The sequence below is a fragment of the Bidens hawaiensis genome, unplaced genomic scaffold (assembly GCF_021521415.1).
Source record: "Bidens hawaiensis isolate Kalapana, Puna unplaced genomic scaffold, B.hawaiensis_p1.1 tig00018778_1, whole genome shotgun sequence".
Taxonomy (NCBI): Eukaryota; Viridiplantae; Streptophyta; class Magnoliopsida; order Asterales; family Asteraceae; genus Bidens; species Bidens hawaiensis.
Window position 1 is genome coordinate 233 of NW_027492852.1, and position 72,089 is coordinate 72,321.

The following is a 72,089-nucleotide window of genomic DNA, read 5'->3' on the forward strand; positions in this document are numbered from 1 at the left end:
GTTAATTATTGATTTGGTTTTAGGAGTATTAATTTTTTAAGGCATTTTTGTATTTTAATATATAATTTTAAGCTTAACGGGATTTGTAATATTTAATAATAAAACTAAATCTAATATGGTATATTACAAGGCTCGGATTTTAAATGGTGTACTTATCTTGAAAACAATTATGATAACGAAATAAAAGCTAACGAATTATAAACTTATTTTAACGGTTTTAGTTATTTTAATACTATTTAATTATTAATAAAAGACTTTAATATTTTTGGAATACGAATTTCATCGTTCAAATCTATCTCGGAAACATATACGTTAGTGTATTATAAAGATTAACGAATGCAATAATAATGTAACACTATAATAACGGGTTTAAGTTAACGAACAGTTTAACGGATTTAGTTAACGAATTAATAAATTATAGTGACGGAAACATAAATTAGTTTTTAACGAGCGCGAAAGTTGGGTTTTAGTTGAAGATGATATATTAAAAATTAAGAAAAAGTTTTTTTTAAGTTAAAGATAAATACGTTTGATTTATTATGATTTTTAATAATTTTTACAAATTTAATTTGGTTTATACAATCAAAGAATGATGGGTTTTTAAAAAAATAATACTTAATAGCGGCCTGTCCCGTGTTCGAACATGGGTCATTCTGTTCATACTATCATCCATAGGAATTGGCTTGCAATTTAGTTTAATTGTGAAAACATTTTGTTATATATTATTGTTACTTACCATCATCTTCTTCATATAAACCTTAAATTCCAAGCCATTAATCCGTTCTATGTACGTCAAATTCATGTTGGGGATTTTGTTCTTCATTGAAAAACGTTCCAAAACATATAAATTTTACCTTTAAAGATGACGAATAGATGTTGAACAGGAGTCGCCGGAAAACGCCACTTTGAGATCCGAATACGTGATTCAGAGGGTGTTTTAGGCTTAAAGTAATGTTATGAACGAGTTTAAATTGATGATAGGTGTCTATATATACTATCAATTGGAGCATTTAACGTTTAATAACCTTAATTGTGAATTGGCCGTTTCCGGCGATTTTAACGGAAATTGATTGGTGATTATAGGTTGTTATAAATCAATTAATATGTTGATTTACATTGGCTATTAAGGTCTAAGTTCGTTACAACCATTTAATTGATTAAATTAGCGAGATTTGGGGCGTAATAGGCTCGCCGAAATGGTGTTGCCGTCGCCGGCCGGCGGCCGGTCTTTTGTGGACGGAAAAACGTGAGGATTCGGGGGGGGGGGGGGGGTTGGGATATATTAATTAAAATATTATAATTAAACAATATTTACACTTCTGGCCCTTATAGTTTCAATATCTTTTAAGTTCTGGATTTAAAATATATTTACGTTTTAAACCTTTAACTTTGTAAAAGATAAAGCTTGGATAAAAGTTATAAACCTTTGATATTTTCGTAATATGCCCGAATAGTTTGTAATCGATTAGATAAAGACTTATCATCTCGGAAGCTCATTAATTGAACAAAAAGAACAGAAAAGCGAACGAACAATAACCGTAACTAATCGTGAATATTTTATTAACGATGAACAAAGAACATAAATGATAAAGTGGGTTGGTTTAAATACAGTTACAAACAGTAACGTTTACGAACGTCAAATAAAATACACGAAACAAAACTTGATATATATATATATACATATATAAATAAAACCGAAAAATTTTAAATGGGTCGGGTTTCCGGGTTTGAAAAGTAACAAATGTTACAATTATTGAAAGGTGTCACTCGACCGTATATGTAACTTTGGTTATATTACATATTGGCTAACACTTGTCCAATAAGTAACATGTAATAGCCTCATTAGGCAAGCCTTGTTTACAAAACCCCACAATACCAGTAGTAACCATCTCGTAAGTCTACAAAGACTTAATCACTGTATTGTAATAATTAAAATCTTTTGAATATATTTTTTGAAAACATTTGGACTATCTGTCAATAGTTTAATAAGTTTAAAAATCATCATGACAGTATTGGAAAACCTGTTGTCTCACATAAATGTGAGATATGCAAAAACTCGAATGTCTTACCTTGCAAGTTTACTACTTATGAGCTTCCTGGTATTAAGCACCTATTGTAGTGTGTGTGTGTGTGTATGCATTAGTATAAACCGATAAGCTTTAACGATAATCACGAGATTGAAAAATTTACACGATGGCACAAAGTCTCACCGTGTTCAAGCCGAGATTTTCATGTACTAAAGTATCGATCAATCGGACCGGGTATTGTTGCGACTACTCTAGGTATTAAACCAATACTCTAATATATCAGAAAATGAGAGGAAGCGCAGAAAACTAAACAATTGAAACAGGCCAAGAGCTTCCCCTTTTATAGATGATTTTAAAGCCGGTCACGTATCGTGATGGACTCAGGAGAAGGGCATCGTGTAGCGCAATGACCCTATAGCTTTGTCGAGTTAGCCTAGTTATGCCACGTGGCAGGCAACGTGTCACGGTTGCGTAATGCGATGAACTCTAAAATTTTTCAGATAACTATAACTGTTAGCGTATCGCGACGAAGCCTAACTTCACCCGTCACGTAGCGCGATGGGAAGATAATTAAAAAATATATATTTTCCACAAAAATACTAAGTGCAAAGGGCGCCAACAAAGCGCCACATTTCGCCTATCGCACTTCGCTCGTGCGCATGCGTGCGCGCTTGGGGTGCTTCGCACCCTCCGCCAGGACCACTGAGTATGTCTTATCATACAAGAATATTATCATATGAGCTCTCTTTCTTGTAAAGAGCTCACAATTTTTGTAATCTATCGATGTGGGATAAGAACTTACTTTCTTATTTATATCAAGGTGGAATGATTCCATTTTCTTCCTTCACCAATGTGGTATGAACCACCTTCTTATTTATTCAAAGTGGGATATTCTCATTTTCTTATTTCATATTTTCAATCATATATTTTGAAAACTTTTTTGGGATGTTACAGTTTTTATAAATGCTTTAAAGTCAGCATGTTCACCAGCATATTTTGCTGATGTATTTTATAAAACTTTGTTTAACAGATAATCAGGATAGGTGTTTGGAGATGATGGATAGCCATTAAACGATCTAATGGCTCAAATGAAGTTTTTGTTATTAAAATAATATAAATTACGGTTTTGCTGACTAAAACACATTTGTAACAATTATCGGGTGTTTAAGTCCCGACTTTTGGAAATATAATAATTTTTTAATCAAGACTTCCGCTTTACAACATTAAACTCTTATAGATAATTGGGATGTGACAGATGTTGTCGTTGTTGTATATATAATTGCTTGTCGCTCCATAGCCACTAGTGTCTCCACTACCTATGTTGCCACCTCCACCATTGTTGCCATCACCACCTGTTCCACCATCCAACATCAAAAGAAAATACAGAGTGTGATCCATTTTATACTCTTTTGTTATGATGCAATTAAAATGAGTTCACATAGACCCACACCAAGTTGACATTTTTTAAACAGTCGGTTTTGAGCTAACCCAGTCTTGTCGTAACTAATCTGGACTCAAAATCGATTTGACTTGTTATACAACCCGGCTCGCTGTTAGGCTCAAGCACTTAACAAAAATTATGAAGTTTTACCTCTTTTAACAGGTAATGTTACATTGTTACGTTTGACAAACGAGGATGGAGACAAAGATGATCACATGCGACCATTATATATTTAGGAATTAGGTTAGGTACTCGCGTAAAACACGGGTTATAATAAATAAGTCTATTTAAATAATAACACAATATGAAATATAAAAAATATGGATGATATATGTACAGATATAATATATGTTAGAATAATTAAATTACACAATACACAATATGGAAATAAAAAGTTGAAAATTCGTAAATCTTTAAATATTTCTTTGTATATAATATTTGTAATTCTATTTGTAACTTTATCCTCCATATTAAAATTAGTAGTTTCACTTTGTTTTTAGTTTCAACTTCAAATAATGGAACACATAACTGATCATGTGTTGAAACAGGTTGCCTCAAAAGCAAACAAACCGTTTAAAGCAATTGGTCTTACCTTTTATTAATCTTCATTGCAAAATAAACATAAAGTTAAATTAATTATTTTATCTAAATCAATGTGAAAATTCGTTACCTTTAAAAGCTTAATATTAATAACTAATACAATATATTTATATAAAACAAAATAATATATTTATGTTGGTATTAAACTTTTTAAACCAGGAAATAATAACTAAAAAGAGAAAATAATAGATTAAAAAGAAAAAAAATAAAATATAAAACTATTAATAAGAAAAAATATATATATTTTTAATATGAGAGAGAGGTGAAAAAATTTTGTAAGGATCACTCATGTGTGATGACATATGACATATAGAAACTCGTGTAGAGCACGTGCTATAATAATTAAATTGGAGAATTGCATAAATCCTCTTATTAAGTAACCTAATTACGTATATACCCAATTCAAAATTTAAAATTACATATATCCTCTCCATTTATAAAATTCTACATTAAGACAAAAAAATACCCTTTTAAACTAGCAAGAAAATATTGGTTATCTTCGTCCTCATCCGCAACCCCTCTTCATCTTCACCACATCTATGAAAATGCCATAAAATAGGTATAATTTACTAAAGAATTGGGGAGTGGAAATCTCTTGAATCAGTGTTTCAGATCTTGCTAATTGCATCTTCTATTTCCGATGGTCGTTTCAGATCTGGAAACCTCCGGTGATATTTCCGTTTTTCCGAGTAAAGGAGGTGTAGGCGTTTTTTCCGGCGAGTGGTGAACATAATTTTCCAGCAAGACGAATTATGGCTTTTGTCTGGCCCAGTGAAACCAAAAAAAAATGGCTAGAACAAAAAAATATAATAAAAGGGTAAAATAGTTATTTTATAATTTATTTAAAATAAAATAAATCAATGGGTATATTTGATAATTTTAGTTTTAATAAAGGAGATATATGTAATTAAGTTTTAGATAGGGATGGGCAAATTCAGTATTGGTACCGGTACCAGTACCGAAATCTGTACCCGTTTGGTACCGTCGGTACGAAATCGGTGCCAAAGTTTTGAGTTTCGGTATCGGGACCGGGACAGATACCGGTATTTCCCGAATTTTTTACCTTTGGTACCGGTACCGAACCGAAGATTTTGGTACCGGTACCAAAAATTTACGATTTTCGGGACCGAGATTTTCTGGACCAGGACCGGTCGGTACCGGTAAGGTACCGATCTCATCCCTAGTTTTAGGGTTGGGTATATGTAATACTTGATCTTAATAGGGGGATATATGTAATTGGCGCTATATAAATTTATTTAAATAATAACACAATATGAAATACAAAAAATAGGTTCAAAAGATGGATAAAATATATAGTAGAATAAATTACACCATTACACAATATGGAAATAAAAAATTTGTTGAAAATTCATAAATCTCTAAATATTTTTTTGTATACAATATTTGTAATTTTATTTGTAGCATTATCCTCCATATTAAAATTAATAGTTTCACTTTATTTTTAGTTTCAACTCTATATAATAGAACATAACTTACAATGTGTTAAAACAGGTTGTCTCAAAGACACACAAACCATATAAAACGATTGGCTTTAGCTTTTATTAATTTTATTACAAAACAAACATAAAGTGAAATTTTCGTTCATTGAAATTTGAAATTAATTATTTTATTTAAATCAACGTGAAAAATCGTTACTTATAAAAGTTTAATATTAATAACTAATACAAGATATTTATATAAAACTAGATAATATATTTATGTTGGCATTACTTTTTTTAAATCAAAAAATAATTATTAAAAGAGAAAATAAAAGATTAAAAAGAAAAAAGTTAATATAAAATTATTAATAAGAATAAGAAATGCATTTAATAAAAAAAAGAGAGGTAGAAAAATTTTGCAAGAATCTATCTTATATGATGTAATATGGCATTAAGAAACCTTTATTTATTATATAGTATAAATATGTTTTTTTTAAATAATGATGCTTTGATGTTGTCATAGACTCATATGACTCGTTTAATTTATCAACATACAAACATGAACAACACCACTTTGGTGGGATGGTAAAGGCTTTGGCCTTTTGGTGAGAGGTCCAGGGTTCGATTCCTGGCATTGGCGGTATAATGTAAATAGTAGGAGGAAAGCTTGTATGTTCAAAAAAATAACAGAACAATGACCTTGTTTAATTCACTACATTTTAAATATTCAAAGTCATTATCATAAGCAATTATAATAAACAAATTATTGTTATCTTTACTATTTTATAAATATAATAAATGATTGCATAATTATAGGTAATCAAGTTAAAAGATTCTGTCATTTGTTTCTTGAAGTGAAATCTTAGTAGGTGGGATTTAGACATTCATGGTCCTAAACTCTTTACCTTAGGCTGAGGGGTGTGGGGCTTCAACGGGGGCGCTAGAGCCCCTCCGCTCGCGCCCCCAGGCGCGACCACCACACCACCAGGCGCTATCCAGGGCGGGAACGGGGCGCGAGCACGAAAATCCAAGCAGGCGTGATGGGGTTAGCGGCAGAGGAGGGCATAAAGTGGCATAGGGGAGTGTGCAAAGACCCGTTGGTGGTGTTTAAAAGAGCCGTTGGCTCTTATTTAATTTAAAAAAAAACCTTTTTTTCATCTATAAAATACCCCATTTCACCCATATCAATCACCACAACTTCAAAATAAAACCCAAAATCAACCCATCTTCCCAACTTTTTTTTAAAAAAATGGCTGGAAATTGGTACCCAAACCTAGATTCAGATTATATTGACGACGATTTATGGTCGTCACCGCACCAACCGATGTTTTATTCAGGGCCGCAAGAATCATCCGGCTTTCAACCATCCAACATACAACCGTCTCCTAACTTTGTTGTTCCGGAGACACAAGAATCACACGGTGAAGCTACGGGACCAAGAAGACGCGTCCACCGGAAAAAACAAGTTGCAACGGACGGGTCGGGACCGGCTTCGACTCCGAGGACGAAACGGAAAACAACTCCGTGGTCATCGGATGAGAAGGAAGCCTTGTGTCGGGCTTGGATAGTCATTTCTGAGGATCGGCGTTGCGGTAATTGTTTTAACGTTTTTAAAAATGATTTTTAATAAAAAAGTTAAATAAAAAAGTTAAATGGAAATCTAATTTATTTATTCATTTTGCAGCCGACTACCAAAAGAGCAAGATTTTTTGGACAAAGGTTAGGGAGACGTTCTATACGCTCGTTGGGAGTACAGAGCGGAACGCCGATATGATTTCGGGTCGGTGGTCCGAAATCAGAAAATTTGTCGGCTTGTTTACTAATCTTTTCAACAGGAACAGCGGTCGTATGAGACCAAGTGGCAGTGATGATTTGGCGGTTTACAATTTCACGGTCGAAGAGTAGAAGCAGGAGTGTTTGCGGAAGTATGGGACGGTGAAGACGTGGGACGATTTAAAGTTGTGGGAGAGGTTGAAAAGGTGTTCCAAGTGGGTTGAGCTGGTGGCGCCGGACGTTGATGCGGAAGTACGGCCGAAACGGACTAAAACTAGTTCGTCAGGAGCGTATAGCACTTCAATCGGGTCGGATTGCCGCGTTGGATTCGACCTAAACATTGCGGAGGAGGAAACGTCTTCACCGCCGAGGAGGCGGCCATTGGGAAGGGACGCCAAGGGGAAAAAACCGGCTGAGGGGGAAGCCGTAAACATCGCCAATCTTGTTGAATCCCTCAATAAATTCAACAAAACCATGGAGGTGGTCTCTAATGACAAAAAGGAAAAAAGTCGAATGAGAGATTTGGACTTCCTTACTAGAGACTTCAGTAACCTAAATCCGGTCGATCAAATGCTAATGGAAAAGCAAAAGGAACGTATCCGAAAGAGGTTGATCGAAGAAGACCAAGCCGAAGAATAAGAATAATGTTTTTTTTAGTACTTTTATTTTTATTTTATTTTTAGATATTAATGTGTGTTTTTTTAATAATTTATGAGTTTTTTTAATAATACGTTGTTTGAATATATTTATAAAAAAATAAAAAAAAAATTCGCTGGAGCCCCTCCACACCAGGGCCAGGGGCTCCAACGGGGGCTCCAACACACCCCTTATCCAGTTTCTCTCTCTGCCACACGTCATAATATTATTGGCTGGAGCCCCCACTAAAGCCCCCATTAGAGCCCCCCACACCCCTTAGCCTTATATTGTTTTTTGGACATTATATACAACTTGGCTTAAAATAAATGCAACATTTGAAGACATTTTTTTTCCTTTCAGGTTGAGTGTGTTTTGTTTTCTAAGATAATTTCTTCATGTTTTCAATTTGGTTTGATTTGTGTTGGATTTTTATACATTGTATGAATTTATGGTTTATTTTATAATTTGGTATTTTATATTCTAAGGCAATATGTCAATATCTAAGTCTTTAGTATACCTGATGTTTGGAAAGTAAATGTTTTTTGAATTTGTTACACGTAATTGTTTTAGTTCTCTTACTTTTCAAAACATACTTTTATAACATTTGCATTTTGTTGTCTTCTTTGTGTGTTAAAAATTAGATCATTTACCCATGGCATATGATTTTCCAAATCATTAATAATATTAAACATTTTATTGAAGTTAATATAGTGATCACCTCAATAATTTGTACTCAACGTGTTATCTACTATTTATTAATCAACAAAAAAATTTTATACTCACAACAACCGTGAGTAACGAAAATGGAGTATTTATCAACTATAAGGTGTGATGTTCATAACAAATTTTTAATTCATGCTAGTTAAATATGTAGTCTATTGGGCCTTAGTCAATTTTTCTTATTAACCGTCTCTTTGATTTCCTGGTTAAATATGAATATAAACTCATGGTAGACACATACCATTGCTTTACGCTAATTACACACTTATTAGTTTATGAATTTTAAATTTTTAACTTTTAATTGTGTTTCTAAACATTGTACTTTGTATCTTATTTTGGTTTATCTTTATGTTTGACAATTATTTCTTTTCGTACCAGTATTATTTACAACTAAATATCATGTTGTCGTCCCAAAAAATATATTACAAATTACAATATAATATAAAATCATATATGTTTGTTAGACGATTTCTATACGTCCACTCGTGTCGTGCACGGGTCAATAACCTAGTTTATCAACATGTAACATACGCAAATGAAATCGACCAAATTCGTGTTGACTCACCACCGCAACGCTCAGGTTTTACCAATGTCCCGCTGCAATGCCAGGGACCGATAATACTCTGGCTTTACCAACGTCCGAGATTCAACGTCCAGGTTTTACCGACAAATAAAGTTCGTCTTAAATATTTTATAATACACTATATGAGTGCCACTACTTTTTTTGGGTTTGATTTTTAATATGTTAGTTTGGACGAATTTATTTTTACGTTTATTTCCGGTACCATGACGAATGTAGTCAGTACTGACCGAATTCGTATTGACTCACCACTGCAATGACCGTGTTTACTGACCAAATTCACCACGCAACGCACGCGGGAAAGTATGTATCGTTACTGTTTCCTACTTTTTAATATGTTATTATTTATCTATACGAATGCTGCTACTATTGTTTGCGTTAACATAATGATTATTTTTTTTAATATAGTGTCGATATCTTAACGAATTTAATGCATACCAACCGAATCCACATTAGTACACCACTGCAACGCAACAAGTATAGAAAGAGATCGCAACTGTCTGACGCAACACGCCGGATAAAAAAAACTAGTTTAACATAACTCACAAGAGTCATGCTTGAGGTTAATTTTCTTCAAAGATTTAAACATTTTCGAGTATTTGACTATGGTTTTAAGAACATCTTGTTGTCCAAATCAAATGTTATTCTGGATATTTATATGCCAAACTAAATAATATAAAGGAAAGTAGTACATATAAACAGTGTTGTAAAAATTGCTAGTCGGTAGTCAGGTGATAGGATGGAGACTAGCGATTAATCGGATCGAACTTTAATGCATATTTTTCAGTTGTTGAATTCACTACATTTTAAACATTCAAAGTCATTATCATAAGCAATTATAATAAACAAATTATTGTTATTTTTACTATTTTATAAATATAATAAATGATTGCATAGTTATAGGTAAATCAAGTTAAAAGATTCTGTCATTCTGTTTCTTGAAGTGAAATCTCAGTAGGTGGGATTTAGACATTCATGGTCCTAAACTCTTTACCTTATATTGTTTTTGGACATTATATACAACTTGGTTGCATCCACTCTCCAATATCTTAAGATTCAATTAATACCCAATTTGGAGATTCATAAGAAACTATATTATAGGATTGATCTCATGTCCTAAACTAAATATCTAATAATGTAGCTTAGAACTTTTGAGCATGCTTAGTAAGATGAAAAGTATATTATCGGTTGGACGATTTGTATACACGCAAAACTCTGAAATTTGGTTCACTTGACGATTTGAGTTGATGGAGCGGGTACATTTCTATTGTATTGCCCTCGCATTTATAATTTGTATCTTTGATCTTGACGAAGCAACCTAATTTTCAATTTTGATTATTGAAATGCGTATTAAAATGCGTATTTACATATATAGTAGTAACACATCAACATATATTTATGATTTTATCGGTAAGACGTGTGTGAGATTTTTAAATCGGCTAAATGGTTAATGCCCAAAAAGGTGGAAATAAACAATCATCCAATTAACTCCATATATTCCCTAGTAATATAAACTAGTATGATGACCCGCCGTGTTGTGGCGGGGTTGTGAAACCATAACAGAAGAAACTAACGATGTCCACACGTTACCACAAAATTGGTTCTTGATCCATTGCTGAAAAGGGAGCTTTAATGATGGGGTGTTCCATATTTTTTCAACAGCATTTGGATCACTGATTGGTCAATGACCAATCCAATTATCTCCATTCCACCCTTGAGAGTAAACCCCATATTTATTTTATTTGTCACATGTGGTACTTAAACCCAGATCTCTCATTTTTTAACTTGTAGTTAATGACGGAATGCAATGGCAATATGGAATATATAATTTCTATTTTAAAGGTAAATATATTTACACAAATGATCTTATGAAGTGGAAATGAAAATTGGATATTTGCTGAGAACATGGAGCTCACGGGTAGAATAAATAAATGGTCAGTTGATTGTATAGAGAGAGAAAAGCAGTGACGAACACATATTATGCATAAGGTGCAAGTGGTGATGCAAAAATAAGGTCATCGACCCCTGAAATCATAAGTATATAATATCCTCGAAAAAAGAAATAAATATTGTCTGCTAAGATTCAAGAATTCCAGAGTTCATATATCAGCTATAACATATAAGAAGTCGTTAGAGTATACCTCAAGAACAAGGCTAGCTCTAATAAACGCTTGTCAACCAAAGACAAACGAATTTTCAAGTCGTTAGAATACACCTAGATTCATAACCTTTTACTCAAAATGCTAAACCTAATTCATATGTCAAGTCATCTTACTATATAATAAAAATAATAATTTTAATACATTCAATCTAAAAGATGATGATATATGAGGAATTTTAGAAACACCCACACCTTTGCTAAAAAAACCCATTAACACGCTCTGTATTAGGTCCCATATACCCCCGTATAGTTTTATATGGGGCATACAGGGCGTGCATATATAGGAGAGTGTCCGGGTCTCAGGACCCTAATATATCTATATGAAAGCATAAACATTGAACGACCTTAAATGGGGAAAACAGACAGGATAAGTTATAGCCTATGGACAATGGTGACATTGCATGTGCTTTTGATTTGACTTCTTGGATAATAAAAATTCAGACTCAATAAGTTATAGCAAAGCAACCTGACCAACATAAAAGCTAGTCAATAATATTAAATCCAAATTTAATATCAATCTACTACTTGCTATCATTGTTGCTATCAATATTTTTAAAACAAATATACTGGCGCTAGTAGCTTTTAAACAATTATATTCACGGTTGAGATTAGGTTCAAATAAGGATGCAAATGAGCCGAGCTGCTCATGAGCTATTTGAGATCGGCTCGTTAAAAAAGCTTGATCGAGCCGAGTTTAATTGAGCCCGAGCTCGAGTCTAAAAGTAAGCTCATTTAATAAACGAGCCCGAGCCCGAGCTTCACTTATCGAGCTGGCTCATGAGCCTAAACAAGCTTGCTATTTATATAATTTTTTAAAATATATATTTAATAATTATTAATTAATATATATAATGTTATGAAAAAATAAATAACATAACTAAATAATATATATATCATTTTATACATAAATTATAATAGAACAAAATATAAAAAAAATAATTATAATTGTATAAAAAATAATTGATAAATAGTAAACAAGCTGAGCTCGAGCTTGGAAATCTACTCACGAGCCGAGCTCGAGCTTTCAAAATAGAGCTCAAAACGAGCCAATCTCGAGCTCTGGGTAAATTAAACGAGCCGAGCTCGAGCCTAGTCGAGCTCGGGCTCAGATCGGCTCGTTTGCACCCCTAGGTTCAAAGCCCATAAAGACAAATAAATACTCAAAACCACTCCAAAAATGCTCGGGTTTACATAAATACAGTGACGGACCAAAAAAAATATTTCTCACCAGGGTTTAACTTGGGTATGCCCCTGATAAGAGAAATATATAAAAATGAATTCTGATAAATATATAGCATTAAATTCAAAGTCCTGATATTTATGAGAGGTAAAATGGCTTCTTTGAATTTTTCAACCCTAGAAATGGAGCACTTTCGCCATTATTAGCAAGGAAATTAAGGGGACAAGAGAACCCCCCATGCATGACAACGAGACAATGAGATCTACACATGAATTTGATCTATGTTTTGTCTTTTGGTCTATGAATTTGATAAAATGAAAACAAAAACACACTAGCAAGAGTTTTTCATATACTCACGGGTATTTGGGTCAACAAGAGTTTAAACTAGCTTTTGCCAAACCGGTTTCCAAGCAGAAAAGGATCACTTTCGTTCCAAACTAGTTCCGATTCCAAACTGGTTTAAACACAGAGGTTCCCAACCTGATTACAAAGTGGCAGTTCGGTTTCAGACCGGTAATTGCCAAACCGATTTCAATCTAGGTTTTAGTTCTAATTATGGTTCAGTGTTATAAAGCGGTTTCGTCCCCGAACTGGTTTCTTTGTACACCTCTAGCAGATCTGAATATGGGCAAATGTGGTTGAAGGGAGATAAAGGCGTGAATTCAGTTGAACCAGATTGGGGGATTCATTCCGTCACAAGCATCCAAGGCAGCAACGATAGCATCGATCGGTTGGAACAATGGTACCATTCATCGGTCGCAAGGGGCTGACGAGATTCAAGTTGTAACTAACGCCAGAGAGTTAATGACCGGCTGACGAGAATTTAATATAGCGGGGTCTTAAAATTTGTGTGAAAAGACAAAACAACCACTCCAATGTCCAATATGTTTAAAAAATATAAAAAGAATAAAATAAAATAAAAAATAACAGTAACTATAAAATACAAAATTTATATAATCATCACCAATAACAAAACCTAAACACACATTTTTGCATAGCTTATCAAACATATGCATATTTGGATTAATTATTTAAATTAAATCCAACTATAAAATAATACACATAACAACAGAAATTATAAGTTTGTAGATGCAAATGTATATCATAATAATAAAAAATAAATCAACTAAATCATAAGAAGCAACTAAAGTCACAATTTGATGCTACAAAACCCCACATTCAATACCTTTTTTTTAAGAGTGGTGTGTTTTTGATTCAAAACTTAGTCTGTTTCCTTCAAGCTTTCACTTGTGAGCCATAGTTTCTTTTGGACTATCAACACAACATCATCTCCATCGGATTCCGATGATGAATCTGCCATCGCCACGGTTTCCCAGTGTATTGCGGGTAGGTATTTCTTCACGAAGTCGATGACGGGCTTTTTGTCCCGAACGATTAGGAAGCCCGTGGGCCTGAGGATACGGTCAATCTCGATCAATAAATCTTCACCGCTGCAACCTTTCTTTTCGATTATGTCTGTGAACATGTTGCTGGCATGGAGAAGATCGTATGTACGTGGGTAGGTCGAGTATGCTTCGCACCTGAAATTATGAGTGACGGGTCAAAGCGGATTCTAGGTGAAATGAGTCATTTTTAGTGTGGGTCCCAGTGTTGATTAGGAGTGTGAACGAGGTAAGCGCTTGTGAGCTACTCGAGATCGGCTCGCTAAAAACTCAATTTGGCGGGAAGTTCATTTATGTTTGTTTTATTTAATAAACGAACAAACACGAACGCATGTCTCGTTCATTCGCTTATTATCGTGAACGTTCGTTTAAGTTCATTCATTAAAATTCGTTTATGTTTGTTTGTTGACGTTCATTTATGTTCGTTAGTTTACGTTTGTTCATCAATATATTCATTTACAATTTTTAGTTGGTTTTAGCTTAGTTATGTTTATTCATCTATGTTCAACTATGTTCGTTCGTTTACGTTTTGTGAAGCGATCGCTTACACAGTTAACCCACATTTAACGAACGAACATAAACAAACACGAACGCATTTATTTTCTTAAGAACAAACACAAACAAGAAAACCACGCTCGTTTAATTGTTCGTGCTCGATCATTTGTTGGGTTAAAGTTAAACCAACAAACACAAACACGCCCCGTCCGTGTTCATTTACAGGCCTAGATGTAAACGTATGAAATGCAGGAAATGCATACCAGTTATGAATTGAACCAATCAAGCCTCTATCGTATATAAGCTTCAATGTGTTAGGTCCGTCTTCAGGGACAACATTCATCACCCAAACATCTTTATTCCCCAAAGCAGCTCCAAATGAACCCAAATTCGCCTTCATGTCCATCACATTCCTAATTGTATTAGTCGATATATTTGGGCTCAGCAGATCCCAATAATTCTCAACCCTCCTACGCCACAACTCCTGTATAAAGTTCAAAAAATAAGCAAAATATATGAGTTTACCAACATATGAATTGAAATAATGTGAGACACTGTATTTGTTTTAATTGGTTTTACCGTGTCCTTTTCAAACATATCCCTTGAATAGCCAAAGTCAGCAAGACGTGGTGGCGGAGAAGTTAGCCTAGCTGGCCATGGAGCCAATCCACTTCCTTTAGTTGTGTGATCATCTGATGAACAGAATAAAACGAAAAACATAAATGTTTTGAAACAAGTTTAAACCGATAACAGTTTTCACAATTAATCAAGTTATGGCATATGAATGTAAATAATATGAATACAGAAAAACTTACGTTCAGAGTAAGGCGTGATGCAGGCTTCCATGTTAACACCATACACAGCGTCTGGATCGTCATTTGGCCGACAAAGAGGAGGCTGAGTACCAGGAGCTCTCTCCATGTAACAATCATTAGTCAAAGGTTTGACCCAAATAACAGTTTGGTTCCATTTTGCAGCTATTTTCCAGCACATGCGTTCAACAAGCGCACTCATTTCTTTCCATATTCTAAGATCCTCTTCATCTTGTGCATATGCTTCGGGAGACGAGTAAGCGAAGTAGCCACCTGGTCTAAGCAATCTGTCCAACTCAAGTAGAAGAATACCGTCCCTTTGAAGCCAATCAATTCTACAGCGGGAACAATGAGCAAGTTCAAAAGATCTACTCGGGTAAGGAAGTCTTTTTGTTCCAAGAACACCAAGATATGCAGGAATGCCTCTTTCTAAAGCAAATTGAATTTGATTTTGATGCACGTCATTAGGTGCTAATGACATTGCAATGATTTCAGATGAAAGAAGATAACCGCCAAAACTTGCAACACCGCAACCAACATCAAGAACCGTTCGTAAGTTTCCTTCGTTGTTCATGATATCTTTTGAGAAGTTGAGCATCTGTTAATTATGTTGTCCATTAGATATACAAAATAGAATAAAGTATGGCTATTAGTTATGATAAAAGATTAAAGACGCGTGTGATAATGCTTACATTTGCAAGTGATTTGATGTACTTATCAGCTCCGTAGTGGAAATGAGTTCCTCCACCTGGGAATATGATCTTTTCACCTTTCACAACCATCCAGTTTTGGTCTGACTTCTCGTGTGCAAGGTGGGTATGTGGTATGTTTGCTTTCCATACTTCATCTCTGCTCTTTGGCCACTTGATAGGAACCTGCATTAACAAATAAAACCAAGAGGGAAAAATGTAAGATCATTTAACTAACCTATGAGAATTAAAAACAAATATCATAAATACAAAATTTCCAATGTTGTTCGATTATAACAGGGTAACTTCCATCAGATTTACTCATGAATGGGTCGATTCAGGTTGCGTACTTATCTCTAATGGGTCAAAGACGCAAATAAAACAAAAAATTAGCTCAAAATAATACAGCCTAAACGAGTTGAATGGGTTGAAATGTTTCATGTCAACCCAACTCGTTTTTGACGTGGTACCAAACGGTCCAAAATTTAACCGTTTCAACCAGGTACCATACAGTCCAAAAGTTACCCGTTTGACCCTTGCCCAATCAGCCCCACCCATCCATATTGCCACCTCATGTCGATTAGATACACACCTTGTACCCTGATGGGGGAGGTATCAAGCAGTTAAAACGCCTTTCAGGCGGAGGACAATGCCTTTCATAGTGCTCCATCAAAGACAAATCCAACTTCAATCTCATCTGGTAGATAAGGTTGCGGTCTAGGCAAGGTATCAATTCAGAGTATCGATCATCACAAACCTTCAAGAATATACAGCAAGTTAAACAGGTAAATTCATAATATCTGTTAACAAATTATAACCCTGCTTCATGTAAATAACTTACAGGAAAGCTTTTCGGTACAATACCATCATCATCCTCCAGACCAAATTTAAAATCATCTTGCTTGTTGCCAAGATCAGATTCTTCATCACCGCCTAAGTAGGATGACCCAAGCTTCCTTAGAGACCGGCTACCATACTCTAGTGCTGACTGACCTTGACTCTCAGAGCCAAAATACAAATACAGGAAAAGAAGGGCAGCTGCCACAAGAATAAAAGTTGTGAGCAACCGCTTCTTCTGAGATCCATCTTGTCTTCCTCTCATAATTAATGCTATGTTTGATACTCCACAATGTTATTCGGTTTTCACTTCAGATGCACTTTATAGATCACAAGAATGACATCATAGTTTCTTGACTTCTTAAATCATTATAGATCCCGGTATAATAAACTGGTGTTTTTTTTTCTTTCTAAACTATGCTCAGTTGGTGGGTTACCCAATTCCCTCAGAATCAAAGATGATATATCAGAGTTATTGTCCGGCCAACCTGTTATGCAAAAGGAAAACCTATCAGCATCATTAGCATATTACTCTAGGGCATATTAGAATTAAATACTGAATCTATGAAGGTTTATATGAAGTAATGAAACACAGAAAATAAAACTGAAAAGGTAAAATTATGAAACATTGTTCACTAAATCTTACAGCTTCACCTTAGCTACAGTGTTTCGTTCAAAAGTCTTCAAACCAAAAAAAAAAAAAAATCTTATGCATATATAAGAATATTGTTGTACCTTTCTTGTAAAGGAAAAAAATAAATTTTAAAAAGGTTTATAACCGGCTTATTCAAGTTCTTCATGACAGTTGCCATATTTATTCAATCAGACTTTCAGTGCTTCCTTAATTACCAAACAGTCAATTGAGATCCAGTAAAAATTAACTTGGGTTGTTAAACATAATGAATATTAATGATCATATTGTCATGAATCAGAATAATAACTTCCAGATCTAACAAAAACAAAACTAAATCACATTAACTCATTTGTAGTTCACAAATATCCAAATTTCTCACAATCACAAACACATACAGGTAATCACAGCATAATTTGTACTTTCTACACATTAAATGATATTAAACACACATTACATTCCACGAAACATTCACATGTATAGCATACTCCATGCTTAAGTTAAGCAACACCAGCACCTCGTTCCAGAACAGTTTCTTATTCGCACATTTCTAAACTAAAATCCTAAAAACTATAGAAACATTGACGACACTATACAAACAAGCCAGACCGCTCATGTGCTACTTGATATCTGCTTGTTAACAGCTCGAATCGAGCCTAAAAATAAACTTATTTAATAAACGAGCCCGAGCTTGAGCTGGATCACGAGCCTAAACGAGCAAGTCATTTATATAATCTTTACATCATATATTAAATACATAACTTTTTTATAATAATCAGTATATATAAATTTATAAAACGATAAGTAGATAATATATATTATGTTATATATAACATGTATAACTAAAATATATACAAAAGATAAGTATAAATATTAGTAATATAATTAATAAATAATAAGCGAGTCGAGCCCGAGCCCGAGCTCTAGCATTAGAGCTCGAATCAATCAAGCTGAAAAACTACTCACAAGCCAACTGACACTAATCAAATCACGAACCGAAAGAACAACTATAACAAATTAAACACTTACCCTAGGTTCAATTAATAAAACCACACTGTCCACGTCACTAACTCCAAGCATCACAGATTCACTACCGAATCTAATTAAACATAAATCATAACGAAACGAATCCGATCTATAACGCTTGAGCACGGGCCGCTCGAGCTTGAGAAACTACTCTTTATATATAAAATTATGAAAAAGAAAGTAAACAGATAATATATATTACGTTATATATAAAATATATACAAAAAAGAAGTATAAATATAAGTAAAATAACTAATTAATAATAAATAAGTCCAGCACAAGCTGAGATCAAGCTTGTAAAACTACGCTCGAGCTTGAGAAAAAACTCTCTTATATATAAAATTATGAAAAAAAAGGCAGATAATATATACAAAAAAGAAGTATAAATATAAGTAAAATAATTAATAAACAATAAACAAGTCGAGCACGAGCTGAGCTTGAGCTTGAAAACCTACTCACTAGCTCGAGCTCGGAACAAGACGCTAGAGCTTGAAACAAGCCACACTCGAGCTTGAGAAACTACTCACGAGCCGACCGACACTAACCAAATCACGAACCGATTGAATAACTATAACGAATTAAACACTTGCGCTAGGTTTAATTACTCAAACCACACTGTCCACGTCACTAACTCCGAGCATCACAAATTCATTACCGAATCTAATTACAATCAAATTCAACACGAAACGATCTGATCTATAACACTAAACCTAACAACATACACACAGCACTAATTACACTGAATTTAATCATAAAAAATTGCAATTCGAAATCAGATCTAACGGATTAACGAATTAACAAGTGAATATAGAGGAATTGAGCTTACAGTCGTCCGTACAACGGATCTAAGGTCTGGATTCTCGTTCGTGATTACGGACTTGTGGAATATTGTAACGAGATCTGAGAGCTTGTTTCACAGCAGATGCAACGGTGGTTTATATTTAGTTATTGTTGTATTATTTTAAACCTTCATGTTATGAAGTTGGTGTAGTTGTAGTCCTTGGAGTTTATGGTTAACTTATTATTCGGTTATGGTTACGGACCTACGTTCAGTGTTGTAAAAATCCTGGCTAGGCGTTGGTTAATTCTCAATTAATCGCTAGTCTCCACCCCACCGAGTAATTTTGGGATAATCGGTCAATGGTCAAATCCGGCCAAAATCAGGATTAATTGGACTTATTCAGCTTTTTCTGACGAGGTTCTGGCAAAAATTGGGGTTTTTTTTTTTCAGCGAAATTTCTGTCAAAATAATGGTCTCCAGCATAATTTTAGTCGAAATCAACGGTTTCTAGCGAGATTCTAGTTAATTTTCACCCAAAGTGTGTTTGTGTATATATAAAACTGAAAATTACGTATAAAAATGTGTGCGTGTATACATAAAACTGAAAATTATACATTAAAGTCAAATCCAATTAATTTCGATTGATATTCCTGATTAATCACTAGTCCCCACCGCTCGACTAGCAACTAGCGATTTTTACAACATTGGCTACGGTTATTGTGTCTTGGTTAACTGAATTTAGCTGAAACTGAACCGAATCTTGTATGTTTGTGTTTTTTGAAATTTTGATGCATATATTTCTATTTTTTATGTCTCTATTTCTAGCTTTGAACATTTAAATTCACGTTGTAATTGTTAATAACTGAGCTTAAAACCGACATATTTCAACTTCGAAGCTTAATAATGAGATTGGAACACCATAACCAAACCATTTTCAACCGGAACAACGGAGAAAAAATAATGATAAAAAATGTATTGGATAAGTAACAGAAACTGGCCCATAACTGACGGTTAACCGACCACTCAGTTATGGTTATAGTTAAACAATCTTTTATAACCAAGTTTGGAACCGGCATAGTTCAGCTTCGAAACTCAATGGTTGAGCTTGGGACACTACAACCGAACGATTTTCAATAATAATAATAATAATAATAATAAATACATTAACGAATTTCCGAACTTAACTGAAACCGACCCATAACCGACATATGGTTAACCGACCATTTGGTTATGGTTTTGGTTTAACAATCTCCCAAAACAAAAGCTCTGTCATGGTTATGGTTAATCCCCTCATAACCGAATCAAACCGACTTTGCACACTCCTATGTGGTGGTTTATATTTAATTATTATTTTTATGTAGATTAGACCCTTCTTTATGAAGTTATTACATTTATATCCCCTTAAGTTTACTTTTTTTCATGAATAAGGTCCAGGTTGTAAGTTAAAAGAGCATAAGCACGGTGTCGGTGTAGGAAGTGGATTTCGTTTTCAGTAGTCAAATCGCATTTACACCATCCCATGTGGTTTAAATTATTATAAAGAAACCTGACAATTTGCTGAATTTACAAAAGCATCCCTCAAGTTTGTTTTGAGCTTTATGAAATATAAATGAGAGTTACTTAACATCATGGTTGAAGAAATTAGAGGTGTTTGTTCGGTTTGTTAAAACTTAGGTCCGAGCATAAGGAAATCGATTGGTCGATTTGGGTTAACTCCCCGTTGTCTTGTTTTGTGGCTAGTCAAATGGGTTTGTTGTTATTTTCTCATTTTTTCGCTCTTGATTGTATCTTGTTTTCAGTCGCCCGCCGAAGGTGCTTGGGCCTTTTTCTAATATATTTTCTTGTTCTTGTTGTCAAAATAATAATAATAATAAGTACTTTGCAATTATTTTAGTTATGTTTTAGTTCTTGTAACTTTAATTCAAATTTTATTTTAATGTATATATCACATTGTGTTTTATATTTTTTTTATATTCTCATTTTAATCCGACTCACTGACACCGGTAAAGGATGCATTAAATTGTTAACCTAATTGTATTTTAGTCGATTTGTTTTTTATACAATTCATTAATGTAGGTGTCGTACGAAATTTATAAACCAGAGAATATACAATATAACACTTATGTACTATTATATCACCTTTTTTTTTAAGATAGAGAAGCAATTCAAAATATTATATGCGTAGTTTTTTATTTCTTTTTTCTGTTATCATTATATTATTATTATTATTATTATTATGTTATCAAATTTGAATATAAAAAAGTGAACGATATACACAATGGCTATTATTAATCATTAGAAAACCAACTAATTTAGTTACTGGCATAGATCATGTCACTAACTCTGTTATCTTTCCTGTCTTGACAAAAGTATGACTGTTTTTCTTGATTTCAACTAACCATTTTATACAAACATTTATTTATTTCTTTCATTGAAATGAAATATTCACAAAGTATGTCTTGTTTTTCTTGATTTCAACTAACCATTTTATATATATATATATTTTTAATTCTTTCATTCAAATCGCAATAGTGGTGTTTACGGTTTGGTTTAAAACCATAAAACCGTCCAAACCGGTCATCGGTTTGATTTCATAGTTGTCTTTTTCTTTTGTTAACTTTCGGTTGATGAGTCGATCACTTTCAAAATTTTCAAAACGTTATAAACGGTGTGGTTAATAGTTTCAAAAGTTTTAAACCAATATAATACCGGCCCAGACCACAGGATTGTATTATATTAATTACTAGTTTGAAACCCATGTAATACACGGAGATTGATGAAAGTTTTAATCTTTAAACATTAAGCAAAATACAACAAACAACAAGATTATCATATATTATTAATACAATTACAATTTACATTAAATTTAAAGGAATTACAAAACAAACATTATGCAAATATACGCAAATATTTTATAAATAACCAAAATTTTCTTTGTAAACTACATTTGTGGTTTTATTGATCAATATACCGTGTTTATCAAGAATCAAAATCTTTAATATCATATATCTTGATCAATTAATATCATGTCTTTTGAGATGTTCTGATCAAGTTATCCAAAAGATGATTAACCCAAAACCGGATTACACGAACTTCGATGATAGAGTCGTCCTTAGAACTTGGAAGTTGATTGAGCATGATAAATTTGTTATCACCAACCGAATTATATACGAATGACTTCAACCTTTTTTTTAATATATTTAGAATTAAATATAATATAATCAAGAAACATATAAAATAGTTGAAAATTAGATAAGGAATTTTCATGCCAAAAATATGAAACGGGCATACTAACCTTATTGTCATTGTTCAGAAAATATTGATTACTCTGAGTTAGTAGAGTACCATAAGATTTGGTGCTCTCATATCTAATACTTGAAATATTAGATAAGGTATGTTCATGATTTGAATATTGATATTAGTGAGTATTTTAGAAAGTTGTTTACAATATTTAATTAATTTGACTCTATTTTTATAATTATTTAAACTAAGAAACCATGATTATAGCTTTCCCAATAATTTTTATTGTTTTTAATTAATTTATTTTTTTAGCGTGAGTATAGCTTTCCAAATAATAAAAGAATTTGAATTTTTAGGTAAGCAGGTAAATGATTTGACCGGCTTAATAGAAAACTGTGATTGTAGCTTTCCATATTAAACCCTTGTTTCCTTTTCTAAAAATCTACTTAGCTAAAATAATCTCTTGATTGATAAGGAAAATTTTGAAAAATTTACTGATTTATATTTTGGGTAGATTGGAAAATTTACAAATTTATATTTAGGAAAGACTGAAATTTTAAAAAGTTGTCGGAATCAATCCCATAATATCATTTATATCAAATAATAAAAAATTATAATAGTACCCGTCATATTAACTATCTGTAGAACTTTTAAGGCCTTTTGTTAGACTGATGGAGATTTTCTTCTCGGTCCCTTTAAACATAAAAAATATTACCATTAACAATTGTTGACCATAAAAAATTATTACTGATAACAAAATAATATGGAGATATAAACAAAGTTAAAGGAAGCATGATCTATGCCTTTCGTTTTTGGTCCGTTTTGCCTGATATTGCTGGAAAAGAAATGAAGAACAAAACGAAATGAATAAATATTAAAAAAAATAACAAAGAAAACCATAAGTAAAAGTTCAATCAAGATAATTACCTCCAAAGCATACACTGTCAGGAACAAATGTACGGTCCTCTTACCACATAAACGTTAAACAAAAATACGTTTTAAAAAATTGAAGGGTTTCCTTGTGTTCTTCTAAATCGGCAGCTATAAAGTGATAAAACATAAGGTTAAGATTATGTTAAAAACAAAAACAACAAAGAAATATAACTCCAAATAAACTATTTTGGGTCGGGTAATGACCCACAAGGGATTCGATTAACAAAATGGGTTTAAAATGTGAGGATGGCTGAGAGTGTGACAAGTGACACAAATTAGTATTCTTTTATTAGAAATGATAGATTTTACATTTTACATATGTTATATTGTGAACTAGGATAATAACCCGTATTACACACGGGTGGAAAACATATCAACAAACAATATAAAATTTAAACTACGCATTCAGTCAACACAAATATTCGACATAAGTTTTTTACCCTCGGATGTTACAAAAGATGTTAAACTATATCTATAACATAAAAAGAAAATACTTTATAAATAAACAATGCAATAAATAAGAAATAATATAACATAAATGAACTATTAGACTTGAAAAAAATAAAAAAACACATATTAGTAAAAGATTCTGTAATATTAATTGAAAACTAAGTTTACAAATACATACCAGCTTTAAAATGTATCACATTAAGTTTCCGAAAATCTATTCTAAACAGCCTTTTTTAATTTTTTTAAATGTTTCTAATTGTTCTAAAGAACTTTTTTTTCTTTTTTGTTTTAGAGTGTTTTTTATAAATAATTTTCAGAGATATCTATATTTTTATAGCATTTTTCATGTCATTTCTTAATAAATAAATAAAGAAAACTTAAAGAACATTCGGTTTGATCACCATTCACCGGCTCTTCATATTTCCTCAAGAGTTAATTAAATCATTGACAATGTGGTTATTAATTGAAATAAATAGACTTAATAATTGAGTTAATTGCATTAAGTTGAATAAATAGATTTAATTGAATTAAATTGGAATGCTTATTTCAATTTAGTGATTAAAAATAATTATGAATATATGAAAATTATTGATATGGAAATGTGATTACTTAGCATCCTATGTGGATATGCTAGAATAAGAACATATGAAGAGAATCATCTTACTTTACTTTAGTACATTAGTAAGATACTTTATTATTGTTTTGTATTAGGTTTTAGTAAAATATAATCTAGGCCACATGGCCCACGTATATTAGATTACGTGAAGCCAGCCCATCATCCAAGTGGGTATCTACTTCAATTGAAGTGTAACGGGCTCCAAGTTAAAATTTGGTTTAAAATAAAATTTACTAGTCAATCTAGTATTCTAAATCTTGTTTGTACATATTCTTCTGAAATAGTGAAATGGAAGCATAAGATGCCAATGTTGAAATCAGACGTAAAAAATCAATTTTTTTAAGAGTATTTAATAAAATATAATGTTCATATACGAAATACATATTGTAACACCTTGAAAATTTCAAACCTAAGATTTAATTAAAAATGTCAATTTTTAAAGTTTAGGGACTTGAAGTAGAAAAAAATTAATTTTTCTACGCCCTTCGCACTACGCGAAGTATTAACCAGAGATGCTTCGCGCGACACGAAGTAATATCATGGAAATCAAGAAGTTGGGTCACGCTATGCGAAGCATTCCTTCGTGATATGCGAAACCTCGTTAAGTAATCGGGTAAACGTGTCCAACCACGTGTCAACACGTAGCATGATTGTACAGGCCACGTGTCAACACGTGGCAGGATTAGATAGAGTACTGCTTCTCGCTACGTGAACGGACACCGACTTAGTCCTTCACGATACGCGAAGGATGCCAATTTTGGCTATAAAAGGAGAGTTACAGGTTTGAGCCATTCTCTTCCCAAAAACACCTCCATTCACACATATTTAGCCTAAGAAAGCATCCCTGATTGCTACGACGTGTCGACACCCCTATTTTCTGGGAGTTCATGCAAGTATCGAAGTCCCGACGCTTTATTGATTTTCTAAGCGTGCTAGTACCGAGACCCTGCCAATCAAGTTGCCACTCTTTTCTTATTATTAGCATTCCTGAGTGTCCGCTAAGGTAGAATCTATGTTAAGTTATTTCAAGTATATAATAAATAGCTTAGACTCAGTCAAGGCTATGGTCTTCTAACCTTGAAAAGATTATTAAAAACTCATAAAGATTTTCAATAAAACGCTACTTATTAAAGAAGTAATGCCAAGAAAATTATATTTTGACGGACATGTGGTAACTTGAAGGGGGATATCATTGGTAGTGAGCTTCTTGCCAAAGGAAAGTAATTCATACAAATCCAAATCAATTGCGGGACTTGTTTACTTACCCGGAGAAACATACCAACGTGTTAGAACCTGTTAGGCAAAAGCATGCTATATCAAACATCACAAAAATACAGATATAATTTCAAAAGCAAAGTTTTAAACTTTATCAAGGTTAAACCAGACTTAAGGTCTGCAATCTAATCAAGAAACACTATCAAGGTATTCATAGAAACCTATTTATTTATAGGTTAACATCACTCTCATGTATATCAAGAAGGTTACAAACAAACACCGACGGTACATGTGAATACGTTAAATATTTACAAACAGTCAAAACAGATTTATACCCTATAAGATAAACAGGTTGTTTGTCTTAAAGAGTCAGTCAAACATTTCCACGAGATTACGTGATCTCTAAAAGCGTTATAATACAAGATAGAAAATTAAATTAACTCAAACCAATTATACATGTGCATGGATCCAAACATAACTGTTTAGCCAAACAAACAAAGGCTACGTGGCCGTGGGTTAACAGTCATAATTAGTTCTCCATCAAGGGCTACGTGGCTTGGAGAAAAATTTGTGTGTGTAGGGTAGTGGTACAAATATCGGAAATAGAGATATTTCCGCTAAGCTTGTAAAGAAAACTATATTTGTATTATGATTGCAGTTTAAATGCTTTTAGAGTTAAACGTATCACCGCGATTTATTATATTACCGCGATTTTATAATCATAACTGACGTATTTTATTCCCACATTGCAGGCAACTAAGTTCAGTAGCAATAGCAATGATTAGAGTTATCATGTGGATAGAAGCTCGCATTACAAGATGGCTCAGTTTTGATTATAAAATCGCGGTAATATAATAAACAATATTTTGTAAACGAATACTTGGGTATTTAATTTTCAAGTAAATTTTAAAGTCTTCCGCTAAAATAAACCCATAACTCTGATATATTTACAAAACAGGTACCAACTGATGGTCACACATCTAGACCCTAAGTCGGGGTGTGACACATACCAAGTAGGCAAGTACTAGTTTATGAACGGAATTCGTAGATTACAACGCATACACATATATAAACTTCGCTTTAGATTTCTTAACATTACGACAGAATTAAACATAAATTGTTAAGAACCTAACCCTATTACTTTCAAATTGGTAAACACAAATTGTTAAGAACCTAACCTTAATTTCAGATTGTAACCTTTAACCAAAAATTTAACCTATATGCTTAACCATATGTATGTGTACATATGTATATACATGTGGAACAAAGATTGAGACCTTGAAACGAACACAATTGTCACTAGCCTTTATGATAGACACACTTAGCTAGCTTTAGTCAATTCATCACTAGGATGAAAAGTAATAGATACAAATAACATTCCAATCTATGTGCATGATATCTACCCATTTTATGAAGTTGGTTTTAGGTTATAATTCGATATAAACAATATACTATTAAGAAAAATACAAATAACAACCAATTTAAGCAGTGACCAAAAACTGTTGCTAATATGTCCATTAAATAGTCATAAAATTTGCAATATAAATTTTTTGGAAAAAGAAATATATATTTTATCATTGAGAAGTTAGTAACTTAGAAAACCAAACCAGAAAATCAGAAATCAAATACATAAATTCAATTTTAAATGGTTTTGGTTCAGTTTGGTTTTCAAATTAATTATTTTAAAACCTGATATTGAATAAATCACATCAGATAACTAATAACTTAATTCATGAATAAAATAGTTTAGGAAACTTTACAAATAATACACAAACATAAAAATCATAGCCTAATATAAGATTTCTAAGGTTTAATAGAATTTATATCTCTAGATCCGAAACCGATTACCTAATCCAGTTTCAGTTAAAAACGAATCAGCAATCCTATACGTAATTCAATTTATTTGATTTTAAATAGTTTTGGTTTGGCTTGGTTTTCACTTTAATCAATTTGAAACCTGATATTAAACCTTTGAACCCAATAACTCTAATTACAAAAATCATTAGTATAATAATTTAATACATGAATTAAATAGTTTAGAAACTTTGACAAACAATATACAACTCAAATCAAGCATAAGAATAAACATGCCTTGACAAGATAAAGAATAGATACAACAATTATGCATGCACATACAATAATTTATTGAAGCATTAAAACAACAATATAACATGTTAGAATATGAAAAGAATATTACTAATAAATGGGGTACCCCTCAATTCAGTTCGATTTTGACCGGTTTCAGTTAAGTTTGATTTGCAGTCTAATTTAAAACATGATTTTTGTAACATCCAACTTTTTGTTAAATAATAAATGATGGAAAGTTTTGTTATTAACTGTGTGTCGTTAAGTTAGTCGTTTGTTAAATGTTTAGATAAGGATTTGAAATGGGAATGGAGAGTGGGTGGTGGGACCCATACCCCACTATATAAACCCAACCAACCCACCATTTCACCATTTGGTTCTCCTCCCCACACACTAAAAACACATACACACTTCTTCTCTCAAACACCCGGATCCAATCCGAGCAAAAGAAGGGTGGAATCTCGTGTTTAACATTGTCAAGCAACAAGAATCACGTCCAGATCCTCGAGTTGTCAAGATCTGAACTCGAACCCACAAACAAAAAAGTGGGTTTTAGTTTAAAAATGGTTAAGTTTTATGGTTAGAACCGGCATGCAAACAGATATAATAATAGATCGGGTTGTGAAATGTAAGAAAAATATAAAGTTGTTAAGTTATAACCTCTTGGGTGCACTTTAAGATAAAAAGGTGATGTTTGGACTTTGAGAGATGGGTTCAGGATCAGGTGCATGGGGTCAGAATGTGTCGAAAGTTGGGAAAGAGTAAACATCAGGTCCTAAGGAGGAGCCACGGAGTAAAATGGCTTTAAAATGGAAAAAAAGCGAAGAAAGGAAGGCATTTCGCTTCGCTCAGCCATGAGAAGCGAAACAAGCATTTCGCTTCGCTCAGCCATGAGAAGCGAAACAGGCATTTCGCTTCGCTTAGCCAAGCGAAATTCTTCCGTGCGAAATTTTACAAAATTCATTTTCTGATGCATTTTTGTTAAAAGACTGTTAATGAAAATAAAATTCAGCTCAACCCCAGCCAGGGGCGCTGCCCCTTGGACCCTGCTAGGGGCTGCCGCCCCTAGACCCCGCTACCAGGGGCGCTGCCCCCGGACCTCCGTTAGTTGAGGGTGTCATTGACTTAGATATAAGAAGTAGTAGTAATGGATATTTGACACTCGTAATGCGTTATACAGTTAGCCGTGCACAGCTAAAGAAGGGCATTACTATTAACGGCGAGAGAAACCGACTTCAAGTGAGTTTCTAGCCCCTTTATCCGTTGTATTTTTGGGGCTGTGTGCATACTCCTTTGTGATAGTTGTTAATACACTTAACTTAAATGGTAGGTGTATGATATGTGTATGTTATATGTACGACTAAGTATTGAATGTTATTATGGAATGTTTATATGAATGAATATGTACATATACGTATATCCATGACCAGAAGTTATGTAACGTATACATGAATGAAAATGAATGTATGAACGAGTGACGCGACAAGTATGAGACAAAGGGACCAGACCTTAAAAATATTTGAGACAGAAGGGACCAGACCCTGATAATATCTGAGACAGAAGGGACCAGACCCTAATAATATCTGTGATGGTAGAGATAGAATAGCCTATGGTAAATTACAAGGCTTTATGAAAGAAAGTAGGTAAGCGTGTGTGTATGTATATAAAGTTTGTATGAAAGAAGTAAGAATAAATAATGTATGAATACGTATCTTCGGATGCGTATGAGTAAGGACATGAATGTATTGTATGTTAAATGATTAACTAGAACTCACTCAGCGTAGCTGACTTTTAGTATGCACGCAGGCAAATAGACTGAGGCAGCTGGCTTGAGGAGGGACACATGGCATGGACGGAAGAGATTGGCATCTACGAAGAAGTGTCAAGACTGTTTTAATTAATTACTTTTGAAAAGACAATTTGTATGTTAAGACAAGAATGAATGTTTTGTAATGTGATGTATGAAGTTTTAAATTATTCCGCGAAAGTTTTAATTAACTCTGATTTTGGGACTGTGTTTATGAGTAAATCCAACACCAAAGTAGGGTTACCGAGAACGGGGCCTTACAATTTTAAACCCCATAAACATAATTACAAAACTAATTATTTAATTCATGAATAAAATAATTTAGAAACTTTGACAAACAATATACAACTCAAACCGAGCATACGAATAAGCACAAATTGACAAGATACTTATCAAAGATTATGCATATCCAATTATTTGAAGCACTAGAACAGCATTACAACATGTTTGATAGAATATAATAATATATTTTTTAATACCCAACAAACAGAGAATTGTTTAGGTATTCTGAACGAGGTGATTCAATGGTAAATAGCCACCGTCAGCTGGCCCAACTCAGCGTATGGAGCCCTTAAGCATTTCAAAGTTATCTCCAGTTCTGAGAAAACCCACCCGCCCGAAAGCCCACTGACGGTAAAACCCGGACGCCCTCAGGATCGAACTGAATATCAAAAAATCTCATTCTTCCTTTGAGCCACCCATGCCCCCCCCCAAAGTAGTATAATATAATAATTATAATAGGGTTGTTCAAAAAAACTTGTGGCTCGAAGCTCGGACTCTTGGCTCGCTCAAAAAAAGTTCGAATAAAACTAGCTAAAATAACTTGATTTGTAACAACCTGGGCTAAGTTGACTTCGTTTTGTAACCGAGCCAAAATCGGCCCAAGCTCAACTCAGGTCATGGCTCGGCTCGTTGGCTCGTTTAATTTTAAAATTGAACTCGAGCCAAACTGAGCTGCATTGTTTAATTTCGAGCTCGAGCTCGGAACCATCCAGACTCGACTTAGGCTAATAATAATAATAATAATAATAATAATAATAATAATAATAATAATAATAATAATAATAATAATAATAATAAATGTGGGTACCCTCAAATATCCCCGCCGTTCCTTCCCACATGCATGTTCCCATTTTCAGACTTGTATTCATGTATTTGCCTTGCCACCTCTCTCTCTTTGGCATTTTGTCAAACACCTTGCATAAGCATTCATCACTCTCACAAACCCCTTATTTCTTCTCATTCTTGATTTACATATGGAGATCAAAAGCTCAGAGATTATGCCATGTAAGGTCCGAAAGCGGCGGCTTCCCACGACTTCGTTATCACAGTTTTTGATGGATAAAACACATTCCCCGCAACGAAATGAGAAGTGCGCCGATAAGTTTGATCAGAGCGGAGAAGAGGAGCCGGTCTCGTCGGCATTGCAGAATCCGGTAAGCGATATTTTTTCTTTTGTTAACGTTAACGTAGTATTAAAATAATAACGTAACAGCTAGCAAGAAGCTAAACAATTACAAGAAAGAAAATAAAATCGCCAATCAAAACCGGCAAAGAATAATTTCTTTTTCTTTTTTGAACGGCATGATAAAATAAAATCGAATAGACTAGCAAGAAGCTAGAGTATAAAAAAAAAAGAAACTAAAATAAAAAATTAAATAAACATAAATCAAAATCGGTAACGATAATTTTTTTTAATGGCAAGGTAGTATTAAAATAAAAAACGAAAAGGCTAGCAAGAAGCTAGACATATACAAGAAAGAAATCAAAATGGAATATTAAACAAACACCAATCAAAATGGTAACCACTATCTTTTGTTCTTGTTTGAACGGATTAAGTGGTGGTAATAAATTAAAAACGTAAACGCTAGCAAGAAGCTAGACAATTACATGAGAGAAATCAAAATCGAACATTAGACAAACACCAATCAAAATCGATGACCGATATATTATTTTCTTTTTTAAACGGCAAGGTGGTATTAAAATAAAAACGTAAACCCTAGCAAAAGTAAACAATTACAATAAGAAATCAAAATCAAACATTAAACAAACACCAATCAAAATTGGTAATACCATCAAATGTGGATTAACTAAAAAAATACATAATATCATGTCACCTAGGCAATGAGTCTTAGCTTATTGACTCTTTGACTATCATGTTATGGTTTAATTATTATTTTTTTTCTTAAAGTGATATTAAGATTTCGGGTGTATCGACCCCATATCATTGATACTATTTGGGCATTAATGGATTGGCGCCTAAGGGTGTTCACGGTTCGGTTTTGACGGTTTTTGGGTTAAACCGTAAGCCAAACCGTTAGTACGGTTTTTGCTAATAAAAAACCGAAGCCAAACCGTTGAAAATAAAAACCAAACCGAACCGAACCGTTACTGACGCTTTGGCTCCGGCCGGTTTCACGGTTTAGGCATTAATATGCTATTGTCAAAACTTAAACTCTAATTCACAAGTTCAGACTTCAAGCTGTCCAAAAATAAAATAACCAAAATGCAAGTTCCCCATAATTAATTATATTGCCCAGAATTTAAGCCTAGAACATGACGGGATACTGGATTTTTAGTAAAGTTGGACTAAATTACACACTAGCATCTTATAGTGGGCTAAGACAAGAAGCCCAATTGTTAAAACATACGATATATTATAAATAATTATATAAATCTAATATCAAAAAAATAAAATTTATATATAAATAAATCATACGGTCCGGTCCGGTTTTTTACGGCTGGTTTTCAATAAAAACCGCATGCCAAACCGTTCATTACGGTTTGAAAATTTTGAAGCCGATCGACCGAATGTAAAAAAAAAAAACCGACCGCGAAGCCAAACCGATGACCGGCTTGGACGGTTTCACGATTTTAAACCGATCGCTGAACACCCCTATTGGCGCCTCCCATTTTAGCGCCTAGCTTTCATAAGCTCGTTTTGATGTTTGGCAACAATATGACTTTGGTGCCTTCTATTTTATATTTTTAACATCCACAACAGATAGATAGTCTAATTGATAATCGAGTGAATGAGGTGGTCGAGAAATCGATCACGAATGTCGAACGAAAGAGCCCCCCCCCCCCCCCCCCCCTGGTGTTTATGTTTCCGAAGTCTTAGTTTTGTAAGGTTGATCAACTTTAATTCATATTCCCTTCACACTTAGTTTTGTTACAAAAATAATAACGCTAATTTATCAAACAAAATTTATATATTTTTAAATACATATTAAAAGGTCATTTCTGTCTTTATTTTTACTTTTCTAAAAGTTTATAAAGTGACTCTAATATTAGACGGGAAAGCAAAAATGTATCATTAAAATAACAGTTAAATTACAATAAATCAATTTAAAAGGTAACAACATTTAATATGTATAAAGATAACAATTAAATTACAAAAAATATCAATTTAAAAGGTAACAACCATTAAATATCTATAGAGGATAATTCAATGTAGAATAACTTTAAACAATAACTTATACTTTTTACCAACTTTCAATAAACAAAATTCAGGATTAACCACATATATATGTAACATTTTGCAGGCAACAAATCCACACCACAGGCAATCTTTAAGCTTTATGGAGAAAGATAATAGCTTTGTGGACAGGCCCTTGACTTATGTTGCAAAGCCATTTGAGGTAATGATGACTTTTATTTTCATATGTTAAAACTTCAAAAAGAAAAAAAAAATTGAACCGCAAAGATCTTATAAAGAAAAACCTGACTAGTAAGAAACTAGACAGGAGAAACAGATATACTAGTTAAAAGTTTAAACTAATATCTTTCTAAGTAATTACATCTAGTTTTTTCAAAACTGACTCCAATTTCATTCCGTTTGTCAATGTTTTGCTTTTGAAGGAAGTGTTCTAATGTTCTAAAGGTTTCACATTCCTAGTACTTAAAATAAGATACAAATGTTTTTACTTGAATTTTACATTAACGGAGATGTTTAATACGAAACCAATTTAAGTAGAGTCGTAGAGAACTAAAATGCAATCACCCATCCCACCACTTTTTTTCTCATTAAATCAGTAAATATGGCGTGCAAGTATATTATACAGTTATTGTAGTCGTATCTTTAACAATTATTCTATATTAAACAAGTGCTCTATACAAAAACTATGCTCAAAGAGAAAATTTTAAACAAAATGAGTATCTTTTTATATTTTTGAAACAAGGGTATCAATTATTTGATGTTTATGTAATATTCCTTGTCCTATAAGTCAGAAAGACAACGAGGTTGTGGTGTCACCTCTGTATTTTTCTTTGTTTAATTATTAGCTAGTATAATGCCACTGGGGTTAAAAAGTATTAATCTTTGCCATAACAAAAAAATAAAAAATAAATATATACCTTACGGAATTACATATACTTCTCTTGCGAAGTTAGATATATGTACCTCACTCGAGGTAAATATACGTAGATTACGATCTAATATATGTATTTTCACAAACTAAATATTATTTATTTTATTTTTTTAGTCTTGATAAAGAGCAATAACATATAAAAAGAATGAAAAAAGGAAAAAGAATTAATATTTAAAAGTAGCTTTCAAGTATCTTATTTAATTGAATACTCCAGTTTATATATTATAAATTTATATTTGTATTCTATAACATATATTATATACTTTATTATATAAATACAAGTGTGACACAATTGTCATATTCCATGTTAGGGAAAATCAAAACCTTGTGGGGAGATTGAAACGGTCAATAAAGTCAACGGACAATCCATAATAAAACCAATACATGGTTTGGATGAAATTAAGCATTCACTCACGGTATCAAGGGAACTACTCAAACTTTTAACTCATGTTTGGACCGCAGACTCGAATCATGACCACCGCCATCCAACGAGCATGTCCCTAGCCTCGACATTGAACCACGAGCTCAACAAGGCTCGGCACCATGTCAACAAGTTAATCCAAGAACAACGGTCCAACCATATGAGTGGACACGAGTCCAAAGAGCAAGACAAAATCCGGCTTGCGGTCAAGACAATATCAAAAGAATTAGAGACCGAAAGGAAGCTTAGACGACAATCTGAGTGGATGAACAAGAAGTTAGGTCGAGAATTAGCGAATACGAAGTTGGTTTTAGAAAATACTGTAAAGAAAGCCGAGTCAGAAAAGCAAGCAACTGAGCTCTTAGAACAGTTATGTGAAAAGATGGCTCGTAGTATTGAAGATGACAGGGTCGAGCTTGAAGAATTGAAAAAAGAATCTGAAAGAGTTCGGAAAGAAATGGAAGAGGAGAGAGAAATGCTTCGTGTTGCTGACATGTTACGTGAGGAGCGGGTCCAAATGAAACTTATAGATGCAAAATACGAATATGAGGATAAACATAAACACGTGAATATTCTAGTACGAGACATTGAGAAACTTTTGGAAGCTGATAATGGCATAGGCCATATAACACCTAAAATTTTATCATGGTATCAAAGCCACAGTTATAACTACAGCAAAGACGTAAACAAAAATGAAGAGACCACTTGGGACGAAACCGCTCGTTCATTATGGTATGAGAACGAAAAAGGAAAAGTGGTAAATGATGAAAACACCCTTAGCGAGGAAACTCAAGGCTTATTGTGGTTTGAGAACAAATGTGAAGTAGTAAATGATCAAATGCCAAATGCGCAAAATGATGTACTTTTGAGACGTAACTCTGATTGCATCGAGTGGGGGTTTGGAGTAGACATGAACAACGAAGATGAGAAAGTTTTAGGGTCAGCGTCAATGAAAGAATACGAAGACGAAATGGAGAGATACAAAATGATTAAAGATCTAAGAGACCGTATAGTGTCTGGTGGCTCCAACCTTTCTCGAGATACTATTGAGTTTGGATCATATACGTAAGTTGTGAGCAAACTTTGTCGTAATCATAGATAGATTTGAAAAGTTCCTACTGGCGATCCTTAAAAGTGTGTAAAATAATCCAAACAAGGTTTAAGAAATATGAGTTACTCGTTTGTCTATTCTTGATTTATTCAACAAAAATCAGGATTAAAAGGTGTTTAGGTGAATTCATTAAATAGATAACTTAGGCAACTCTATATATCAGACCAACCCTAAATGCATATTGTTGGTCGTCCGTGAGCGACATGAATGAATGAGAGAAAGAAATATGTGGTCACAAACAGACTTTTGCCCATCTAGAGACAACGTTTGTGTGGGTCCATCTGTCCCCCGCATCCAACGAGATGCTCTTATAAAAATTATGTGTGAGAGACTGTAACATTGTATTCAGAAGTGAAAAGGACTGAGATTGGTTGAACCCTCATAATCTGGCATAATGCACGACCACATAGAAAGCAACCTTTGCCCTGCTAATTTCCCCACGATCTTTTAAACACATTGCTTCTCTAGATAATGGATGCTTCATAAAATATCTCTTATCACAAATGATATGTAATAATGTAAGGTCATGAGTATACTCTAACCCCTCTTAACTCCGCATAAGCACCACATCACTCACTTTTCTCTCTTTCACTCCATCTCATCCAAAGAAAATGGTTTAATCCATAATTAATAACAAATCAATACATAATTAATACATATGGTTCCTTTTAACCCGTTAAAAACCTAATCCATGGGCCTTTTAAACAAACTTAACACTAGTGGAAAGTGGTTTAATACATATTTAAAGTGTCATGTCGTCTTAACTTATATTGAACGTTAGAGTATACCCCATGGCCTAATAATGATAGAACCTTGAAGAGGTAGGTCCCAGCAGAGCCCAGTTGGACCCGCAAGACTCACCTTGAAGAGGGACGTCTGCGCAAAGACCCGCAAGACTCACCTTGAAGAGGGACGTCTGCGCAAAGACCAACTGGTTCCGCAGGACCCACCATGCTCAGAGAGATGAAGACCTTACGCGCAGTACGACCAGCTGTTCCCGCAGGAAAAGCCTCCCAATGGTGACGTACCCCGCCTGTTCCCGCAGCTGCGGATACTAGCCATCAGGGAAAGCTACCCGCACTAATAGCAAGGCTACACGCACAAGACACTAACTCTCAAATAATTCAGTAATGTCACCTGAAGAAGGAATGAGCAAGCCGGGAACACTCCCGCCCAAAGCCGGGAATACTCCCGCCCAAATGAGCCAGTCCGTACGCTTCTGGAGGATCTTTTGTACTATACCTGCCAAGGTATGGACAAAATAGACAAGATCTGACCAAAGCAGCGACAGCTCACTGACAACAGTACGACGAGCAGCACGCTCTAGTACTTAATGTCACTATCAGCCGCTGCCTACTCACCAACCCTTGTCGTGGCACGTGCATAGCCTGCAGTTGGTGGAAAAGGAATAGTACACAGCCGGCCATGTCACTATCAGCCGCTGCCTACCCACCAACCACCAGCATGGCACGTGCGTAGCCCACAGTTTGTAGAACAGGAATATTATACAGCCGGCTGTACCTGCTTGGAAACCTACCTTCGGCTATAAATACTCCAACACATTGGAACGGTATCATGATCATATACTCTCATATATCATCTTCTCTCTAGCTATTTCTCTCTATATACACTTATATTCAGAGCAATCTAGTCTGATTCTCACGCCGGAGGGTGGTCACAAGGAGGTACCCCCCCTTCTCAGTGACGAGCTCACGGTGTCTGTTTTGCAGGTCATCAGAAGAATAACCATCTTTGCCGGACCTAACCCTCGTGGGAAACATCTACTTAACCCCCAGATTATCCGTAATCTGCCCGGGGTCACTTAGTGTTTCTTCATTGGCGCCATCCGTGCATAAAAGCTAGAACTAATTCTTTTTCAGTTTTTTCAAAACCTCTGGAAAGATGGTTAAGGTTACTCCGGTGCCAAGGCCAGCGAGTGACCAAGAAACTCCGGTAACCACAACCCCTGCTACTGGGGGGAACACCAGCGAGTACACAACTTTTACGAACACTACCCAACTTACCCAAGCCGGGGCAAGTGCAGTAAACAATCCTTCACTAGGATTCACAATTTTTACGAACACTACCCCGGTTACCCAAGCTGGGGCAAGTGCAGTAAACAATCCTCCCCTGGGATTCATTGATACCCGGTTGGAGAAACAACAAACGAGGCTCCCCCGCCAAATACTTGATCAAGTTCAAGCGTGGGCAGAAGCACGTCAGAAAGAATTCCAAGCTGAGTTGGATGACGTTTACGTTCACTCCAACAGGCTAATGAGTTCGGAAACACTCAACAGCTCAACATGAGTAATGAGTGCGAGTATGATGTAGATTGGGAAGAATCTGACAGTGACGCAAACACGCGCCATAGGGCGAAAGGGAAGCGTAAACAAGCAGATTTCCACAGAAGAAATTTTGGAGAAACCTTTAAACCAAAAAACGCGGGTGGAAACCCACGTGACTTCTCTAAAACCGTCAGACCAACTGTTGCAAATGCGGGAACGTCCAAATTTGCAAGGGACATTGCGGAAGCAATTGCCCCGAAAAGTGCCAAACAAATGACCAACATAGGCACATATGATGGTATATCTGACCCAGACGATCATTTGAACAGATTCATAGCGGGGGCAACCGTCAGCAATTGGACGGAACCCACGTGGTGTTACATGTTCCAAATGACACTTGTTGGGGCAGCCAGAGCGTGGTTCGACCATCTACCGGTCCACCACATCTACGATTGGGCAGACTTCCAGCAGAAGTTCAGCCAACACTTCAGTCAACAAAGAAAGTATACCGAAGAGCAATGGACAATCCTCAACTGCATCCGAGAGGAAGACGAGTCTTTGCTAGACTTCATCACGCGCTTCAATTCAAAGAAGCTAAGTCTGGGCACTATTAGCGAAGATCTTGTTCGCGCCGCCTTCATCCAGGGCGCGAAAGACCCAGAGCTCATCCGCACCTTGACGTGTAAAGATGGCATGCCATCCACGTGGGATGCCATCATGACAGCAGCTAAACGCTTCGCGGAAACGGAAAAGCAACTGAGTAGAGATCTTCCCCAGAGCACAAACCTCTACACACAGAGGACAAGAGAAAACAACGTCCTTACCGCCCGACAAAACAAAAAGAGGAAGCTTGGTATTTGGCAGTCAAGGGTAAACTTTGACACCTCATCCGACTCGCACCCTCGGTTAGGCGGAAGGGATAACATGCAGCCGTCGAACCAGAACTCTAGATGGACGCCACTCACCAAAAGCATCACCGAAATATTTGCCACAGAGAGGCTCCCATGGCCAAAGGCTCCAATAATCCGACAGCGTCACAACGCTGATCAGAGCAAGTCCTGTGACTTCCACGGGACAAAAGGTCACACCACTGAGGAATGCATATCCTTGAGAGACATCGTCGAGACATTCGTCAGAGATGGGGAACTCGCACACCTCGTGGCGTAAGGGATGCTGAGCAGGCTAACGCGTGTAGAACCCCAGTTGGGGAAAACACGGATGAAACTGCAGCTTCAATGTTGGAGACTACATACTGCGTAAACAACGAGATTCCGAACCAGGTGCATATCGGCTTGAAAGGCTCGATGACACCCCCATCCCAAGAACATGGAAGGGAGCTCAATTACACAGGCTGCATGTAGATCAATTCCAAACTTGTAAAGAAAAGGCCTAGAGCCACTTCTAATGGAAATGATTCTCCTTATCACATTGACGCTGATGGTCTTACATTTATACTTATGATCTGACCACACTGATATGCCGGTATTCACCGCATAAATAAGTGGGAAAGTAAATCGTTGCGTGTGGTAGGCGGCAAAACCCGCATAAACACAAAAAACGGCAAAAATTTCTAAGGAAAAGATGAGGAAAACCTTCACGCATGTCAGTTATAGGTGAAGTTTGGTCATCCCACTAAATGAAAGTGACGGTCCTATCCGCACACTCATGATAGAGGAAACTGAACATTAACCTATTGACAACCGCGCGTCGAAAGGTTAACTTATTCAAAACACTTAGAAAATTTCTAAAAAGATAAGGGAAACCTTCACGCAGGTCAGTTATAGGTGAAGTTCGGTCATCCCACTAAATGAAAGTGACGGTCCTACCCGCACAATCATGATAGATGAAACTGAACATTAACCTATTGACAACCACGCGTCGAAAGGTTAACTTATTCAAAACACTTGGAAAATTGCTAAGTTAAACTAAAGTATGCATGAGCGAATCATATATTGTTTATAAGGCAAAACAAGTGCCAAATTAAACTATAATATGCATGAGCAAGTCATATAACGTTTATAAAGCAAGTCATTAAGTGAAAGTGACGGTCCTACCCGCACAAACATTTATATTTCACAAAAAATTCTAACATTACAAGAATGGCCAGGTATCTACCCGCCTACAGAAATGTAAATCTATCCTAACGGTGGGAAGGGATCTCAAGGTTCAAACTTCAGGACCACTCCCTCCAAACCCACTTGAACCCGCACCATCAGTTGGCTGTGGCGGTTCAAGGAAAGTCTTGAGAATAGTTAGCCCATCATCAGCAGCAGCAATTTCATTCACTTTCTCCACCACCGGATGCGGGAAAGCAACATACTGGTTCACTGCTTGGTCGTAAGCAGCTTCAGTGTCCACGTCATAAAGAGGGAAGTTGGAAGGCGGGATGCCCTTCTCAACAAACCCCAGACCAAGCAGGAAACCAGCCTTTTCCCCATCCTCATGGGAAGCGTTGAGGGCTGCGCTCATAGCATCGTCATATGATGTGTTCGTGAAGATCCGATGCACAACCTACAAAAAATATATATGTATCAAAAACTTTTCTAAGTATAAAGAAAAGCGTAAAGATATTATGAAGCTACGCATACCTGCGACAACGCTTCTCGTAGAAGCCATTCCTTGGTGATCAGAGCTTCCTGGAGGGCAGCTCGAGCTTCCTGGAGGGCAGCTTGAGCTTGGTCATGGGCGCGTTCGACTTCATTTTGGTTAAGGTTGGCAAGCAACACTTCCTTAGCAGCAGCCTCTTCAACGCCCTTCAGCTTACGCTCAGTGCGGTCAAGCATACCCTTCTGGTCCAGGAGCTCTTGGAGTTTCTTGGCATCTTCCATGGCCAAAGCATCATGAGCCTGCTGAAGCCTCTCTAGTTTGGCTTTAAGCTCCTCTTTTTCGGCGCGCAGAGGCTCAGCAACAGCTTCAGCCTTGGTGGCCCTTTCGGTTGCGTTCCGTGCAGTCTCCTTAGCCAACCTAAGCTGTTCGTTAACAGCTTGGGTAGCCTTGGAACGGGCCTCGAGACGGGCCTGAACTTCAACCTCGAGGGCCTTGAAGGCCTTTTCCTTCTCCGCAGCAATGGCGGAAAGCCTCTTATTCTCCTCCCGGATTGCTCGCGCCTGAGCCACTTCCAGGCTACGCGCCGTCTTTAACTTGTCGTTTTCACGACAAAGCAACTCGACGCGCGGCTGCATCCGGGCAAGGAGGATTCGGAGCTCATTCGTTAGCCTACCCTCTTGGTAGCTAGACATGGCCTCCCCCAACGCACCGCTTGGGGCTGCGTGACGCGCCCACTCGACGCAGTCCACAGCCGTTCGAAGAGTTGTTCCCCGGCGGATGTTCCACCGTGGAACATACATCTCATTGGAATCCGAAACTGCAAAAACAAAAAACAGTTAGGAAAAGATGATATAAAAAAAAAGAGGCCAAAATAACCCTACGCACCTGTAGGGTCGACAACAGGCCGGTAGCCGCCAAACCCATCACCCGAACCTAAGGGATATCCATCCAAAAGGTCAGGCAGATGGGAAGGAGGCAGAGATTGGCTAGAAGCCCCAACCCTGAACGTACCTGAAGGACCGGCCGTAGTCGCCGGCGCCGGAGGAGGCACTGTAGAAGCCCCTGCGGTAGAAACCAACGGAGGTGAACTCACTGGAGGTGAACTCACAACCGTGGCCGTCGCTGCGGAAGAACCCTTAGGAAAAACCACCGCCGGCTCAGTGAAGGATTCCGTGAAGATGGCACTGACAGCCGGCGGAGATGATGTTACAGTTGGAACAGTTGCCTCAACGGGATGAGCAACTGAACCAACACTGCAAACAAGCGCAGCCGCCTGGGTCATCGCCTCGGGTAGGTTGACCAAACCTACCGTCATGGGTCCAGAGATGCTCCTTCCCGCTCCACTCTGGAATGCGGTTGCATCCACGCTTGCACGAAGACAAGATATATAAGTATGATGGCGGAAAGATATGCAGTTAACCTGAATATAATTTATACTTACGAGTTTTCTTGAGCTTGAAGGTTCTGACAGGCGGGGACGAACCCGATGGAGCCGGCCTCTTCATGCCGGTCACCGTCGTCGTACTGGGCTGCCCGGAGGTGACAACTGTCTCAACCTCCGGAACAGTGGTCTCACCACCACCAGGGTTCCCCGCCGCCTCCTCGCTTTCGGTCTCCGAGTCAGACCGGTTCCCCTGATCGGCAGTGGAGGCAACCTTCGACTTGCCCTTCTCGCCAGCAACCTTCTTCTTCCTCACGAAGAAAGGACCATTTGCGGATTCCTCATCAGAAGATGACAAAATTAGAGGAATTCCAGCAGATGTTTGAGCATGGAGAGGGCGGGGGTTAAAGAATCCCTTACCTGGCCGCGTGGCGCTCAAAATCTCGTGGCCCGGCGGGTAGACCTCCACAAACCGATCCGCCGTTTGCTCCAGGATGGGCAACTCGTTCTCATCAAGAGCACGAGTACCCAGCCGAGCGGGACCACCAGCCTCCCGCGGATGCAGGAGCGATTGTAAATCATTCCCCTCTGAAATAAAAAGAAAAACAGTTAGAAGAAAAACCCTAAATAAGCAAAGAAGATGGAGCATACCATAGGGAATAGAATTCGAACCGTATTCGAGGACGATGGGAATCTGTGGCGCCTCTGCCCCAGCATCCTTCCATACCCGGCTCATCCCGAGCACACCATCCCAGACTCCGCAAAGCGGTAAACCGGAGTCTGGATCCGGGAGATCTTGGTAAACCATTCAGTCTCCTGGTAGTTGGAGGCGTGAAGGTTGGGGAGTGCTCTCCCGTTCTTGAACGTCATCGCTATGGGGACGACGCGAGCGGAGATATAGAAAAACTCCCGCTTCCAAGACCGAAGACTGCGCTCGGTAGCACAGATCTTCAAACCCTTGATCCGAGTGACCAAGGTATACCAGCCCTGGATGCACCTCCAGGAATAGAAGGTCATCAGGCGGTCGACGCGAGGCTCAACGCCCAGAATGTGGCACACCCATTCAAAGTGGCGAAACTTCGCGATCGCCATCGGGTGCACCTCCGTTAAATGTACACCGTGTTTCTCCAAAACACGGTACACAAACTTCGTCAATGGGAACCTGAGATTCCCATAGATGAAGAATGCAGCATACACCCCTATCTTGCCCTTGGGGGCATCGTACACCGTCTGGTGAGGCTCAGGAAACTCAGGCTCGAAAGGCTCGAGCATGAACTTCTTGACGATGTACTGGTACAGGTCGACGGAAAGAGCACACTGGCACTCGCCAGCAGTACTCTTATCGTCCTTATCAGACGCGGACGTCGGGTTCTCGGTGTACACGTCAGACTCCTCGGCAGTAGCCTCAGGATCATGAATGGAAGACATGTTTTGGATGTAAAGAAGAACGATTTCAGGAGAATGCTCGACGGAAAAGTTAGAGTATTCGCCGGAAATCGTTTATAAGAAGAGTGAAGTGAAGGTGTGGATTAAGATGCACCCTCTCCCCCTTTATATACTCATCGCAATGAATGCGATGAATTTAATGCGGGGGAGAGAGAAAAGCGCAGGTGCACTGAAACTATGACACGTGGAAAGAGCAAGCTGGCAACAGCTGTCGACAGGACGCGTGCCGTAAACTTTGACCCCACGCGCCCGAAAACTCGCGCCCACTCGCCTGAAAAAGCGTCTGGAATGACCATATACTGTCACGTCGCCATAACTTCCTGCACGTCCTGAAACTGTCAGAAGAAACCGTCGGACGACGCTAACGTCCCTTCAACAGTTTGGACTGTTCTTATCCTTTCACCAACTCTTCGAATTTCAAAAAGATTCAAAAAGATTCAAAAATAAGAGGGAACATACCCCCTTACCTTGGAAACCAAGAAACCGTAAGACAAGTGCGGGTACAGTGTCAAGGCGAAACCCTTCACATACTTAGCACCTGCAGGAAACAAAAATATGCGTGAAACAAAGATTCAAAATAAGAGGGACTACACCCCCTTACCTTGGTAACCAAGTAACTATAAGACGGGTGCGGGTACAGTGTCAAGGCAAAACCCTTCACATACCTAGCACCCGCAGGGAATTGAAGCCAAGAATACCTTGGAAGTAAAGTAACTATAAGACGAGTGCGGGTACAGTGTCAAGACGAAACCCTTCACATACTTAGCACTTGCAGGGAATTGAAACCAAGAAGGATCTTCTGGGCCATGCTTGTGGAAAGGGAAATAACATCCCCGCATAGCGGGAACGTTGAGAACTAGATTGTTTGAAGCTCCAGGATGGAATTGGTTGTTTAACATAATTGATCACTATGTCTAAAACTACCAAAACCTCGTGGAGAATCTACACAAGTGAAACTCAACGCTCCTGACTTGCGAGGAGGTTACACACCTACCCGCATCATACCCAAAGATCACGCAGAAAAGTCGGGAATTTCTGCACGTGACATTAGGGAAACCGCGGGAAGAATCCCCACGGACAACCTTAAAACTAAAAACCCTTTTCAAAACCCCTTGCTTAAGTCCAAAAGTTCACCTCACTTATTAACAATTCATGAGAAGAACATTGGACTGGGGGGACTTGAAGAGGTAGGTCCCAGCAGAGCCCAGTTGGACCCGCAAGACTCACCTTGAAGAGGGACGTCTGCGCAAAGACCAACTGGTTCCGCAGGACCCACCATGCTCAGAGAGATGAAGACCTTACGCGCAGTACGACCAGCTGTTCCCGCAGAAAAAACCTCCCAATGGTGACGTACCCCGCCTGTTCCCGCAGCTGCGGATACTAGCCATCAGGGAAGGCTACCCGCACTAATAGCAAGGCTACACGCACAAGACACTAACTCTCAAATAATTCAGTAATGTCACCTGAAGAAGGAATGAGCAAGCCGGGAACACTCCCGCCCAAAGCCGGGAACACTCCCGCCCAAAGCCGGGAACACTCCCGCCCAAAGCCGGGAACACTCCCGCCCAAATGAGCCAGTCCGTACGCTTCTGGAGGATCTTTTGTACTATACCTGCCAAGGTATGGACAAAATAGACAAGATCTGACCAAAGCATCGACAGCTCACTGACAACAGTACGACGAGGAGCACGCTCTAGTACTTAATGTCACTATCAGCCGCTGCCTACTCACCAACCCTTGTCGTGGCACGTGCATAGCCTGCAGTTGGTGGAAAAGGAATAGTACACAGCCGGCAATGTCACTATCAGCCGCTGCCTACCCACCAACCACCAGCATGGCACGTGCGTAGCCCACAGTTGGTAGAACAGGAATATTATACAGCCGGCTGTACCTGCTTGGAAACCTACCTTCGGCTATAAATACTCCAACACATTGGAACGGTATCATGATCATATACTCTCATATATCATCTTCTCTCTAGCTATTTCTCTCTATATACACTTATATTCAGAGCAATCTAGTCTGATTCTCACGCCGGAGGGTGGTCACAAGGAGGTACCCCCCCTTCTCAGTGACGAGCTCACGGTGTCTGTTTTGCAGGTCATCAGAATAATAACCATCTTTGCCGGACCTAACCCTCTTGAGAAACATCTACTTAACCCCCAGATTATCCGTAATCTGCCCGGGGTCACTTAGTGTTTCTTCAAACCTCTTATCAGTTATCAAGTGAACTTAAATTCCAAAAAGTCTGTTAAACTAAATCATTAAATAAACGTTATTATTTACGAATAATAATGAATTAAAGAAAAGTTGTGGATTCAAAACAAGTTGTTAAACAAGAAAAGAAAAAAAAAATCAGTTTTCAAATCAATTATACAAGAATCGATTTTATAAAAATCAGAACTGTACATCGCACTAAGTATACCTTTTTGACTCGGATTTACGCCTAAGACCATTTTTTCCACCCCATAGGCACATGTAACTAAGACTGGTTTAACGATTTTGAAGACCTAAATTGAAATGATAATTTGTGACTTTTTTATGATAAATTTTTTTTTTTGAAAAAAAGGTGCTAACAATAAGAATAAGTCTTGAACTTATAACCTTCAAGTTAGCAGCACACAAACTTACCACCAGATTGGTAGACATATTTATTTTTATTTTAAATCCGCCGACTAATTATATATCTATATATACTCTTTATTTTTTTTTTAAAATTTGAAAGCCTTAATTAAGTATGGGTCTAAAGACCTATCTTCATTTCACTAGACCATGGGCCAGCCCTGCATGTAACACTAACGCAACATACAAATATACTATACACGGAAAAAACTCTATTTTTTAATACTGTACTTTTTCAATAAAATTTACACCAAAATGTGATTGAAAAAAAGTATACAGTACTACCATGACTTCTCACTCCGTATGATCTTAAAGATGTATATTATAATATTATTCAAGGTTTAGATCATCATCATCATCATCATCATCATCATCATCATCGTACTCAGTATAACCCACCAATAGCAAAGTTATGGTAGGGTTTGAGGAGGATAAGATGTAGACAGCCTTACCTCTACCCCATGGGAATAGAGAGGCTGCTTCCGGGCTGGCAATTAACTTAATTGTGGGCCTGCAAACTTATCTTAGCCCATTGGTATGTTAAACACTTCTTCATGATAAATTGCAATTTTTTTAATTTTCATCGTATTTTTTTTATTATTTCAATTTTCAACTCATTTCTCTCTTCAAACTTAAACCATAACCAAATATATAAAAGTGTAATTTTTATATAACTTAGAAAATGTGTATAATACATGGATTTAAAATGATATATGCACAATTAATATGTAATAACACATATAAAAACTGTACCGATCACTATCATATAATCAAAACCAAAAAGAAAAAAACAGGAGCACATGGTTTCAGGTGCACAAATCCTGATTCATGGTTGTTTTTTAATAACTATTGGCCGGTAGATTTCAAAATATTCAAACCGTAGCGACAGGTTTAGTTTAAGATTTACAACAAAAACCAATCGTATAAACTAGAACGGACCGTGTAATTTAATTATATTTTTTTATGTATATATGTATGTAAATATAATGTTGGACATAACTAACTTAAAATTGTTTTAATGATATTAGAGAGATGCATTTCTAAACTGTATATACTAACAATTTAGAAAAAGATGGGCAAAACCCAAATGCATACTATATTAAATTTAATAGTTTGTGGCTAGATTGTGTTATGCTTATTTGTTGGCGACTTGTGTATGTATACTTGTTAAACTTTACAAATTCTTTATAATTTTACTATAAGGGAAAATTCCTAAAATAGCACATTCTAGAGAGAGAATCCCTTAAAATAGCCCAAAAGTCTTGATTATTCCCAAAGAATTTGGACTGAGGAGATACGCTGAAAGAAGATCTTTATTATGAGGGGACAGACCAGACTCTTAAAAATATGAAGGGAGCACACAAAATATGAGAATAATGTTGATGGATAAGGTCAAAATTTTGAAAATATTGAGGGGGCATGCCATATTTTTTTCTTAATTTTCTTCACAAAAGACAGTCTCCTCAGACGGCTTGATTATGTTTCCTACCTGGGCCGTACAAATTTTCAAATTCTTGAAAAATGTGCCTTTTTAATTTCGTCTTGGAAGACGCGTTTAAGAAAAATTTGTTCTAAGGAGACGTGGTTTTTATTTTCTTCTTATAAGTTGGATTTATTCAAATTCTGTCCACTTCGGCAATATTTATTTAAATTCTGTTCACACTGACAAGATTTAACTATAATCCGTCTACACCGGCAAGATTTTGATTAATAACTTTTTTTCCTTAATATTTTGATTCATTTGGACGGCCCAGACAACTTTACGGAAGATTTGGACGGATTATTTGGTTATTTTGGGAATATATATATAAGAAACATGAAGAATGGAAGAAGATGGTGATTTTGAAGAAAAGAAAAATCTCATCTCCTTAGAACAAATTTCCCTGAAATGCGTCTTCCAAGAAGAAATTAAAAAGAAACATTTTTCAAGAATTTGAAAATTTGTACGGCCTAGGTAGGAAACGTAATAAAACCGTTTGAGGAGACTGTCTTTTGAGAAGAAAAGTTAAGAAAGAAATATGGCATGTTCCCTCAATATTTTCAAAAATTTCGTCTTATCCATCAACATTATTCCCATAATTGGTCTGCTCCCTCCATATTTTTAAGAGTTTGGCCTGCTCACTTATAATAAAGATCTTCTCCCAATGTGTGTACTCAGTGCAAATTCTTTGGGAATAATCAAGACTTTTGGGCTATTTTAGGGATTCTATCTCTAGAATGGACTATTTTGGGAGTTTTCCCTTACTATATCATATGTTAATTTGGACTTCTTGTATAACATCGAACAAGCCCAAACCATAAAACCAAACCAGAACCAAACTATTACTAATGGTTTGGTTTGGTTCGGTTTAAAAGTTCTACGGCTCGGTTTTGGTTTACAAAATAAAAACTGTTACAAATAGTTTGGTTTACGATTTTACCCAAAAACCGTAAAAACAGCAGCAACATTGCCGTTGCATTAAGATTGACCCCTAATAATCAAAACCCAGTTTAAAAATAGAAAACAAAATTTGGGTTTTATCTAAAACCAATCTAAAAAAAACAACCAAAAGTCAAACATATTTCAAATTAATTTATCAAACCCAAAATGACTTATGCCTAACTAATACAGAGATGTTCCCTTGTAATTGGTCACACTCATCGTTCATCACAACAAAAACTTTTCATCCATCTCTTTTAAAATGCTTTTATCGAAGAAAAAACCAATAAAACAATTATAAAACTTTATTCCCTAGTGATTTTTTTACTAAACAATTATTATATATAATAATTAAGAAGTTTTGGCGACGTAAACGTTGTCTCACGTGGTTTGTCGGTCTTTTTATTTGTTTTTTTTTTTAATTTTAAATTCGTGTCGGTTCGCTGCCGTAAAATACGGGATTTTTTTTACTGTTGATACCGTCAAATTGTTCCCGCCAAATTCGCGTCAGCTCGCGATCGCAACCTAAGGTTTTTTTTTCCGCGAGTTTTTTTTGTCCATCAAGTCTAGACGAATTTGCGTCAGGTCACGGCCACAACGCGCATATATTTTTTGTTTTCGCCACGGTTTTTTTATGTAAATATGTTAATTTGTTGTATTTTGAGTGTTGACGAATTAACTTCTTGCTTTAATTTCGGTGTCGTAACCTGATACCAACTGAACTCGTGTCGGTTCACCAACACAACACATGGTTCTCTGCGTACGATGTAGTGCCTACAACTTCGATTCCGATTGAATTCGTGTTAGTTCGCAAACGCAACGTGCAGGTTTTTTTATCACTTTTTTTGTCCCTCGGTTCTAGAATCAACGAATTCGTATCAGTTCGCAACTACAACGCTCGTGTTTTTTTGTTCGCCACGTTTTTAATATATTTTAAATATGTTAAGTTGTTGTATTTGGATGTGGACGTATTTATGATTTGCTTTATTTTTGGTTTCGTAACTAGATACCAACCAAAGTGTATCGGTTGAATATCACCTGCAATTGACACTTTCGTCGGCAATTCTTGATGAAAGTCATTACCGACGAGGATCCCTCCGTGAAGGTATATGTTCGTAATATGGGCCTGAGTAATTTATTCACTGACAGATATCAAGGGGTTACCAACAAAATATTTTGTGAGAGATCATCCACAGTAATTTTCTGGTTGACGGCAAGTCTTCTCATATTGGACTATTGGAGAGAGGTTCTTATAAAATGATTCATACACAACACATTCACTTGGCTTACATGAAGGCATAATAGATGTGAATATTTTCAATTATTATTTTTTTAACAACTTTTTTATTAAAACGAATCAAACCCTTCTTACCGAGAGGATAGCAAGGGCCGGAAACACAAAACAAAACATAATTCAAATTTTCAATTATTAAATAACAATAATAATAATTTACATTATATTTTCAAATATGATCACAAATTACACTACATGGTATAACCCTCGTAAATTAGTTTAGAGTTTAGTGTAAGAAACGGATATTTTAACTTCTATAAAGATGTATAACCCCATATCCTAAGACTACCCGCAATGCAAGGTTCTGCATTTACTACATGCATCCTAGTCATCCATGTCACATCAGTTTTTTACCCATCCTTCCCATATGCACTCTCTCTTCTGTTTTTAACTCCAACATATTTTTCCCACGTGCATCCTCTCTCTTCTACATCACCATCTCTTTTTCTATTAGTTTTTTAATTGAGCCCACCATTTAGATGCACTTGGATGTACTTCACCAAGTGCATCTCCTTCAAATACTCCCCACTCCAATGCATCTCTCCCAAGTGCACTCCAAATACATCTTCACTAGAAGCATTGGAGGTAGTCCAATTGCTCAAAAAGGGCAACATATACAAATAAAATACATTTATACGTGCGCAAAAGAGATATCATGCACACATTGAAAACAACTCCTGATACCAACTTGCCATTTTTGTGTCTATTTAGCACAAAATGCGCTGATGACAAACTTGTTTCCATGACTACCTATTCCAACAAAACACTAACAAAAATCTACGCCCTATGGTTCCTTCCACATGGCATGCAACGATCAACTATATTTGAAATACTTTTGAGGCTACAACTTTTAGAAAATTGAAACAACCCATGGTAAAATGTCAAGGCTACAATGTCTAGAAAATTGAAACAACCCACGATAATGGGCCACATAACGACATTAGCTGAAAAAAATAAGGGGGGTAATCTTAGTAGAATTCCAATCCAATATGACTACGGATTTCCGGGAGAATGTTCATTGTGAATGCTCTCCCACCAAAACAACGAATGTTGAATTGGATCGAATTTTTAAATAGTTTTAAGATTTTTCTAGATTTTCGTCAAAAATTTGTCGACAATTACCATTTGTATCACGGCGAAAAATCATTAAAGAAGATAATTACTTTTGATCATTTTCATTTAGATAACTCTGTGTACGCATATAATGTATATACGTGTGGGCAAAGTGAAATTGCACTAATGTTGACGTTATTTTACTAATTTCGTGAAAATAATGTTACAAGTAGCGGAAGGTTAATCAGGCATCATGTGGTACCGTTGATAGCCGAAAGACAAGGGTACATGCGCCAATCGGCCGATACCCCGATGGTTGAGAGTGATGTGCCTTATGTCCAAGGCTTAATGCAAAATTACTATCGAGCCAGTGGTCTCACCAGAAGCAGACTCTCTATTCCTATGAGTTTAGAGGTAAGACTGCCTATATCTTACCTTTCTCAGACCCTATTATAGTTTTGCTATTGATGTGATTTACTGAATATGATGATGATGGTAATGATTTTTAATGACGAACAATAATAAACCTTGTGATTCTTTTTAACTATTGTTAAGCCACTTAAATGAACAAATGGGATAATGTGTTTATGTTCGTTCCTCTAACTATATGAAGAAGCTTTGTTTATGTTTATTCGTTCATTAAATAGACAAACATATATTACGCTGAACATCCCATAAACAGTTCACTAAATGTTCATTCATTCGATTAGTTTACACTTTATACGTCTAATTCTTATTTAGCATAAAGGAAACAGTAACTTGAATTGAATGAGTGATACTAATAAGATCCGCGTTCACCCGTTTCAAGCCATATCAACTAGCACTACTTTTTTATGTAGCTTGTTGCTACTTGTTAAATGCAGTTTTGCTGTTAAAAAAAAATACCCTTTGCATGAAGTCTCTAAAATATGGGTTAGGCTGAGGGGTGTGGGGGGCGCGAGAGGGGGCGCGAGTGGGGGCTCCAGCCAATAATATTGTGACGTGTGGCAGAGAGAGAAACTTGATAAGATGGGTGTTGGTTGTGGTGCTCGCGCCCCGGGCCCTAGTGTGGAGGGGTGCGAGAGGGGGCGCGAGCGGTTTTTTTTATTTTTTTATAAATGTATTAAATAAACGTATTATTAAAAAAACTCATAAATTATTTAAAAAAACACACATTAATTAAAAAAACACATTAATATCTAAAAAAAAAATTAAAGTAATAAAAAAAAACATTATTCTTATTCTTCGGCTTGGTCTTCTTCGATCAACCTCTTCCGGATACGTTCCTTTTGTTTTTCCATCAGCATTTGGTCGACCGGATTTAGGTTTGGGTACCAATTTCCAGGTTTGGGTACCAATTTCCAGGTTTGGGTACCATAAATCGTCGTAACTGTAATCTGAATCTAGGTTTGGGTACCAATTTCCAGCCATGTTTTTAAAAAAAGGTTTGGAAGATGGGGTGATTTTGGGTTTTTGGTGTGGTATGTGATATTGGTTTTGGGTGGTATGTGATATTGGTTTTATAGAGAAAAAATTTTTTTTTTTTAATAAACAAAGAGCCCAACGGCTCTATTTACGCATTCCCAGGCCACTTCACGCGTTCTCCCAGCCGCTACCCCTCTTGCGCCCGCCTGGAAATCCGCGCTTGCGCCCCTCTCGCGCCTCGGTGGTGTGGTGCTCGCGCCCCGGGGCGCGAGCGGATGGCCTCATGCGCCCTTTCTCGCGCTCCACACCCCTCAGCCTTAGAACTTAGAAATATTGAAACATCTATATGTGTGTCTATATCATGCACATAAAAAGAATCAATTGTCAATTGTAAATTCCCTTTTATTTTACAGTTGTAGACTTGTAGTAGCATATTTTGTGAAGTCCACTTCTTTTTCCAACATCTCTTGTCAATCTCTTTCATTTCCACAAAATCCCTAATTTCAAACACCATCTCTTATCCTAACCATCTCTATATTCTGCTTGCACTTGCATACCTTTCTTGGTAAAAAGAATGAATATTACTATTATTAACTGCCAATCTCTTTGTTCCTCCATTGTTGTCCTCCATGTTTGATGCTCAAACATCCACTCATCACAAATCTTGAAATCTTGATCTACACCCATATGTCATCCCCTTCATCTTCATCTTGTTCTCTAACTACTTCAAGAATCTTGAACTAACCCTGGGGTTTGTGCTATTTCTTGAATTCTTGAATAACATCCACTTCACTCATCATGAATCTTGAAATCTTGATCTATACCCATATGCCATCTCCTTCATCTTCATACATAGGTAACATAGCCAATTCAAGAATCTTGAACAAACCCTAAAATAATCTTTAGGGTTTGTGTACTTGTTTCTTGAATATTTACCACTTTTTACAAGAAACCCTAGTTTGGATTCCACCAGATCTCTCTTTTTTGTACTCAATTATACATAATAATGGAAAAGTATCAACCTTTTAACATGGATGTTGTTCCACAACTACAACAAGTTGACTCTATCATCACAAATATGTTGAGTCCAACATCTTCTTCATCTTCTTCCGGTTCTCAAACCACCACTCTCAGCCGCTATGAGAACCAAAAACGCCGTGACTGGAACACGTTTGGACAATACCTCCGGAACCACCGGCCACCATTAACTCTTTCTCGGTGCAGTGTTGCACATGTTCTTGAGTTTTTAAAATATCTTGACCAATTTGGTAAAACAAAAGTGCACACACAAATTTGTCCATTCTTTGGACAGCCTAATCCGTCTGCCCCTTGCCTGTGCCCGCATCGGCAGGCGTGGGGCAGTCTGGATGCCCTCATAGGCCGGCTCAGGGTGGCCTACGAGGAAAACGGTGGGCAGGCGGAAAGTAACCCCTTTGGGGCTCGTGCTGTCAGGCTTTATTTACGTGAAGTTAGGGATTCTCAAGCTAAAGCTAGAGGGATTAGTTATGAGAAAAAGAAAAGAAAGCGACCGCCGCAAGTGCCCCCGTTGAAAACACCATCATCGCCACCGCCACCGCCGGTTTCTTGATCAGGTTTGGTGCTTTTTTAGTTATTGTTATAAGAAACGAATACCTTTTGGTAAGTTGATTAATGGGTGTATAATATCTTGAGCTAGATTCAACTTAATTGTTGTTATTATTGTTATGTTGTAGTTCTTGTTTCATATGTATACATATGTATATATGATCAAGTTAATTAGCTGCTTTACAAATTGTTTCAAGAAAAGAATACCCTTTGGTAAGTTGATTAATGGGTATATAATATCTTGAACCAGATTGCACTTTATTATTATTGTTATTATTATTATTATTATTATTATTATTATTATTATGGTTGTTGTGTCAATGTACGTCGGTGGTTCGCCGACAAAGATAAAGTCTTTAAAACATCAAATTGTTGGAAGTTTTTGGGTTAGATGACGGAAATTCGCGGTCAAAAAAAAAAAAAAGGTGTTGCATATGCTATATGATGATTCAAATAATTGACTGGTGTTGATGACAGCAAGAAAGAGAAAAGAAGCAGTGATTTCAGTAGCAGTTTTGTTGGTGTTACAGGCTCTAAAATAGGTTTCTAGAGTGTCGATCTGTGGGACTTTGTTAGTTTCCGATGATCATGTATCTGTGCAAGGAGTGAGAGTAATTAATTATGGAGGGTGCTAGTGACTAGTGAGAGAGAAAGAGAAACCTAAAGTTTGAATGTGAGAGAGAAGATAGAAACACAGGTGTTTTAGAGAGAGAGAGATAGAAATAGAGATAGAGAGTAGAGTGTCGTATCATTAAATCAGTGTGTAAACGAGCCAAGCTGTCTCAACTACTTGAGCTCTAATCAATAATAAAGAGCTTGAAATGAACTCATATTTTTTGAGTTAGAGCTGAGTCTGAGCCTCAAATAAAGTTTGTTTGGTTATTGAGCCTGAGTTTAAGCTTTGTATGAGAAGCTCGTTTAGGCTCGTTGAGTCTTAACGAGCCTTGTCTATTTTTAAGTTTTTATATCTTATGAGCTTTTATGTATTAATTTCACATTCCACATCTAAGCTCGAGCCGTACTTTGGCTCGTTTAAGGTTTTTATCAGATAATCTAAATATAATTAAAAAATATGTGTTAATTAGTAAATAATAAATTAGACGAGCTCGAGTCGAGTCTAAGCTTGAAAAGACAACTCACAAGTCAAGCTCAAGTAAATTAAATGAGTCAATTAAGCTCAAGCCTAGTCGAGCTTGGACATGGCTCCTTTACACCCCTAAGTATATGTTATATAATGATAAGGTATTTGGCCTACCGATAACAAATTAATGCTAGATAATGCTTTGTCCTTCGAAGGGGTCATAGCTCTAAGTTCAGTCGTTAAAGAAATGATGTAAACTACAAAGTTTATGAGTTGCCATTCTAAAAAAAAATAAAATCTTATATACAAATGGTTTGGTTTATATATATGTTACATTATATATTGTGATGGTGTACCAATAAGTGTTTTATATACTTGGGTTCTTCAAAAATCCTTTTATATGACAAACTTTACGAAGTGATCGAAAGTGTTTTATTTGAAGGTAGCTGAGTTTATAACAGGTGACTTACATACGGGTCGTATGAAAGAACAAAAATATCATACACAAAGCTATCTGATTTTGTTAGGCTGAGGGGTGTGGGGGGCTCTAATGGGGGCGCGAGTGGGGGCTCCAGCCAATAATATTATGACGTGTGGCAGAGAGAGAAACTGGATAAGGGGGGTGTTGGAGCCCCTGGTGGAGCCCCTGGCCCTGGTGTGGAGGGGCTCCAGCAGAGGCTCCAGCGGATTTTTTTTTAATTTTTTTATAAATATATTCAAAAAACGTATTATTAAAAAAACTCATAAATTATTAAAAAAAACACACATTAATGAAAAAAACACATTAATATCTAAAAATAAAATAAAAATAAAAGTACTAAAAAAACATTATTCTTATTCTTCGGCTTGGTCTTCTTCGATCAACCTCTTTCGGATAAGTTCCTTTTGCTTTTCCATCAGCATTTGATCGACCGGATTTAGGTTACTGAAGTCTCTAGTAAGGAAGTCCAAATCTCTCATTCGACTTTTTTCCTTTTTGTCATTAGAGACCACCTCCATGGTTTTGTTGAATTTATTGAGGGATTCAACAAGATCGACGATGTTTACGGCTCCCCCCTCAGCCGGTTTTTTCCCCTTGGCGTCCCTTCCCAATGGCCGCCTCCTCGGCGGTGAAGACGTTTCTTCCCCCGCAATGTTTAGGTCGAATCCAACGCGGCAATCCGACCCGGCGGAAGTGCTATACGCTCCAGACGAACTAGTTTTAGTCCGTTTCGGCCCTACTTCCGCATCAAGGTCCGGCGCCACCAGCTCAACCCACTTGGAACACCTTTTCAACCTCTCCCACAACTTTAAATCGTCCCACGTCTTCACCATCCCATACCTCCGCAAACACTCCTGCCTCCACTCTTCGACCGTGAAATTGTAAACCGCCAAATCATCACTGCCACTTGGTCTCATACGACCGGCGTTCCTGTTGAAAAGATTAGTAAACAAGCCGACAAATTTTCTTATTTCGGACCACCGACCCGAAATCATATCGGCGTTTCGCTCTGTACTCCCAACGAGCGTATAGAACGTCTCCCTAACCTTTGTCCAAAAAACCTTGCTTTTTTGGTAGTCGGCTGTAAAATGAATAATTAAATTAGATTTCCAGTTAACTTTTTTATTTAACTTTTTTATTAAAAATCATTTTTAAAAACGTTAAAACAATTACCGCAACGCCGATCCTCAGAAATGACTATCCAAGCCCGACACAAGGCTTCCTTCTCATCCGATGACCACGAAGTGGTTTTCCGTTTCGTCCTCGGAGTCGAAGCCGGTCCCGGCCCGTCCGTTGCAAGTTGTTTTTTCCGGTGGACGCATCTTCTTGCTCCCGTAGCATCACCGTGTGATTCTTGTGTCTCTGGAACAACAAAGTTAGGAGATGGTTGTATGTTGGATGGTTGAAAGCCGGATGTTTCTTGCGGCCCCGAATAAAACATCGGTTGGTCTGGTGACGACCATAAATCATCGTCAATATAATTTGAATCTAGGTTTGGGTACCAATTTCCAGACATTTTTTTTAAAAAAAGTTGGGAAGATGGGTTGAAATGGGTTTTATTTTGAAGTTGTGTTTTGATATGGTTGAAATGTGTTTTGAAGTTGTGTATTATATAGGACATTTTTTTTTATTTTTTTTTTAATTTTAATCCAACGGCTCTTTTGCCTTCCAACGTTCACTTTTCTCTCTCTTCTCCCGCGACCATACTCACGCCTGCCTGGGGGCTCGCGCTCGCGCCCCGTTCGCGCCCCGGTTCGCGCCCCGGTGGTGTGGGGTTAGCGCCTGGGGGCGCGAGCGGAAGGGCTCTCGCGCCCAGGTTAGCGCCCAACACCCCTCAGCCTTAGTGTTCCAACCAATCACTTTAGTGGCAATTGATTGCATCATATAGTCACTAGAATTTGATGACAATAACTCTATAGATGTAGTGTAGGTCCCAACGAGGGTGGATCTAACAACGTGTCTTGGATCAACCAAACTTGATGTTAGCGGAATATCAAACAAAGCATTTTGGTCTCGGATCTTAAGAAGTTTGTTTTCAGCTAAGTGAGGTGAGAATGGCAGAGAGAGAGAGAGAGAGAGAGAGAGAACAAGAGAGAAAGATAAGAGTTTTGGCAAAAGGATTCTTACTTCTCATGGCATGCTCCCTATTTATAGAGAAGCATGCATGAGAAGCATGTTTATATTCATATGGCTTAATGGGCTTGTTTACAATGGACCTTGGCCCAAAACATACAAAATGGACTAACGACCCCGTACATACATAAACACAAACATTACAATACAAAAGACTTAAACATACAAAACGGGACCTAACAATCTCTCTCTAGTCTTTAGTATTGGAACCCGTCCGTATCGTACACCAAACATTCATCATCTCAAAGTGGAAGTTCAACAAGTCTCTTGATGAACTTGTTGAAAGCTTCAACTATCCGGTCGGTGTTTTGACGACCAATGTCCTCGACGGTTCGCAAGGGTGAGTGGTAGAGCTTCAACACGTCCTCCATGTGCAGACCCATTAGCTCATGCTCGTCAAACACACGAATCTCGTGCATATCCCGGCAGTGGATGACGGCCTCACATGTTGTGTTGTTGAATTCCCAGCCGATGAAATCTCGGAGAGTGTTAGGAATATAGGGCTTTGTAGGGCCAATATTCTATATTGTTTTTAGGATTGTATATGTCGTTTTAGTTTGCTTTTAGTCGGTGTAGTACGTACTCGGTACGTTTAGTTTGTAAGTTTATTTTGTAAGTTTTGGAGAAATGAGGACCATATAAAAGGTCACCTACCCATTTCTCCATAACAACTCTTCACTACATCAAGAAAATAAAGTTTCTCTCTCTCCAAAACCTCTCCTCTCATTTTCTCTCTTTTGTAATAACAAACTAAGATCCGAGATCCGAGTGTCGTTGGTGATTTCCGCTAACCAACAACACGGATTGATCCGAGTCAAGTCTTGAGATCCATCTAGAGGACCTACAATTGGTATCAGAGCTTCGGCTCACTAGTTGAGGGTTTTTGGATCACAACCTTGGGTTTTGATCTTGAAAAGAAGAAAATAAGTGTTAAAGTGTTCTTGACAAAAAAAATATCAAAAATACAAAAAGAATTGGCAAAAACTTCATAAAATGTCTTAGAAAGTGTTCTTGGTGAAAGTTTTAAGTGTTAAAAGTGGTGTTTACGGGTTTCAAGGCTGTTAGTTTGATAAGTTAAAATTTCGCTTCGCTCAAGCATTGTACCAAACCTTGTACTTGTATTGACAAAAGTGGGTGGAACAGATTGCCTCTGGAAGCTTAAAAACTTTTTTCGCTTCGCCTGGTTCTTTTTCGCTTCGCTTTACTGTTCACTATTTTTCGCTTCGCTTTTAACTTTTTTGCTTCGCTTGGATCCTTTCGCTTCGCTTAGAATCCTTTCGCTTCGCTTGGATCCTTTCGCTTCGCTTGGATCCTTTCGCTTCGCTTAGAATCCTTTCGCTTCGCACAAGACTGTTTCGCTTCGCTTGAAGCTGTTTCGTTTCGCTTGAAGTTGTTTCGCTTCGCTTGAAGCTCTTTTGTGTGAAAAAGTTAATTGTTTTGAAGATTAAGCTCTGTTGAAGGCTTGTAACTACTTAGACCATGGCTAGCACTGATTCAGAACTATTGAAGGGTTATTTGCTGTTGAAAAACCAAGTAGGAACCCCCACAAAGCCTCCAAAATATATGACCTTAGACGATAACTTTGCTGATTTCAAATGGAGATTTATGAACTATATCTCCTTAACTCAGACTGACTTGTTGAGATGCTTTGAACAAGGTCCTCATGTTCCAGTGACTCGCACTGATGCTGGGGAACAACTTAAGGCTCCAGAAAACTATGATCAAGCAGACAGGGACCTGTTATCTCAAGATAAGAAGGCCTATCTCATACCGACTGTTTGTCTTTCAAACGAAATCCCTGAAACTCTTCATGAACACACAAGTGCCAAGGGTCTGTGGGAAGCACTTGTTGAAAAGGTTGAGGGCAATGCAGAAATCAGAGAAAACAAAAAGGCCCTGTTAAAAGAAGAGTTCAACATGTTTAATCATCGTCAAGGAGAAGCTGTTTTGGAGTTGGTAAAAAGATTTGAGAAGTTGATGGTAAGAATTAGGGCTGCAAATGTCAACATTGCAAATGCCGAGGTTAACCACAAGTTGATGAACTCTTTGTCATACAGCTGGAGTACCAATACTGTCACGATCAAGAGAACTACCAATCTAAACATGATGACAAACACTGACTTGATATCCACTATCAAGCCATTTGAAATGGATGAGCAGATGAGAATGTACAATCATCTCAGTTCACTGAATCAAGCTGGAGTGAGTACTGCCACCTCGATGCAAACTGCTTTTATAAGCAAAGCTCAACCGAACGTGTTTCCCGTGACCACTCCCAAGTACTCCTCATGTGTTCCTTCACAACCAACAGCATTCATCTCAACAACAAATCAATCAGATTCTTTAAATACAAGCTCGTTCCAAAAGGCGGTCGATAGTGCAGTTGCCCAAGCCCTAAAAGCTCAAAGGATTTCATCATCTTCAAAACCTCAACCAAGCAAGCCTTCAAGCTTCTGTGAAGCATTACCTATGCTAAATGACTCCAACATCGCAATAGTTCATGCTTTTCTCTCAAGCCATGAAGAGTTGATGAAAGGAAATCTATTACCACCTCAGTTTGAAGCTGGAGACTTGAGGTATATCAATCAGAAAGATCTTGAGAAGATGGATATCAAATATCAGATGGCAATGGCGGTGCAAAGGGCTACTAACTTCATGAAAACGTACGGGAAGGATAGCTTTAATGATTCAGACAGGAAAAGGATCGGGTTTGACAAGTCAAAGCTGCGTTGCTACAACTGTGGTGAGATGGGTCACTTTTCCTGAGAATGCACGAATCCTTCAAAACCTGCCAATGATATTCGCGTGACTGAGGTGACAGAAGAGGAGAATGGCAAGGCTGCAGGAAAAAGGCATGAGATGTAGAAACCAAGCAGCTCATCACAAAGAATTGGAGGTCATCTACACAAGGGCAACTCAAGCTCAAACTCAAAAGCCATTGTCTCCCAATCGGAGGTCCAAGTTGGTGTGGATTGGGATGATAAATTCCAAGAGCTGCAGAATCCACTTAACATGGCAGGTATGGCTATCACAGACAATGAAGCTTCCTCATCGGCTGCTGCAAGTTCTGATGCGTCACCATCAGACGAGGTAAAAAGAAATCTATGCACTGAAGCTTGCGTAAATAAAGTTACATATTATAGATATCTTCAGGACGAAGTTTTGAAAGAAAACGCAAAACTTCGTCAACTAAATGCTGAATATGTGAAGGCTGATAAGATATATGTTGAAAAGATTAAAACACATCACGATGATGTTGCAAATCTTAAACTTAAAATCTTTCAAGGAGAGCACAATGTCATCTATTACAAAGACATTGTAAATAAATTAAAAGATGAAATTGAAAAGTTGAAACTTGATCTTTCTGATAAACGAGAAAAAGAAAAACAAGTTGAAAGATTTGAAGCATCATCTGAGAAATTAGATGATCTTATTGGAGCCTTGAGAAGTACTAAAGTTAAAGCGGGGCTGGGGTATGATTACACTGCCGTACCACCACCATTCAATGATAACTACACCAGCTTGCCCCACTTTAGCTATAATACTTTTCCAGAGGAAGAAATGGAATACGGAGTTGGTAGAATACCAAAGCCTGTGAAATTTGTTCCTGCTGCCTCTCAAACTGCTGCTCCAGTCTCATCATATGATAAATCTGACATCAATGTGTCTTGTGTAGCAGCTGGTGATGTAAATGGCGGTGAATGTGGGACGGTTAACCTGTGTTGTAAGCTAAAAAGAAAGTTAGAACCACGTTTTGAATCATGTATGGATCTAACCAAAATTATTAACAATTCAGTTTGTAATAAAGTTTGTGAATCCATGTTGGGAAGTTTAAAGTCAGGGTCAAATTATGTATTTTGTGAAAATTCAAGTGATGATAGTTATACAAACGTTTGCAATGAAAATGAATGTTCTTCTGACTCAGATTATGAAACTGTTTGTGATGAAATTTTTGTTGAAAAATGTGTCAACGAAAGTAGGCCTGTTGAGGTGAACATATCAAGTTGTTCATCATCAAGTTATGAGACTGAGGATAATTCAAGTAAAAGCAAAATTTTTGAAAATGAAAAGACAAGTACTTCTTGTAAATATGTTCCACCAAATAAATGATCATTTTCTCAAACAACCAATCAATCAAAAGATCCTCAGTCATACAACTTCTGTGACAAAAACTACGATGGTCATTATCAACAAAATTTTGTTGATCCATATTACACAAATGTGTTTTATAATCATGTTCCTTTCTAAGGATCACCTTTCCCACCACACCAACCACATTATAGTTCAGACGAGTTCTTTGACACTCCCAGGAGAAAGTGTTGTTTTGTGTGTGGTCACTCTTCTCACCTTGCAAGACATTGCAAGCACTGGCTCAAGCAACAAATTGATATTTAAAGGCGGCTTAGTCAGTCCCCAAAAGGAGCTTTCAGTAGCCCTGATTCAAGGACTGATCAAGCTGATAGTGAACCCAGTGAAATGGATGTGAGATCCAAAGTTAATAAAGTAAAACACATAAGGAAACGCTTTTGGAAATCCAAAAAGGATAAAAACAAAAAGGATCCTAAGACTGTAAAGTCTGAGGATTCACCAAAAATAGTTTCAAAATCAAGAAAAGAAAAGTCCAAAATTAACAAAACCAAGGAACAAGTTTTTGCTTGGATTCCTAAGGACTGCTCTTCATCAAGTGAGGCTCTAACAAGAAATAAATGGTTTCAGGAAATAAAATCAAGTTTGGTTGATTTACGGTTGACCTTCCTGGGACAACAGTATCCCGGGAACCCATGTCTATTTGAACGTTTAGTGCAAGCAAGGTCAATCAAGGATGACTATCAATAGTATTAGGTACTTAGATAGTGATTGCACCCGGCATATGATGGGAGACTAACCCTTGCTATTTGATGCTAAACCATTCGATGGCAGATTCGAGTCTTTCATAAGCGACATAGGAGGACAAACTTCAAAGAAGGGAAGCCTTGTTTAAATGGTTCAACAACAACTTTCGAGCGTTTCTCAACTAACCTCGTCCAAATACTTCTCTCAAGTGATGGATCCAGCATCAGCTGTTGGATCTCTGTTTGAATCTCTTCAACTTTGTCATACAATGTGATAATGCATGCTTAAGATAGTCCATCTGACAACAACTTTGCTGACCTTTTCACTAAAGCCATCGATCATGCTCGATTTGAATTTCGGGTCGAATAGATCGGCATGATCAATTTTGATTAAAACAAACTATCTATCTTTTTGTATATAAAATTGTAAATATTTTTCAAATATGTCACAATTTTAGAGGGAGAAAATGAGTTAAGTATAACTCACCAAAAAGATTTTCAATTCATCTTAAGAAAAGCAAAAACAAATCATTTGATTTACCAAAAATATTTTATATTACTTTTAAGAAAATCTAAAATGAATTGTCTTGTTTAGAGGGAGCTCCTGCTTAGAGGGAGTCGGATATTTAAAATTTTGAGAAATTTATCCGACCATTGGAAAATGATAAGAAATTATCTCTAACGATTCTAGCACATGAAAAGAGTAGATCAAAAGCCAACAAGATCATTGCTTGATGTGTAGATAGGCTTGACAAATGGGTAAGTGTCAAAGTGATATAAACTTAAATATCTGCCTATGCTAGTGGTTACACGTTATGAAGCGGTTGCCGACTCCAACTAAAGTCATATTAATGAATGCTGAAATGCAATTAAACATGTCATACCCAAGCCTCTCTTTACCTTATCACAGTTGTCTTATGAAAAATCAGTGTCATTTTTAATTTTTATTGAGTCAAGAAAAAAGTCAAGTAAAGCGTCAAGAAAAGCAAGAAAAACAAAAACAAAAGAGTCAGAAAAGAAAAAGAAAAATCAAGAAAAAAAGTCAGAAAAAGAGTCAGTTCTAGGAATTTTAACTTCTGCGTTATTTCTTCATTTATTTTGATTCAAGCCTTGGACTTTCTCCTGCGCGATAATATAGTATTATCTGACCTGATTGTTAAGGCACTGAATCTTCTGCTTTGTTTTATTTTCTTTCTTTTGTTCAAGCCTTGGACTTTCTCTGCGCGATAATATGGTATTATCTGACTTGATTGTTATGGCCTGAACTTCTGCTTTATTTTAATCTTTCTAGATCGAGTTAAGTGTACAAAGTTTCAAGTGCACAAAGTCAAAGTGTCAAGTGTGTTAATAAGATTACTGTGATCAAATAAGAAAGGTTTAAGTCAAGTTGAGGTGACATGTGAAAGCAAATTAAGCCCGAGGTATGATGGAGTCTGTAATTTGTCAGATTAAATGGGGACCACACAAGCATTGTGCCTAATTGTACCTTAATGTATCATGTTGACATCAAAATACTTGTTAAGTTTAAAGTGAACAAATTATATCTACAATCGACTTTGGGTTCTTGGCATAATAATGTCCAAATAGAAGTGTGATCTAGAACGTTAACAGATAATGTGATTCCATGTTGTGATCTTTCTCAGAAAAATAATTTAGTAAACGTTTAAAGTAAATATTTTTGATATATAATATTAATTTCATCTTTACTCCTATCTTATTTTTGTTTTATTTTTTGTTTCAACTTCAAAATATTATGTATATATTTTCGTTATTTTTAAAATATATGAAAATGCCAAAAAGATTTTGAACTTTTATTATGTTCGTACATATTTTGTTAAACTTTGATTCATTCAAAATCATGTGTTTTGTTGTCACGGTCGTTCATGTAAAGTTCGTTGGAAATCTGGGACTTAAACAGATCATTTACAAGTTGAGAGACTGAAATTGGGAGGGTCTGTGAACAAATTCTTCTTTGACCCTCGAGAGGGTCTGTGAACGAATCTTATTCGTTCTATGTTTTGTGTAGTTATACACGGACAGGTAGATCAAGATCAAGTCTGCTTGGAGTTGCAGATGTTGAAGCACTTAAAAGAAAACGAGAACGTGAAAGTTGTTGGTTGAACCTATAAAGGAACTGATTGTATCTGAAGACAAGGAAAGAAACCTGTCGGCTCATGAAAGTCAACAAAAGAAAATTAGATGTCGAGCCTCCCGTATCTGATGTTTCTAAAATTTGCTGTTGCCGATCCTTCCCAGAAAATTAGATAAGAACTGGAAAATAAAGAACTGTTCAAGATCCAATCTGGTTCAAGATTGTAGGTTCCCAGCCTGATCTACACGGAATATCTCGTTCTACGTAGGTGCGGAATCCCTACGTAAGACGTTACGAGCGTAGAAGACGATATACGTTAACACGATGAAACACACGTTACAATAAACAAAGACTCGTTATATTGCAACCGAAAACACGTGATATCAATCACAAACACTGGACAACTCGATACAATGAATAACTCGATCAATACTTATCAACTCAGCCGTAACCTAGCCGATATATAAGACGACAACTTCGCCTGGCATGTTCAGGCGAAGTTGTCCCTAACTTCGCTTGTTCCACAAGTTCGCCTATATCAAGCGAACTTGTGATAACTTCGCTTACATACATAACACAAATCCAACTAACACGATTACAGACACTTGACACTGAACTACTGACATCATGTACCAACAGACTCCCCCTTGGCAGTAGCTTCATATCTTTATCTTCAAACACGTGTCTCGTAATCTTCAACAATCTTGTATCTTCATCTTCAAGCATGCACTCCTTCTCGTACACATACCGAAACAACTCTTTGATATTTCCTCGCTTCGTCTTTCCAAGCAGGAATATAGAATATCTTCTTCTCATTCAGCATCTGCAGATCAGCTTGAGACAAATTCACTAGATGCATCAGATCATAAACTCTCAGCAGCTCTTGTTCATCTTCGTCCTCCATTACTGCTTCAGCTGTCTCACAATCTACATACCACCACTTCAGATCTTTGAGCACATCCTTGGGCATTTGTTTCATCGGCACTTCTTTTAAACACCGGATCGGCTTATACTTCATGATCATCCAAGGCTTGCCATCTGCTCTTAATCCTCTATCTTTGTCTTCAATAAGTTTTCCCTTTTGTGGTTTCAACAGCTCGAACTTTTTCTCCTTTATACTTTCCTTCCAAACAATCTTTCCAATGACTCTAGCCATATTATCATCACTTCTGTTTATTAACCCCAATCTGGCTAAGTCTTTCACTTCACATTCTGGCAATGTATTCAATGATCTCAACATCCTCTTGAAGTATTGAACACCATCATACCTTTTAATCACAAAGAGCCTCAACTGCTCATCATATATCCAGCAAATAATCCCCTTTCTCGATTCAGCATAACCTCTAATGTTGTAACTCTTCTTAAACATAGTAGGGACCGCCGGTTTCTTCGTTTTTACAAACCATTGAGCGTAGCCGTCTTTCCATCTTGGCTGCTCTTCCCATTCTGTCTCATCATTTCCAATCTCTTGACTCATATCTGCCTTATCGACTTCCGGAATTTCATGCTCAATATTCTCTTCTACAATCTCTCCCTCTTCAATCTCATTATCAATAACTATCTCTGCACCAATCTTCTCTATCTCTTCAATCGGTAATACATCATCATCACCTACAAACTCATCATCCATCTCCTCAACGTCCACTACCACCACATCATCACCCGAACCGCCAGCTGCACTTGTTGACTCCCCCTGAGTTGTGGAAGTCCCAAGAGCTTGTTCAGTTCTTGGCAACTCTCCAACTGCACCTTTCGATGCATTGGGATCATCGTCTCTATCATTTCGCTTCTTAGTCCTTAGCTCATCGCCTTTACAGCTCGTCTCCCCCTGAGATGCCAAGAACTCCTTCAAAGTGTCAATGATTTTGCCATGTTCTATCAGCAGGGACGACTGTATCTGATTCTCTGCAACGAGGCGTTGAATAGCATGGGTCTGGATAAGATTCACGAATATGACTTCACGGAATCATGCAGCCGCTTTATAGTCGTATATCCACTAGTACCGGCAGTAATTTAAGTTTATATCACTCGACATTTACTTGTTTTTCAAGCCTATCTACACATTTATGAATGATTTTATAGACTTTTGATCTACTCTTTTCATGCTCTAGAATCATTGCATACCTATGTACTATCATTTTTCACATGGTCGGATCAATCCTTAATTGAAAATTTTAAGTATCCGACTCCTTCTAAACAGGAGCTCCCCCTAAATGGGATAAATCATTTTGAATTTTCTGAAATTTTTCTTAAATAGGAGTAAAGATGAAATTAATATTATATCTAAAATTAAAATCTTTTTGTTAAGTCAAGTGACTCAATTTTGGTTTTTCTTGAAGTAAATTGAAAATCTTTTTGGCCAGTTATCATTAACTCATTTTCTCCCTCTAAAATTGTGACATATTTGAAAAATATTTACAATTGTAAATAAAAGATAAAATTTACTCAAAAGAAATAATGCCCAAAGATTCAACAAGATATAAAAATCGGGCACGACTAAAATCAGAATGAACCCTTTTAATGTTGACAAGCTTACTGATGTACACAAAATTGTACATTTTTTATACATCAAATACGCTCCAATCTGTGTTATTTCTTGGGAATTTTAGTTAGAATTGATACTTAACTTGTTTAATTTGAATTTGCAGGGACAAACGAAAACGAGCACTTTCTAGAAGGAAAGGCAATGAAATAAACTTTCAGATGCTCAGCATGCCCCAAGCCCAGGAAGACACAGCCCTATGCTGCAGTCAGACACAGCCCGATGCCCAGGAAGACACAACCCTATGCTTAACGTGACATCAGCAACATGTACTATTGTCTGGTGACGTGGACAGACACGCCCCATGCTTCAACCAGGCACGGCCCTATGCTGTAGTGAGACACAGCCCTATGCTCGGTTAGGCACAACCCCATGCTTAATGACATATGCAAGATGTACTATTTGTCTGGTGACATCGCGAGGCACGTCCCATGCTTCGATTTGGCATCGCCCTATGTCAAGTACATGCATGTGCTCCCATGTACTCCAAGTACCATAGAATATTATGTCAGAGATTTGGTATCGACACAGGCTGTGCCTAGTGAGGGCACGCCCCATGCCTCCTGCAGACTTTGCCTATAAATTGGCCTTTCAAGCTCCATTTCAAGACAAACCAAGACATCCGAAAATCACACTCTAAACCACCATTCTCGCCTCACCATTCTAGAAGTTTGAAGGTAATAAGAAGCTCTTGAAGATCCATACAACCTTAAGAAGGAGTTCTAGCATTCACATAATCATCTAGCTTGGTTAGATTATCTTAATGTTAATTATGGATGCTATGTTCTTCTATTTTGATGTATATTTCATTATTATCACGGGCTAAACTTATCATATCACCTTAACTTATGATGAAACTTGATCACTTTTTATGGTTGAAACTAATATATGATAATTTTATGTTGAAATAATGATTAAGTTCTTGGTTATCTTTTGATGAAATATTATGTTTAAACAATTGAAAGTGGTATACAAGAATTATAAATGGTATGTCTTGTTATGTTGAAAAACTCTTGATTTTACCATTTATTATAAATGTTGTTCATACAACTTTGTAACTTTTAATATAGAAATAGTTAAAATAATTCTTGTATGCTAACATGAAAATTGGTTAAACACATATCCTCATGTTTAGATTTGAAAAGATTGAACATTTGTTATGAATTGATATTCTTGTTAAGTAATATTATAAGTATTTGTTAACACAACTATTTTGATATTACACTTGGGTTGAAGATTCATAAATTAAAGGAATATTTGAACTTTGTCTAATTTAATCAACCATAGGTGGATTAGGTTTTTTCATGTGATCTTTCCAACCGGTTGTTAGATTTTGAGTTTCTTAATTGAATGATAATCTATATTCTTAAATTTCAACATAAAGGTTCACTTACAATTATGATTTGAGGTGATTAGTTTGTATAATTCATACTAGTTTTCCAAAAAAATCAAAGGAATAGATATCTTTAACTAGAAACTACTCTTTGTCATAAAAAATATAATAGTGAATTTATCATATATTAAAGATTACCATCATTGGAAATCAAGTGGATTCTAAAGTTAAGGTGATAGCTTTTAAATCTTGAATCTTCACATTATCATTTTTTACTCACTTCAAATTATTATTATAAGTCACTTTAAAAATTACTTTTAAAAACAAAAACAAAACTTTAAGATCATTTATACGGTTATTTTAATTATAAAGATTTAGTATTAAAATTTACGTGTCCACGGATTGATACTCGGTTCTTACCGCAACTATATTACATATACGATTGGTACCATTTGTGTGTGTTTTATTAAGTTTAGGTGAAAACCATTTTTAAACCCGATTTCATGTGAAAAATAATCAAATATCTATATATACACCACACGCACATCAAGTTTTTGGCGCCGTTGCCGGGATACGGTAAAATTTTAAGACAAATCCAAGTTTTTATTTAACCGTTGTTTACGGTTGTTAAAAAAATTAGTTCATCTTATTTAAAAAAAAAGATTTTAATTATTCCCGCTTTACTTTTAGATTAGTTTTACTTGTTTAGTTATTTATTTTCTTAAAGTAATGAATGTCCACCATGCCCGCACCTGAGCTTGTTTCGCCACTTTCGGAACCCGAGCGACACCTTCACCAAAGGTTATGCAACCGTTCACGTGTAGTAGTTGAGACGATCGAAAACGAGGCGTTCACGGACATAACAACCGAAGAAAACATAACGGAACAAAATATGGCGGCACCAATTAATCTAGATAATGAATCTAACATGAGCAAATACGGCAAGCCGACCCTCGAAAGCTATGGCAATGGTGTGGCACCACCGGCAATCATTGAAAATTTTGAAATCAAATCCAGCACCATCCATATAGTGGAAAATTCTGTTCAATTCCATGGGCTTCTCGATGAAGACCCCTTATCTCATATCTCTCGATTCTTACGTATCTGCGGTACTTTCAAAATCCAAAACTGCTCTGAGGACCAAGCTAGGCTCAAACTTTTTCCTTTCTCCCTCCGAGGTTATGCCTTGGATTGGCTAGAGTCACTGCCATCTGGAACCATTACCAATTGGGACCAGATGGTAGAGCAGTTCGTCCTGAAATACTTTCCACCCGATAAAACTGCAAAGTACCGAGCCAGCATCACCGGATTAAAAACTGACGAAGACGAATCGCTGCACGCAGCCTGGGAGAGGTCCAAGAGCTTGCTACGAAGATGCCCACATCATGGGTTGAACAAATGGCTCCAAGTCCAGACATTCTTCAACGCCTAGTCAAGCCAAAACAAACAGGCTATCGACCAAATTGCCGGTGGAGATCTCAGAACCAAATCTCCCAACGAGGCATTCGAAATCCTAGAGAAAGCAGCCAAGAAAAGCTTTGCCTACAACCCACCTAGATCCACCACATCACACAAAGGTATGCACCAAGTTGACTCCAACACTCTTGTCACACAAAGCTTTGCCTACAACCCACCTAGATCCACCACATCACACTCTTGATACTTGGTTCTTACCGCAACTATATTACATATACGATTGGTACACTTGCCATTTGTGTGTGTTTTATTAAGTTTAGGTGAAAACTATTTTTAAAACCCGATTTCGTGTCAAAAATAATCAAATATCTATATATACACCACATGCACATCACTTACGATAAAAACAATCACGAATGAAATGCATTCGGATGTCAATGTGCTTTGTCTTTGAGTGCTGGACTGGGTTTTTAACAATCGCAACGGCAGCCTCATTATCACATTTGATCGTTGTATCATAGAAATTCAAACCGTAATCTAGCAGCTGATGCTGGATCCAAATAACTTGTGAGCAGCAAATGGATGCGGCGTTGTACTCGGCTTCAGCGGTTGAAGTGGACACAATGACTTGCTTCTTTCACTGCCATTAGATCAACCGGTCTCCCAGGAATTGGCATCCTCATGATGTTGACTTTCTGTCTAAATTGCATCCCCCATAATCACTGTCAGTGTAAGCATGAAGTTCGAAGGGGGACTCCTTTGGGTACTAGAGTCCTAAACGTGGTCTTCCCTTCAAGTATCTGAAGATACGTTTGACAGCGGTCATGTGAGATTCTCTTGGATCTGACTGATATTTGGCACACTAACAAACAGGGAACATAATGTCCGGTCTCCTTGCAGTAAAATACATCAGGGAGCCAATCATGGACCTATACAGGTGTTGATCGACTGGCTTTCCTGATGGATCAGGAGTGAGGACAGGTCTTGTAGCGATTGGAGTCATGAATGCCGTTGAGTCCTTGAATCCAAATTTCTGAACAATGTCATGAACGTACTTTCCTTGGTGTATCAAAGTCCCGTCCTTCTTTTGTTCAACTTGTAGGCCTAGGAAGAATGTCATCTCCCCTAAGAAACTCATCTCAAATCGCTACTGCATAACTTCAGAAAACTCCTTGCATAGATTCTCATTCGTGGGCCCGAATATAATGTCATCAACATACACTTGGGCCAGAATCAGATCTCCCTTAACCTTCCTGACAAAGAGGGTCTGATCGACAATTTCTCTTTTGTACCCATTCTTCATTAAATGGTCAGTCAGTGTGGCATACCAAGTATGAGGTGCTTGGTGCAGACCATAAAGTGCCTTGTCAAGACGATAGACATGATCAGGAGGATCTGGATCTTCAAAACCTGGAGGTTGACTGACGTAGATTTCTTCCTTCACCTTTCCGTACAAGAAAGCGGTCTTCATGTCCATTTGATATACTTTGAAGTTCATATACGATGCGTAGGCCAAAAATATGCGGATTGCCATCTGGCCACAAGTGCATAAACTTCATCATAATCAAGTCCTTCACGTTGCCAAAAGCCTTTCACAACAAGCCGGGCTTTATTTCTAATGATAACCCCCTTGTCGTCCTTTTTATTTCGGAACACCCACTTCGTTCCAATCGGTTTCTTATGTTCTGGTTTCTTCACTAGCCTCCAAACATTCAACTTCTTGAACTGTAATAGTTCCTCTTGCATGGCTTCAACCCAAGAATTCTCTTTCAAAGCAACTCGATAGTCCTTGGGCTCGACCTGCGAAATTAAACAAGCAAAAAGACATCAGTTAATGTTACCAGAAGTACTGTGTGTTCGAACGCCAACAGATAGATCTCCAATTATATTCTCAGTCGGATGTCTACGGTGGATAGGTAATTGAGGAATTTGCTCGACATGCTCGACTGGTGTTGCCTTGAGTTCCAATGATAACCTCTCTATGGGATGAAAAACAGCAGTCACATTGACAGGAACACTTGGTTGAGGATCACTAGCATCTTCTTGTTGATCAACCAAATGTTCTTGAGCAATGGAACCATCCCATAGGTTGTCATAGAAATGTATAACGATGGCTGGAACAGAAGTTGAGTCGGTGTGGCCAAAAGTTTCATTCTAAACTTATTCAACCTGAGCAGCCTCTTTGTTAGTTTCCTCAGCTACACTTTGATTTTCTTCTTTTGAGGGAGGTGTGGGAACAGATTCCACCACACTTTGTTCAGTTGGAGGATTTTCAACTTGAACGATCTGGTTATGCTCCACATTATCTGCTGACACGTATGAGTCTGTATCTGAATCTGTGGTGTCTTCGATAGTGGGCATTTCAGTAGTGTCTGCGGCTGGTTGTACTTGAACTACCGGGGCTGGTTGATTAGCCACGGGTGGAGCATTGAGTATGGGAGCAGGTACATCTACTTGAATGTCTTCAAGACCTCTTAACATGGCTTGCATCAAAATTGACTGATCATCACCAGGTTGAGCAGGAACAGAAGCAACATGGGAAACCGGAGGTAAAACTGGTGTCACGTATATCCCTCGAAACTGCTTGAACAAACTTTCATAACCGAACATCCAGTCTGGACCATTGTGTGCATCCGTAGGGTTTAATTCTTGCCAATCAATGTTG

The 72,089-nt window shown here is 36.9% G+C and overlaps 2 protein-coding genes and 1 pseudogene across 2 annotated transcripts; 2 read left to right on the forward strand and 1 right to left on the reverse strand.

The window, feature by feature from the left end:
* Positions 1-13,576: 13,576 nt before the first annotated feature.
* Positions 13,577-17,154, reverse strand: LOC143557026 (putative methyltransferase PMT3). Its single transcript, XM_077046194.1, has 7 exons — positions 16,798-17,154; positions 16,549-16,713; positions 15,960-16,142; positions 15,271-15,865; positions 15,035-15,147; positions 14,719-14,939; positions 13,577-14,098 (listed from the first exon to the last, which is right to left on the reverse strand). The coding sequence occupies exons 1-7, from the start codon at positions 17,056-17,058 to the stop codon at positions 13,780-13,782; spliced, it is 1,857 nt and encodes a 618-aa protein (XP_076902309.1). The 5' UTR covers positions 17,059-17,154; the 3' UTR covers positions 13,577-13,779.
* Positions 17,155-33,054: 15,900 nt separating this feature from the next.
* Positions 33,055-35,531, forward strand: LOC143557017 (uncharacterized). The gene is made up of 2 exons (XM_077046190.1): positions 33,055-33,218; positions 34,259-35,531. The coding sequence occupies exons 1-2, from the start codon at positions 33,159-33,161 to the stop codon at positions 35,435-35,437; spliced, it is 1,239 nt and encodes a 412-aa protein (XP_076902305.1). The 5' UTR covers positions 33,055-33,158; the 3' UTR covers positions 35,438-35,531.
* Positions 35,532-52,807: 17,276 nt separating this feature from the next.
* LOC143557019 (protein LIGHT-DEPENDENT SHORT HYPOCOTYLS 4 pseudogene) lies at positions 52,808-53,572 on the forward strand (annotated as a pseudogene).
* The last annotated feature ends 18,517 nt before the right edge of the window (positions 53,573-72,089 follow it).

Excerpts from the sequence above, each read along its gene's own strand:
- LOC143557017 (XM_077046190.1), top strand. The coding sequence starts at position 33,159 with ATGGAGAAAGATAATAGCTTTGTGGACAGGCCCTTGACTTATGTTGCA. Across the intron at positions 33,219-34,258 it reads ATGTTGCAAAGCCATTTGAG|GGAAAATCAAAACCTTGTGG; the intron begins GTAATGATGACT and ends ATTCCATGTTAG.
- LOC143557026 (XM_077046194.1), bottom strand. The coding sequence starts at position 17,058 with ATGAGAGGAAGACAAGATGGATCTCAGAAGAAGCGGTTGCTCACAACT. Across the intron at positions 16,714-16,797 it reads TTGTACCGAAAAGCTTTCCT|GTTTGTGATGATCGATACTC; the intron begins GTAAGTTATTTA and ends ATATTCTTGAAG. Across the intron at positions 14,099-14,718 it reads ATTGGTTCAATTCATAACTG|GTGCGAAGCATACTCGACCT; the intron begins GTATGCATTTCC and ends TCATAATTTCAG.